The sequence below is a fragment of the Gopherus flavomarginatus genome, chromosome 8, assembly GCF_025201925.1.
Source record: "Gopherus flavomarginatus isolate rGopFla2 chromosome 8, rGopFla2.mat.asm, whole genome shotgun sequence".
Lineage (NCBI taxonomy): Eukaryota > Metazoa > Chordata > Testudines > Testudinidae > Gopherus > Gopherus flavomarginatus.
In genome coordinates, this window is record NC_066624.1 from 113,907,435 (window position 1) to 113,978,582 (window position 71,148).

Genomic DNA, 71,148 nt, shown 5'->3' on the forward strand with positions numbered 1-71,148 from the left:
GGTGTGGGAAATATGGTTCTGTATTGCAGTTTAAATGAATCTCCTGCTCTTTGCTTTCCCAGTAAACTGACAGAAGTTTCCAGAGACAAACTCTGCTGAACGTTACACTGGCCAAGCAGCAAGCAGGGAGTAGCTTTAATACAGATATACCATTCCTGCTGCCAGAACTAAATAGCAAAAAAATTCACGACAATTTTTTGAACATTAATTTATGTTCTGCCAGAATTTACCAGAACAGATAAAAAAGGGAGACAGATGAAAGTGTCTCAAATGTAACAAACTTTATCCAATAAGATTCAATTATTCAACTTCTTAGTCAGTTGTACAGGTTTTTGTTTAACCTTCCACAGCTATAAAATAGGTTTTGTTTGAAAGCTTGACATACTCCTAAAATGACTCAACCACTCTCGGCAAAGGACTGATTTTTCAGGAGCAATCAAAAGCCTAAACTGACCTGCTTCCAGGCAAGACCAATGGCAAGTTCTTTGCTGGTTAGCAGGGAGCTTTGTTTCTTACTGTGTGTGGCAGAGTCTGACCTCACACACCTGCCCCAAGCAGCCTGTAGCACAGTCAGATTTCCAAAGTGAAACACTGATGCTGGTTTATCCTTTCTGCTTCAGTGCGCGCATAAGATGTAGGACATATTGCGATCTCCGGCCTGGCAGCAAGTGCCTAGGGCGAATGCCACAGCTATGCATCTAGGTGCTTGGTGATTCTGCGAATCTTCTCCTTTTTGTTTTTGTTCCCATGTTTTTTCCAGGGCTTTCCTCTGACATTCTCAGAGCTGGATGCAGCCAAAGACACAGGCCCGCTGCCAGGTTTATATCCCATCACAGTCTTGACACCTTTCGTCAGAGCACGGACATTTTCCTAAAAACAATAAATATTTGCAAACTTGTAAGCATGGAGGCATTTAATTGTAGATTAAATTACAACACATTAATTTTAACATCAGGCATAAGCCAATTGAGATGCTAGGAGGCACATCCAGAGCTGCAGAGGTCTCTCTGGCAAAGGGGGAATGGTGTCATACGACACAGTCTGCCGGGAATTCCTGCCTAGCAGCGCGAGGGACAGAGCCCCAGAGGGCTATAGGTCAGACCGCTGCCTAGGGGCATACTGGGATTGCAGTGGTCTACTTCAGTCATTGGGCTGTAATGGCCTTTGTAGAGCAACACTCTGCTGGGATTCGTTCGTGCTCCAGCCCACCGTGCAATGCCCAGCACAGGGGTAGCTCTGTTTGGGCCTAGGAACTTCTCCTGTACTGTGTTGACAACAAGGGTTTTGGAGTAGGGTGAGAAAAAAGAAATTCCAGGCCTTTAGCGGGGACACAGTATTTTCTGTCCGCTCGCTTGCAGGTGGCTGCTATGGACACTGCGGTCTGCCAGATCACCTGGGCAGGGTCCAGCGAGGCCTTGTTGATCAGGAATGCTGTATTTGCCAATGTAGAGCTTGCAAGATGTCAAGCAACTTGTGCTGTTGCTCTCTGACTTCCTGCAGAGGGACCTGGAGAGAGTCCACAACCTGCGGAGCAGCTCCAGAACTGTCTAAAATCGTCTGCCCATGTTGGAGGTGGTGTCATGATAGCCTCATCATGGGGAAAGATGAGGAGAAGTGAGCTGGTGGTGTAACCTAATCCCCCCTGTTCCTCTAGTACTTCTTGTTCTGTCTCAGGCCGTCTGGAGACTGATGAAGACAGAGATCTCATTTGTGTCTGTCTCTGCTCTGCAGGTGGTTTGGGAAAATGCACCCTATATGCAGCCCCTGGATCCCAAAAAGGCTAATATGGGGAACTGTTATGGGATTGCATCCTTGGGGAGCCCATACCAGGGACCTGGTTCACTTCTGGTCTCTGAGTATTGTGGAAGTACAGAAAGAACTGACAGGGATTTGTAGGGGATCTTAATGCATGACAGTCTCTGTTAGCAAGAGTTAAGCTAGCTGTAACCCTAATAACGCCAGATTGTAGAAGCGAGGATTGTGTGAGGTGAGCAGAAAAGAACTGTTTGAGAAGTTGTTTTGACCTTGTGTAGATAATGTGTAGGTAGACTGGTGTCTCTCAGAAGTGAGAAAAACAAGATATCAGGATGACCTATGTATAAACAAAATGCAGCTGTTGCTTATTATTGTCTGTAACTAAACATGTATAAATGTAAACATGTATAAATGTTTGTTGTAATTGTTTACCTATTGAGAGACCTGTCTAGGAAGAGGAGACCCTTTGTCCTAGTGCACTCTCTCCCTGTTGTAGCTGCTAAACAGAATAAAGTATCTGACTCTGCTGCACCCAAACAAAAGCAAGAACTGAGTTTTTCTCCAACAGTATCACGGACAAGAAGATGACACTCTGTGTGGTTGGTCCTGATATGATGCAGGGCTGCGTGAAGTAATGGAATACTTCTCATCTTCCTCCTCCTCTTCCTCGCTAGAGAAGGGTGGTGAAGGAGAGTGGTACTGTGTCTCTGGGGAAGAGACATGAGGTGCAGACAGCTCTCTACAGAGAAGTGACAACTCAGGGATGTTAGAGACTAGGGGGGAAGCTGTTCTAGACTTGATTTTAACAAATAGGGAGGAACTTGTTGAGAATTTGAAAGTAGAAGGAAGCTTGGGTGAAAGTGATCATGAAATCATAGAATTTGCAATTCTAAGGAAGGGTAGAAGGGAGTACAGCAGAATAGAGACAATGGATTTCAGGAAGGCGGATTTTGGTAAGCTCAGAGAGCTGATAGACAAGGTCCCATGGGAATTAAGACTGAGGGGAAAAACAACTGAGGAAAGTTGGCAGTTTTTCAAAGGGACGCTATTAAGGGCCCAAAAGCAAGTTATTCCGATGGTTAGGAAAGATAGAAAATTCGGCAAAAGACCACCTTGGCTTACCCTTGAGATCTTGCGTGACCTACAAAATAAAAAGGCGTCATATAAAAAATGGAAACTAGGTCAGATCACGAAGGATGAATATAGGCAAATAACACAGGAATGCAGAGGCAAGATTAGAAAAGCAAAGGCACAAAATGAGCTCAAACTAGCTATGGGAATAAAGGGAAACAAGAAGACTTTTTATCAATACATTAGAAGCAAGAGGAAGACTAAGGACAGGGTAGGCCCACTGCTCAATGAGGAGGGGGAAACAGTAACGGGAGACTTGGAAATGGCAGAGATGCTTAATGACTTCTTTGTTTCGGTCTTCACTGAGAAGTCTGAAGGAATGTCTAGTATAGTGAATGCTTACGGGAAGAGGGTAGGTTTAGAAGAGAAAATAAGGAAAGAGCAAGTAAAATATCACTTAGAAAAGTTAGATGCCTGCAAGTCACCAGGGCCTGATGAAATGCATCCTAGAATACTCAAGGAGTTAATAGAAGAGGTATCTGAGCCTCTAGCTATTATCTTTGGGAAATCATGGGAGACGGGGGAGATTCCAGAAGGCTGGAAGGGGGCAAATATAGTGCCCATCTATAAAAAGGGAAATAAAAACAACCCAGGAAACTACAGACCAGTTAGTTTAACTTCTGTGCCAGGGAAGATAATGGAGCAGGTAATCAAAGAAATCATCTGCAAACACTTGGAAGGTGGTAAGGTGATAGGGAATAGCCAGCATGGATTTGTAAAGAACAAATCGTGTCAAACTAATCTGATAGCGTTCTTTGATAGGATAACGAGCCTTGTGGATAAGGGAGAAGCGGTGGATGTGATATACCTAGACTTTAGTAAGGCATTTGATACAGTCTCGCATGATATTCTTATAGATAAGCTAGGAAAGTACAATTTAGATGGGGCTACTATAAGGTGGGTGCATAACTGGCTGGATAACCGTACTCAGAGAGTAGTTGTTAATGGCTCCCAATCCTGCTGGAAAGGTATAACGAGTGGGGTTCCGCAGGGGTCTGCTTTGGGACCGGTTCTGTTCAATATCTTCATCAACGATTTAGATGTTGGCATAGAAAGTACGCTTATTAAGTTTGCGGACGATACCAAACTGGGAGGGATTGCAACTGCTTTGGAGGACAGGGTCAAAATTCAAAATGATCTGGACAAATTGGAGAAATGGTCTGAGGTAAACAGGATGAAGTTCAATAAAGATAAATGCAAAGTGCTCCACTTAGGAAGGAACAATCAGTTTCAAAACATACAGAATGGGAAGAGACTGTCTAGGAAGGAGTATGGCAGAAAGAGATCTAGGGGTCATAATGGACCACAAGCTTAATATGAGTCAACAGTGTGATACTGTTTCAAAAAAAGCAAACATGATTCTGGGATGCATTAACAGGTGTGTTGTAAACAAGACACGAGAAGTCATTCTTCTGCTTTACTCTGCGCTGGTTAGGCCTCAACTGGAGTATTGTGTCCAGTTTTGGGCACCGCATTTCAAGAAAGATGTGGAGAAACTGGAGAGGGTCCAGAGAAGAGCAACAAGAATGATTAAAGGTCTTGAGAACATGACCTATGAAGGAAGGCTGAAGGAATTGGGTTTGTTTAGTTTGGAAAAGAGAAGACTGAGAGGGGACAAGATAGCAGTTTTCAGGTATCTAAAAGGGTGTCATCAGGAGGAGGGAGAAACCTTGTTCACCTTAGCCTCCAATGATAGAACAAGAAGCAATGGGCTTAAACTGCAGCAAGGGAGATTTAGATTGGACATTAGGAAAAAGTTCCTAACTGTCAGGGTGGTTAAACACTGGAATAGATTGCCTAGGGAAGTTGTGGAATCTCCATCTCTGGAGATATTTAAGAGTAGGTTAGATAAATGTCTATTAGGGATGGTCTAGACAGTATTTGGTCCTGCCATGAGGGCAGGGGACTGGACTCGATGACCTCTCGAGGTCCCTTCCAGCCCTAGAGTCTATGAGTCTATGAGACTATTAGGTCCCTTGGCTATCTAACTCCTGTAGTACCAGCAGGAGCATCATTGGCACTGGTGTAGAGATTGGGGGCATTGCTGGTGCTGAGGATGGAGTGTATGCTCTTGAGCAGCCAGTAGATGGAGCCAAGGATCACCTCGCTGTTGAGGGCTTGCTCGGTGCGGAAGCATTCAAAGTTGTTTTAGTTGAGACAAGTGGTACCGATTTCAAAATTCTCGTAGAGTCCTTCTCGGTCTGAAAGACAGTGCTTCTCTCTGTGGTCCTGCCCGCTAAAGTTGTTTTAGTTGAGACAAGTGGTACCGATTTCAAAATTCTTGTAGAGTCCTTCTCGGTCTGAAAGACAGTGCTTCTCTCTGTGGTCCTGCCCGTTTAGGGTCCCTGGACCTCTCAATGCCAGTTCCGGAGATGCTCAGATGGTCGCCTGCTAAGTCTCATCCCTGAAGACACTGAGGCTACTGACCTCGCAGGGTATGCCTTTCTCTGAGGCGGCTCCTTAAAGGGTGAGCTAGTGGCCCACTTCTTTTCATCTGGGTAGGAGACAGTGGATTTTCTCTTGGTGGTGCATAGTGAATGAGGGTAGGCTGATGATCGTGCCGATGGTGACCGCTGCGTAGGAGAGGTTACGACCAGCCTCAGACCCTGGTCTCAATGAGAGCTCTCCATTAGTGAAAGAATTAGTCTCAGTCCTTTCATTTGAGGCAGTGAGTACACTTCTGAGAGACATGTCCCTCCGCAAGACAGCATATGTACTGGGAGTGAACCGTCACTGACAGGAACGGTCTCACGACAAGAGCAGCACCTCTTGAACCCAGGGGATGTGGGTGTAACCCTGAGAAGGGACAGCTTACAAAAGCATAGAAAAAGAAACCTACACTAAGCTAAAGAATAACGGGGAGGAAAGAGCAACAGATTTTTTTTAAATCGGGGGAAGAAAAAAAAGGAAACGGCTAAGATATAACACGTTATAATGGAAACACTTCTGTTACTAAGGCTACAGATGTCTGAAGGGCTCTGCTGTGGATTCCAAACCACAACCAACAGCAGCTGAGAAGGAACAGAGGGCAGTTGGACTACACAGCGCTATATAGACGCCACTCACGGCACGAGATGAGGAGGAGTGCATGTGCTACTGATCTGTGATCCCCGGCGCAGGTGCTACGGTATCTACAGTGGAGCACCCACAGGGAAACTACTTAAAGAAGAAATTCCAGAGTTCCAAGACATTAAATGTCAACATTAACAGGCCAAAGTGCTCCTTCACCAAGGCTTTTAAAATCTTGGATGCTAGTTATCCAAACCTGCCAATTTATAAATGTCTAACTGTTGTAGCTGCTGTTTAACATCCTCCATGGTTACTTTTTTTGGTTACACTCTAAAGATGCTGACAAATTGCTACTAGCAGAGGTCTCTAAGGCAACTACTCCAGAACTTACCTGGTGGAAAAATGTTTTGTCCACCACATTCTCAATTTGTTTTGCGTTCTGATTCCTTTGGGGCTTTTCTGCATTGCCCTGCATAGCTCTGTGCTCCGTGTATCTTTCGTGCTGGTGTTGGAAGTCGTTTGGGTCAATGCCAGGAGGAGGATGGCAATATAAGAGCTTACCCTGTAAAAATCAAAATCAATCAATCAATGGCTTTCATCCTCATGGCACGAATCTCACAGCCCGAGCCTGAGAGGGTACAATACAGACCTCCCAATGGTGCCATGAGCTCTAACAAGGCTCATCCAATGCAAGGGGCTACAGAAGTGCAAAGGATTATTATTGTCAAGGTTATGGGTACTGCAGTCATCATAAGGCCAGTCAGTGCGTGGCCTACTAACCACCACGAGTTTTCTTTCCAATTCAGTACTGTTTTATAGATACTCCTTCCTCTCCAGCTAGAACGAGCTGTCTAGTGTGTCTTGTTCTGCCATCACACACAAAGCCATCTTTCTAACTGTCAGCAGCAGGGAGCCCTTCTTTTCATAGTCTCTTTTTGAGCAAAAAGCCCAGATTATAGGTTTTTGGCTAAAGAAACACTTCAGTGTATCGTGCTCCTTCATCCCCCAAAGGCAGAGCTGCTTGAGCAGGATAGAGAACAGCGGCAGTGAGAACTTACACTGACGTAATCTTTCAACACATAACGAGCTGATCTTGGCTGGTCCGGCTGCCCATGTGCTGTCATAAATCCTCTCATATCTGGGAGAAAGGCAGCAGAAGGTTAAAATTCAGAGGGAGCTAAACACCTGTTGCATTTAGCTCACATTGATCCTGCTGACTGACTCGGGAGTGTTGGAATCAGGCACCTAACAGGAGGCGTGTCACAAACCAACTTCCATGTTCAAGGTCATTGCCAGGTACTACTCAGATATGCATGTTTTATGTAAATGCCTTCTGATTAGGGTTAGTTCATCCGCAGGAAGCAAATTTGCGAAGCATAACTCTATACTCCTGGGGGAATTCTGCACCAGTGCCCAAGGCAGAATTTCATTTTTCTCTATACAAATTGTGCTGCAGAATTGCCGGCTGCCTGTGGGGGCTGCTGGCCCAGCAGAGCTCAGCTCTCCAGCTCCAGCTGCCAAGGGAAAAGGGTGCTGGGAGGTTCCAGCAACTGCGGTGCTCAGTGCAGGAAATTCCACACAAGTCCAGGACCCAGCACCAGGCTGTTTCTCACTCTGGATCCCAATGATCTCGGGGAAAGGGAGTGTTTGGGCTGGAGGGGTGGGGTTATCCTGCAGCTGGGCTCTGGAGCGTAGGGGCTGCAGGTGTCTGAGACCAAAGAGGCAGAGTTTTTCCCCAAGACGTGCCCAACTGGCATGTGTGACACACCCAGACTGAGGCGCCCAACAAAAGCATAACAGAGAAACAGGAACTGTTTGGTCATAGGGGTTTCTTTAACTCTCTGCTCCTAGGGGATTTTTTTTGTTGTCTGTATTGTTACAGACATACTTACTGAGAGTTATTTTGAAAAAAAAAATTACCAAAATAATTGAAACTGGTGTGATTGTAATGTTACTTTGACAAATAAAATATGTACAATTTTGCAGAATTTTAAAATACTGTGCACATAATTTTTTGGCACAGAATTCCCCCCAGAGTAATTATAACACATACAGAGGATTAGCCACCTACACATGGTCTCCAGCAAAGGCCTCATAGTCCAAGGAGGGTTTTAGTACCTGAGACACCCAAGTGTGACACTGATTTTAACCCTATGTTTCAGCGGCTAAGTGAATTGCAGGGGGCGAGGGGGGGTTAGGGTATCATCACTCACAGCCATATGCTGTTAGCAGCTCTTCAGATGTTGGCTGGCGATCTGGTTCCTCATCTTCCCTGGGTCTTATGATATTTATTCCATAGGTTGCTTCTAAAACATGTCGTGGGATATGCTGGCAAATGTGAACTAGTGAAGGAAGCCACAGGTTGAGTTCTGTTCTGCATGCATGAGTTGCACAGGCGAAAGGTATTCTAGGTTACTCACTGAGACTACTCTGCTTCTAAGAGTAAATAATGACTTTCAGATTTGATTATATAGGTTGAAAAAGGAAAGACACATGAGCCTCCACAATGAGGATTATCTTAAAATAACACTACTCAAAAGAACAAAGGCAGAAGACTACAAACACAGGTCTATTTCGGCCCTCAGTCAACTCCACTGACTTCAATAAATATGGCCAGACAGCCTTAGTCCCTGCTAGCATACGTATATTTCACATTGAAGTGTTACCACATGCCAAACACACGTGCAAACATTTCCAAACTGCAAGCAAAGGATATTAGAGAGATAGGTGGAACATGGTCTCTCATCTGATCTATAGGCAAAATTCCACAGCAGATCATCTCTGCCTTTGTAGAGACGAAGGATGGCATCACCAGACCGGGACAATCACAGAGACATAGGCCAGGCTCCACATACAGAGTCTACAAGGAAAAGAAAAGCAGAGGTCACGGAGAGCATCCGATGTATGTTCCAAGCGAGGAAAGGGAACAAAGGGCAGAAAAATCACAGTAAAGTTGGGTGTGGGTAGGGTAAGAGAAAACAAAGTAAGTGCAGGGGAAGATTCATTGAGCAGAAGCTCCACAACACTACAGTGGTGGCATGGAGATGGCCAGCTGGAGCTTACACTTTGCTCAGCGTGAAGGTGACAGCTGAAAGAAGAACAGAAAGCCATGAGAACCCAGCTATGTACCAGTGACTCCCAGGGACAAAGAAGCGTGACAGCTCTGAAGGCTTTTCCTTGCAGTCTGAAAAGATTCGATCAAAGTGGGGGCAAAGCAGAACAGTCAAGGAAGATACTCTTCCTGCACTTTATGCTATGGAAGGTGCTTCTTGACCTTCAGACATCTAAAGTACCTATTTCTGACTGAGGACCCCTTCTTGCCACATGCTGATGGAGAGAGGAAGGCCAAGTACCACATTTACAATAGAATATGGAAAATATTTCCATCAGAACAGAAGCTTTCATGCGTTATTCTCTCTAAGCTGTAGCCAACTCTATGAAAACGCTTGAGAACCCCTGCCAGAGAGCATGATCAGACATTCCTAAACCACACTGGCACAGGTCAAAATAATACATGGCATTCAGATCAGAGACTTGAGAACTCCCAGTGTCTGTCACGGGGGCAAGCCCCTTGCAATCACGCTTTCTTCAGCTGGAGGTGAGTGAAACACCAGCACGTCAGTGATACCTGAAAGTGCTTTGTGTGACCTGGCGTGGCAGACACCGACACTTTCTTGTTTCCAAGGATTGTGTTGATTGTTGAGCTCTTACCAACATTAGGGTAACCCACCTGGAAGGCAGAAAGTGAATCGATAAGACAGTCATATCAGGCGAGGCATTATTAAGCTACTAATAGTGGTTTGGCAGAGGGGCTAGCCATCAATCTAAGCACCGTTTGAAAGCTGTACTGTAGAAAGCTGCAAGGCTGCAGTGCTTAAAATGAATCCACACTTTGACTCCTTTCTGATTTCACTTGCCAGGTTTTTGTCCTCATGGGAAACGGGCCTTCTGGATGAGCGTACATTTCACACTGCAAGGCTCTTGGACCACATTAGTCTATTTTGAGTACAAGCTCCAACTTACCAGCCCTACTGTGACCTCTCCCTCCTTCACCTTCTTCCCAGTATGTATCGTTTTGAATATCTCTAGCAGTTCGTTTTTCTGTACCAGGTGGCTGAAGTTACTGATGTGCCTGCTCTGCAGTGGCACTGGGCTCTGCACTAAAGCTCTGTCAGTCCTGCTTTCCATACAGCTTGGGTTACTGGCATTTATTTCTTCCTCATCATCATCTTCAGAACAGGTCTGCCAGGCATCCTCCTCCTCTTCACAGTCCTCATATTCATCACTATCGTCGTCATCACTACCCAGGACTCTGTTTTCAAGATGCAGAGTGTTACCCCTGACTGTGCTTTCTGTACCGCTCTGCAGGGGCCTGTGCTCCTCCTCACTGGACCTGCCATCTTCAGAGTCACTTGCCTCCTCGAGTTCTAGTCCCTGGGTAAAGAATGAGAGTTTCATGACTGGAACAGAGATAGGGCAGAACATAACCAGCAGCAGTGCTGTGGGGAAAAATGATTGTACTGTACAAAACTAGGCAGCCAGATTAATTCTCACCCCCCGTATCTATTTTACAGGATTACTGCAAACTGCCGATAACCCTGCAACAGTCCTGTGTCGGCAGCGGTCTGAGGGTGTGGAGCTCAATAGATGCCTTCCTCTAGTGGCTTCACATCTTTGCTCAGAACTTTATTGCATTCCCCCTTCCAGATCTACCAGCTGCCCGCATACCCTCACCCTTCTCATCACTGATACTTTGTGTGTTCCTAAAGCTACCTTTCTCGAGCCATCAGTCCATGTTTCACTGCCACGTACAGACATATGTGTAGTGCCACATACAACCAAAAACCCCTAAGTTCTGAGCTCAGTTAGACTGGAGAGCTGCTGGGCAACTGAACTTGTGCTGTATGGTGATGGGAGGTGAGGGCTCTGTACATCTGTGTTCTCATTGTACATCTTTAAGTAAATTAACTACCGTATTTTTATATAACAAATTTCCACAGAGTTTTAAAGCTTCATCTGAGTAGCCTACTATGAGAATGCAATAAATTAAGTAAATAAATAAATAAAAGCCACCATTACCCAATTTCTCCCACGTACCCCACGAGACGTCTCGTGTACTTCCAGAGGCACGTGTACCACAGCTTGGGAACCCCTGCTCTAGAGTGAGGCTCAGCAGTTACCCTTCCCTAAGGAAGACGGTATTTCCCCTCTTTTTCTGGAGTTCAGTTACACTATGGCAAGCATGACTGCAAGAAAAACATACGTCTCAGTCTTCCCGAATCACCAGACACACAACCACACGTGAACAAGTGACCTAAGCTACCTTAGGTTCAGCACTCAGCCGCATGCCTTCTGCCAAGGCTGACCAGAACACAACTTTAACACCTTCTCTCTCAAAGAACTGCGCCCAAGCCACGCGCTGCTCTCTGCTCAGCAAATCCGCCTTGTTTAGCAGAATGACGTTCTCTTTGTCGCTGCTCATTTCCTTCACATAACGTTCCTGGAGAACACAAAAGGACTAGACAGGATTCTGATTTGGAAACTGCTGCAGTCCAACATGAAGGAAAGTAAAATTAGGGCTGCTTCAACTTACCCTTCGTAGGCTCACCAACAATTCTACCATTAGGGGCTGATTTACAAAGGATTCCGCACACAGCTGCATGTGATTTGCAAATGCAGTTACTGGGACTGCTTGCATAAAGTGGGTATTTGCAATACAAAGGGCCAGACACAGCTGGCACTTACATACACAATATACCCTAGATACTCATCCAGGTGTGGCACAGGAAGGCTCCAGACCTTGGAGTACTGACTCTCAAAGCTGACTCTCTATTTATCAAGTCTGCAATTTTGTTGCTGCAGGACATTCTATTTCAGAGGCTTCTGTTAAATAGCTGCTGTTTCTGTGGGCTTGTCTACACTGGCAATTTACAGCGCTGCACCGGTCTCACTCAAGGTGTGAAAAAACACCCCCCGAGCGCAGCAAGTTTTAGCGCTGTAAAGTGCCATGTAGACAATGCAGCCGCGCTCCCTGCACTGGTAGCTACGCCCCTCATGGAAGTGGGTTTTTTAGAGCACCGCAACTACACAAGGCATGTTAAAGCATTGCCGCGGCAGCATTTTAGCATTGCCAGGGTAGACTAGCCCTTAAATTCCCAATATTTCTTTTAAATGTTTAGGATAACAGTAATGCACTGTTTTTTAATTCTACACTGCTTTTGAGAGGAGTATAAAATATACACATACCCCTTATATGCTGTATAATCCATATAATTATACTGTACATAAAATTATATACAGTCAAAGTTAGCACTGAGACGTCTAACGACAGTAGTTTAGAAAGACATTTGCTTCACTTAACTTACCAGATCTTGGCATCTAAACAGGAGTGGATTTCTGGCATCTACTATCTGAACCACAATGTCACTGCAAAATAAAAGGCCAATAAGCACCTTTTTCTGGCTGTTCTCTGTATAAGCTCAATATGAAATGAGCAGATCACTGTGACCTTGCTGCTGAAGTATTTTTCAATTTCAGAAAAATCAGTAGAGATACAATCTCAAAGTTAATTACTAATGAAATTAAATGCCTAAACGAGATTAAACTGGCAGGTGGCTTTGCTCTTCTGTTTCAGCTAAGCAGAGCAAACAGAAAGATTATTTCTGTGTATGCCAAGTTGTTAATGCCCCCAAAAATCTTCTTCTGAGTGGCAAGAGGCCCTAGACCAGGAGCCCACTCTCCACCTCACCTTGACTTTCAAGTGCTCCACTATTCCAGGACACATCATTTTCCTACTACCCTAGTCCGTGGAATGACTGTGTGTGTGGGGAGGTGGGGGTTAAAGCTGATAAAAGATTTTGAACGGACAGCCTAGAAGGCAGGTCCATCGGGGAAGCCACTGAAAGAGGGTTGCAGGTGTTGCTGATGTTAGTGGGCTGCTTGCGCGCACACGTCTGCAGCATCAGGCCCTAGAATTGTGGAGGTGGGGGGGGGGCGGTATTTAAATTGCTTTTAGTGGCATAGAATCTTTGTCACTTCAAAACAAACTGAATGCAGTTTTCACAATGGAAAGGTACTTAGTCCTTCAATATGTTCACAATCACTTTGTTAGTTTTTTTAAATACACACAGGTCAAAATATTAAAAAATAGGAATCTAAAGTTACATTATTAAGTCTATATTTAGGCGTTTAAGGGTGAGGTTTTCAAATGCAATTAAGTGACTTAGAAGTGCAAGTCACTGACTTCAGACTGCAAACTATGATTATTTCACTTTTCTTAACTTAGGCAAGTTCAATATATTGGAAGGTGGAGTTGGTTGCAAACACAGCACAGGCTATCTGCTTATCAATCATATGTTTCAGTTAGTGCTGTTCTCACAGTGAGGATGCTAATGAAGCCCTGGATATGTTTTCAGCAGAGATGAGCATTTTAGGTTTGAAGCTTCATAGTTACAAAATGTCCACATTATGAAGTGGGGAGTAAAGCACTAGCAACGTGTGAATAAAAAAATCTGATTTAAATTAAAAACAAAAAAAAAGGCAACAATCTCTCTCTCTAAGTCATGATTTTTATCGTCCATGACACAGAAACCGATAAATATTACCTTCTTTCGATGACTCTCCAGAGCTGGCGCCAAAAGTCTAAATTCCGTTCAAATGGGGTCAAAATCAATTTCTCTTCTTCCTCTAGCCTAGAGAGAAACAGAGAGGATACTCCACATGCAGATCATGTTAGACTGCAAACACAACACCAAGTCTGCTTGGAATTACACCACACTCGCCTTTCATTGAGCAATCTGCAAAAGGCAGGGACCCAAACATTAAGGTGCCCCTTCTGCAAGGTTTCTAAATAGATCTTAGCTCCTGAAGAAAACCCATCTTAGTGCCATTAGTACACAGATGATGTGATGGCAACTGGTCACAGCAAAGAAAAGCCAACTCCATCAGCAAACAAACTGGGAAAATTCAGAGCTGGGGTATCAGAACAGATCAAAGAAATTACCCTGTGTCACCCAGTATCTATACAGTTAGTTGGCGTGTGCAAAAAATGCACTTGGGGCCCATTCCTGGCAGCTTACTCTCTGGGCCAGGTCCACTCGGCTCCCACTGGGAGTGAGCACCTCACATTTCTCTTGAGCAGCACTCTCCTGTAGAAACCGGAAGTGGCACTGGCATTCTCTGGAGACACGTGCTTATCCCACCTCCTCTAAAGGGATGTGGGTATGACATTGTGCTTCGGCTCAGAGCGTGGAGTCTGAAGGGATTCTAAATTAACCTCCTTTTTTTTTTTTTTTTTTGAAAAAAAGGAGAAACCCGCAGTATGTAAACATGATATACAGGTTTACTTGCTCCTGCCTCAGCGAAGGGGGCTGGACTCAATGACTTTTCAAGGTTCCATCCAGCCCCACATCACTAGGATTTTATGACATATGGTCCAAACTCTTAACCTCATAATTACCAGCACATAACAGGTACTTTTTGGAAACTCGTCATAAGAACGGGCCAGGACCATAGTGGTGACAGACCATCAAGAGTTTTTCCCTGTATTTGCCAGGAGCAAAAGACATGCTCCCATGTCCCTAGGGCTCTAACAAAGATACAGAAAACCCACCCTCCTCTATTCTCATTGACTGATTGTGTTAAGCGTGAGTAGCTCACTCACCGAACAAGCTGTCGTCTCCACTCCAGAAAGCTCTCTCTCTCTGCTTGCTTTAACTTCTCAGCACTGGTTCTCCTATCCCAGTATGGTCTAGAAAGATCATATATTGAAAGAAACGTAACAGTGTTTCAGAATGTTTTCTCAGTTATATTTGTCCAATAAAAGGAAGGTCAGAAAGAACACTTGCTCTGGACAGTTCAGAGGCATTTTACGGTTGTTGTTCTTATGTACAGGTATGTATTTTTAGCAGCCTTGGAAGTATAACATTTCTTTGTTCTCTTTAAATATCATTTCAAAAAGCGATGGGCGCATTAAACAGAAAAACTCATTTCATGCTACAGATGCTCCCCGGGTTACACAAACCCGACTTACGAAAATCCACACTTACGGAAAAAGTTCCGTAAGTTCTGTAAGCTTTTTTTTTTTTTGGCGCATAATTGTCGGGTATATGTTCCCGACTTATGCAAAATTCGACTTACACAAGGCGTTCTGGAACGGAACACTTGCATAAGTCTGGGAGCGTCTGTACATTATAATCCTTCACTCAAAAGGCCAGTTTCCTCAACTGTATTGCATAGGATATTTAAGAATGTGGGATTCGTCTCTCCCTCTAGATCTTTTTAAGTTTAACAGTCTCTTCTATCTGGCTGATCCCAAATAGTGTGGCTGAGACTAACAGTCCTCTTTAAAGACGAACTGATTTTTAAAAATGCAGCACCTGCATCTTTCTCAGTGTTAAAACTCTTATATTCCATTCAATTATCTTAAATGTTAATTCCTATGATTCACAATTCTGCAACTGATTCAGATTCTGAAGGCAGTGAACTAACGCCACATGCAAGGAAGATTTACAATCTGAAGCTGTTGCACAGGGATCCTGTTCTTGGGAAGGTCTTGTACTGCAGCATTGTAGATGAGCTAAAGAGTTTTTAAACAAACAAGAGTATAAGAAACAAATCTATCCATATTGTAATAGCCCTATTTGTGTTTAAAAGTAAACTGTATTAATCATTTTTAAAGCTTTTTTTGTCTCCACACATACCCAATGCACTTTGTGACTACACACTTTGGCCTTAGACCTAAGCACTCAGGTGGAGGGCTATTACCTTTGAATTACAAAACCCAATTATTTTATCATGTGACTGTAATCAAAAGACTAAATTAACAGGTTAGTTAACAATTCAGTACATAGCATATATGTTTGAGCACCATGATGTGGCTCAAAAATAGAGTATTACGTTAAACCAAGAATTTATCTGACTGTTTTGCAAGTCAACCTGTTAGCTTAACGTTTGTTTTTTTTAATATTTGAAGTAGTATTATAGTAGTAATGAAATAACAGAACAGGACGTGTCCTACTGAAATCATATCAACAGAATATTATGTGAATGAAACCTAAATTATTCTTCCATAAATATAGTAGCTCTGAAGTCAACAGTTTTTGTAAAGAGGGAATAATTCTCTTTTACCCAGATTTACATGGTCATGAACAACAAAAATACAAAACACAAACAAAAATAGTTTGAAATTTTCTCACTTTCAAACAATACCACCAATCTCATCATCATCTAGCTCTTATATAGCCATTTTCACCAGTAGATCGCAAAGCACTTTACAAAGGAGGTCAGTATCAATATCCCCATTTTACAAATGGGGAAACTGAGGCACAGAGTGGTGAAGTGACTTGGCTGAGGTCACCCAGTAGGCCAGTGGCTGAGTTAGGAACAGAACCCAAGGCTCTTAAGTCCTAGTCCAGTGCTCTACCCACTAGGACACACTGCATACCCTAGTATGTGCAAAACATGCTGCCTGCCGGACAGCTACACCGGAGGTGTAATGTCCAGCTACACTGGAGGTGTAATGTCCACACTCTCTTTTTTTGAGCTAGCATGCTAAAACCAGCATCGTAGCCTGGCTGCACCATGGTGAGATGGCTAGCTGTCCCAAAACCAGAGCTAGGATTTCCAATGGGATTGTACCGAGGCAGCAAGGCCATCCCACCACCCGTGCAGCCACGGCTGTGAGTTTTAGCATGCTAGTTCAATCAAAGGCAGCACGGGTATGTCCACCTGAGCTGGAAGTTACACCTCCAGTGTAGCTGGACCCTGTGAAAACCTTCCAGCTCCAGGGTGGACACTCCCAAAGCGGTATATGGTATTCTGAGTTGCCTGGTGCCTCATCTTATTTTTAAAAAAGCACACTAACTGCTCTGTTGCTGTGCCTCTGTGTTCCAGCACTGACCCTGGTATGTTACACTGAAAGTGCACTGCCGCCCAGGGGACATCATGAGGTGCCTGGTACCCCTCACAGCACCAATGGCAGGTTTTCTGTGATGTAACTGGTACATTCAGATCAAAAATTCAAGCAACAGGACAACATTTCAGTGAAGTGCAAATGTTAGAATAAACGTGGCAAATAATAATGGCTGAACTGTAAATCCCCATAAAAGGAAACTTCCACTGGAAATGCCAATAGACTCAACAGAGAAGACACTGCAGTATTGCTCTGAGCTGGATCTTACCTTCTTGGTATACTCAAAAACTGTCTGTTTTCCTCATGGAGTTTCTTGATATTTTTGGTCTCTTCGGCTGTCAGCAGGCCAGTCCTCGCCTCAGCAGGAACAAACTTGATATTCAGTTTCTCTGTTTATAAAGGAAAAAACCCTGCCATTAACATTCACGCTCAGCAAGTGCAGATGTTAGGATCTGGGCTCCAATAAAAGAACCCCCATGTGAAGGTGGAGGGATTACATGCCAAGCTGGCAGGAAACCTTTCCAGTGAAAACCATTCAACTACATACCAGTCAATGGTTGCTGGGCTCACTTGAAACCAATAATTATATGCAAATTCTGACTGTGAATTTGTGCAAACACAGCATATGCTGCTTCAGTTTACAGATGCTACATCAGTTGTTGACCATTACGATAAACATAGTTTGAGTCCTTTGGGGAGATTTTAACACTATTTTCAAAGTGAATTGTTTTTAATGCTAATTCACTGTTTGGGAAAGGCATGAGATTCATAGTACCGGGAGACTGAAGTCCTCTAACAATAGCGCAGAAAGCAGATGGCAGCTATGTAAGCTTTCCACCCACTCCTCTGCTAGTACGTTTCAACCTTCACCTAGGACAAAGGATTAGTCCCCATTCAATCCTTGGCTTCTCTGCAGATAATGCAAAGTAACGTTCTGTGTGTGGCGTGTATTTGTGCGACGTGCTTCTGGTTCCATTAGGAGATGGACTGATACCATGAGACATTTCACATAAGGCCTGCTCTACACACAAGCTTGCACTGAAATAGCCAAGTTGGTTTTAAATGTACATTTTCCATTGTTTTGGTAGAAGTCAGTGGGTGGGCATGCTCAATATGGAATAACAGTACCCTATTTTAATTTAGCTCAATTCAAGCTTTTTCCAACTGATATTAAATCAAATAGGACACTTATTTCAAAATACGCATGCCCACCCCCAGACTTGCACCAAAAGTGTTGAACAGAACCAGGGATAATACTGCGCCCTGCAGAACTCGACTAGAAACACACCTCTTCAATGATGATTGTCCATAGTTAGCTACTTTTTGAGCATGGTCAGTAAGCTAGTTCTTAAGCAATTTAATATGTTCTCTATTAATTTTTATAGTGCTAATTTTTTAATCGTAATGTCATCATGTACCAAGTCAAATACCTTACAAAAATCTATTACATCTATTTAGCTACTTTTCTCAACTAACCTTGTTATCGTATTAAAAAAAAACAGGTTTGCTCAACAATACAGGTGAGTCCCACCTTACGCTGGGGTTACATTCCACTGTCAGAGCGTAAAGCGAAAATCGCGTATAGTCAAAATTACATTGAGCGTAATGGTGGGCAGAATTGTCCACATTACAGATACAGTATTTAAATTGTTATTTTTCTCTCTCTCTCTTTTTTTTTTTTTGGCCGACTGCACAAAGCTGAATTTGTGCATGTTAAATGCACGTAAGATGAGACTCGCCTGTATTGTTGAGCAAACCTGTTTTTTTTAAATACGATAACAAGGTTTGTTGAGAAAAGTGGTTGAGAAAAGTATCTTCCATAAAACCACAATTAGGAGTACAGAACAACTTCTGTATGAGGCGAGATTAATAAAATTGTGACTTTTCAGCTTGTAAAAGAGATGACTAAGGGGGGCATATGATAGAGGTCTATAAAATCATGCCTGGTGTGGAGAAAGTAAATCAGGAAGTGTTATTTACTCCTTCTCATAACACAAGAACTAGGGGTCACCAAATGAAATTAATGGGCAGCAGGTTTAAAATAAACGAAGGAAATATTTCTTCACACAATGCACAGTCGACCTGTGGAACTCTTTGCCAGAGGATGTTGTGAAGGTCAAGACTATAACAGGGTTCAAAAAAGAACTAGATAAGTTCCTGGAGGATAGGTCCATCAATGGCTATTAGCCAGGATAGACAGGAATGGTATCCCTAGCCTCTGTTTGCCAGAAGCTGGGAATGGGTGACAGGGGATGGATCACTTGATGATTACCTGTTCTGTTCACTCCCTCTGGGGCAGCTGGCATTGGCCACTGTCGGAAGACAGGATACAGGGCTAGATGGACCTTAGGTCTGACACAGTATGGCCGTTCTTATGTAATCCTACAGCAGCTTATGCGAAAACATAGGGAATGCCTCAGAAGCCGCATGCTCCAGCTTTTAACATACTAATGCCTATTAATACACAACATATTTTTACATTTCAAATCACCATATCATGATGGGTCTCTAGCATGGCCAAAAACTTACCAGCTGCAAATTCAGTTCCTGCAAGCTCTGCTGTAGCAAGGAATTCCTCAAGCGAGCTTTGTTCTGTCACTGACTGAAGGTTGAGGCGGCCCCAGTCATACCCATCATTTAACTCACTTGTATGTAACTGCAAAGAAAAGCAGATGTGTTGTCAGGCTGCCCTGTAACACCCATAAGCACCAAGTCAGAGCCCCCAGTGGCATGTTCACGCTGGGCCTAGAGGATTCAGGGCACTGGCCTGGCAGGTGGCAGTTCTTGCCAAGGACACAGACAGCACAACGGGACCCACGCTGCGATTCTCCCTGTGTTCAGCACACTGACCCGCGGGCTAGGAGAGACCCCACTGCACAGACCAACGCTCTGAGCGCTCAGCTAGTCTGGGCACACGGGGGGCAGGGGGGCTCCCCATGGGGGGGAGGGGGGGTGCTCCCCATGGGGGGACGGGCACACCGGGGGGGGACGGGCACAGCGGGGGGGGAAGGGGGCTCCCCGGGGGGGGACGGGCACACGTCGGGGGGGGTGCTCCCCATGGGGGAAGGGGGGATGCTCCCCATGGGGGGACGGGCACAGCGAGGCGGAAGGGGGCTCCCCATGGAGGGGAGGGGGGGTGCTCCCCATGGGGGGACGGGCACAGCGGGGCGGAAGGGGGCTCCCCATGGAGGGGAGGGGGGGTGCTCCCCATGGGGGGACGGGCACAGCGGGGCGGAAGGGGGCTCCCCGGGGGGGGACGGGCACACGTCGGGGGGGGGGTGCTCCCCATGGGGGGGGGATGGGCAGAACGGTGGCGATAGAGTCCGCGGAGCCTGGTCCGGGCCCTGGCCGGCGCCCTGCACTCCGCACGGGCACGTTACCCAGGAGCCCGGCTGCCTGCTGCCCCGCTTGGCCTGGCTCCTCTCCTTCATGAGGGCCCGGCCCAGTCCCGGGCTTCTCTTCTTCCCCATGCCGAGGTCTCCGCTGTCCCAAACGCTTTCTTCCTGGTCTGGTCTCCAACGGCACCCGTCCCTGCCCCGGAAGTGCTCGTTCCGTGAACCGGAAGTCGGATGATTGGGGAGACAGTGCACATTGGGGGAGGGGTGGCTCCCAGGGGACTCCTGTCCCCTTGGTGCGTCCCCCGGAGAGGAGACCGAGCCCCCCGGCGCCTCAGCATGGCCCGGCGCCGCTTGGCAACGGTACAGGCCGGTCGCGTCCTTGATTTACTGTGTCCGGTGGAAACTCGTCCCCAGAGCGAAGCGTTCCTGACCATGATGTCTGCTCGACTGAAAATCGCTGCCAAGACTCTGTCCCCGCAGGCCCCGTTCTCTGTCTGTCCCCACAGGCGCCGCCTCCTCCAGCCGCCCAGCCACCCAGCCCTCTGTGCAATCTCCATCCATCCATCCACCCCCCCATGCAACCTCCTCGTCCGTCCGTCCGTCCCCCTGTGCAACCTCCATCCATCCCCGCCCGTGCAACCTCCTCCTCCTCCTCCATCCATCCATCCCCCCATGCACCCTCCTCCTCCATGTCCGTCCGTCCCGCTGTGCAACCTCCTCCATCCCGGCCCGTGCAACCTCCTCCTCCTCCTCCATCCATCCATCCCCCATGCAACCTCCTCCTCCATCCATCCATCCACCCCCCCATGCAACCTCCTCCTCCTCCATCCGTCCGTCCCCCCCCATGCAACCTCCTCCTCCTCCTCCTCCTCCATCCATCCATCCCCTGTGCAACCTCCTCCTCCATCCATCCGTCCCCCCTCATGCAACCTCCTCCTCCATGTCCGTCCGTCCCCCTGTGCAACCTCCATCCATCCCCCCACCGTGCAACCTCCTCCATCCCCGCCCGTGCAACCTCCTCGTCCTCCATCCATCCATCCCCCATGCAACCTCCTCCTCCATCCATCCATCCACCCCCCCATGCAACCTCCTCCTCCTCCATCCGTCCGTCCCCCCCCATGCAACCTCCTCCTTCTCCTCCATCCATCCATCCGTCCCCCCCCATGCAACCTCCTCCTCCATGTCCGTCCGTCCCCCTGTGCAACCTCCATCCATCCCCCCACCGTGCAACCTCCTCCATCCCCGCCCGTGCAACCTCCTCGTCCTCCATCCCTCCATCCCCCATGCAACCTCCTCCTCCATCCATCCATCCACCCCCCCATGCAACCTCCTCCTCCTCCATCTGTCCGTCCCCCCCCATGCAACCTCCTCCTCCTCCTCCTCCTCCATCCATCCATCCATCCCCTGTGCAACCTCCTCCTCCATCCATCCGTCCCCCCCATGCAACCTCCTCCTCCATCCATCCATCCATCCACCCCCCCATGCAACCTCCTCCTCCTCCATCCATCCATCCATCCACCCCCCCATGCAACCTCCTCCTCCTCCATCCATCCATCCATCCCCTGTGCAACCTCCTCCTCCATCCATCCGTCCCCCCCATGCAACCTCCTCCTCCATCCATCCATCCACCCCCCCCATGCAACCTCCTCCTCCATCCATCCATCCACCCCCCCATGCAACCTCCTCCTCCGTCCGTCCGTCCCCCTGTGCAACCTCCTCCATCCATCCATCCATCCATCCTCTCACCCCCCCATGCAACCTCCTCCTCCTCCATGTCCCTCCCTTCCCCTTTGCAACCACCTCCATCCATCCATCCATCCATCCCCCATGCAACCTCCTCCATCCATCCATCCCCCATGCAACCTCCTCTTCCATCCATCCATCCACCCCCCCATGCAACCTCCTCCTCCTCCATCCGTCCGTCCCCCCCCATGCAACCTCCTCCTCCTCCATCCATCCATCCATCCATCCCCTGTGCAACCTCCTCCATCCATCCATCCACCCACCCACCCCCCCATGCAACCTCCTCCTCCATGTCCGTCCATCCCCTGTGCAACCTCCATCCATCCCCCCACCGTGCAACCTCCTCCTCCTCCATGTCCGTCCGTCCGTCCCCCTGTGCAACCTCCATCCATCCACCCACCCATCCCTCCATGCAACCTCCTCCTCCGTCTGTCCGTCCCCCTGTGCAACCTCCTCCATCCATCCATCCATCCATCCCCTCACCCCCCCATGCAACCTCCTCCTCCTCCTCCATGTCCCTCCCTTCCCCTTTGCAACCACCTCCATCCATCCATCCCCCCACCCCCGCATGCAACCTCCTTCATCCATCCATCCCCCCCATGCAACCTCCTCCTCCATGTCCATCCATCCCCTGTGCAACCTCCATCCATCCCCCCACCGTGCAACCTCCTCCTCCTCCATGTCCGTCCGTCCGTCCCCCTGTGCAACCTCCATCCATCCACCCACCCATCCCTCCATGCAACCTCCTCCTCCTCCTCCATGTCCATCCGTCCCCCTGTGCAACCTCCTCTATCCATCCATCCATCCCCCCACGCAACCTCCTCCTCCATCCATCCATCTATCCCACTGTGCAACCACTTCCTTCATCCATCCCCATGCAACCTCCATCCATCCATCTTCAGGTGCCCCCTGGTCCATCCAGCCATTCCCATATGCACTCCTCCTCCATCCATCCATCCATCCCGCTGTGCAACCTCCTCCTTCATCCATCCCCATGCAATCTCCATCCATCCATCCCCAGGTGCCTCCTTGTCTATCCATCCATCTATTCCATGTGCACCGCTCCTCTATTCATCCCCAGGTGCCCCCTCCTCTATCCATCTCTCTACCACCAGGTGCCCTCCTTCTCTGTCCAGCTGTCTATCCCCATGTACATCCTTCCTGTATCCAGCTACCTGTCCATCCCCAGGGGCACTCCTCATCTATCTATCCCTCCATCTATCCCCACACGCACCCCTCTATCTATTCCCATGTGAACCCCCCTCCAGTATCTGAGCTGTTCTGGCAAGAAGTAAGCACTAATCCATCTCATTCCCAGCCCTGCTGGCAGGAAGAAGCTTGAACTCATTGTGGGATGTTCTCATGTATATACATCCATGGAAGAGGGTGCTGGTGTGAGTGGAGGTTATTGCAAAGCTGAGTTGAACAGATCATAGAATACCAGGGTTGGAAGGGAGCTCAGGAAGTCATCTAGTCCAACCCCTTGCTCAAAGCAGGACCTATCCACAGACAGATTTTTGCCCCAGATCCCTAAATGGCCCTCTCAAGGATTGAACTCACAACCCTGGGTTTAGCAGGCCAATGCTCAAACCACTGAACTATCCCTCTTAGCTCTGAAGCAGTTATGTTGATGCTCACTTTATATTATCTGTCAGGGATTTCCATAGTCTTGGTCCAGCCAATACCATGCACAGCTTTGTAAATCGGTGCACTGGACTCTGGTCAGTGGGGAGCCAGTGTAGGGAATAGTGAATCAGTGTGAAGTGTTCTAGTGAGTGGATGATCTGCTGCATTCTGGCCACGATGTAGCTCCCTCAGAGCATTTGGCTTCATCCTCAGGGTATTCAGACACTCCATGTGTGTGCAGGATGGTTTACAGCCCTTTTGCAGACTTGCAGACTCCATCTATTTAAAAAAATAAATTCAACATATAAGAGGAGCCCATTAATTTTAACATATATTTTGTTTACATTAAATGTATTCCCTGGATGGGAAGTTCCATCAATTTATATAGCTGTCACCGGGTGCTCTCTCGTTGTGGCTTGGCTGCTCCTTCTTTGTGGCCAAGTCACTGTGTTTTCCCCCTTCCGGGATTATCAAAGACTCTCCATACAAATGGTCTCCAGCAGTCTTCCCATGCACTGCCCAGACTGTGCCACTTCCCCAGTGCCTGGCAGGGGACCCCACACATGCCCTGAACTCCGAGTTCCAGCTTAGGGACCCTCTAATCAGCAGCCAAGGTCTGCACCAGCTTAGACCTTGCTGCCATTTCCCTGAGCCGTTTTCTACACCTTGGGCTCTTGGGTGGTTGGTTTGTTCCTTGCTCACCTCCCTAACATCCAGAGAGTGGCCACAGCCTCCGTCACTGCAGCCCCTTTCTGCTGCCAGCATCCTGGCTTCATACTAGCCTCACCTGTTCCTTCTCAGCTGGGCTCTATCATTACTCAGAGGTTACTTAGGCTGCCTCATTCCCCTCTGGCATGGCCAATCTGATTAACTGGCCCCTTCTCAGCCTCATTCACCCCTTCTCAGTGGTGCTGGAACAATTTGTGCAGTGGGGGTGCTGAGAGCCATGGAACCAAACTGTAAACCCTGGGTATAATGGAAACCACCTCCAGCTAGGGGGAGCAGCAGCACCCCAGCACCCCTCGTTCTACACTTTTGCCCTTTCTAGGCTAGTGTGGGTGAACCACACACAAGAGATGGTGGACATTGATCCCAGACAGGGAGGATTCCTATTCTCCCCTGCTACATCCAGTCACTCTTTAAAGCTGATGTTTTACCTTCTCCACTTATCTGCAATCAGAACCAGCTAATGGGGCTGCCAGCTCTCCCTTGGCATGGACCATCCCAACCATAGACATCACTACATAGTGTCATTCTTAGTTACTTTGGAGCATAGCCAGAAAGTCTTAACATGATGTCTGCTCGACTTAAAATCGCTGCCAAGAGATCTGGCAAAATCTCTGTTACTTTGAGACACTTCCAGCTAGACTGGAGAAAGCCCTAGTGGACAGGACATATCTTGCACAGCCAAAAGGAGGTGAGGGTTGTCATAAACAGATAGCTAAGGGTTAATGTCTCTTTCACCTGAAGCACCTGACCAGAGGACCAATCAGGAAACCGGATTTTTTCAACTTTGGGTGGAGGGAATTGAGTGTCTGAGTCTTTTGTCTGCCTGCCTGCTTTCTCTGAGCTTTGGAGAAGTAGTTTCTACTTTCTAGTCTTCTGTTTCTAAGTGTAAGGACAAAGAGATCAGCTAGTAAGTTATATGGTTTCTTTTCTTTGATATTTGCATGAATATAAGTGCTGGAGTGCTTTAATTTGTATTCTTTTTGAATAAGGCTGTTTATTCAATATTCTTTTAAGCAATTGACCCTGTATTGTATCATCTTAATACAGAGAGCCCATTTGTATGTATTTTTCTTTCTTTTTATATAAAGCTTTCTTTTAAGACCGGTTGGAGTTTTTCTTTACTTCAGGGAAATTGAGTCTGTACTCACCAGGGAATTGGTGGGAGGAAGAAATCAGGGGAGATCTGTGTGTTGGATTGCTAGCCTGATTTTGCATTCCCTCTGGGGGAATAGGAAAGTACTTTTTGTTTCCAGGACTGGGAACAGAGAGGGGGGAAGGGAAAAAGGATTATTTCCCTTTGTTGTGAGACTCAAGGGATTTGGGTCTTGGGGTCCCCAGGGAAGGTTTTTCAGGGGGACCAGAGTGCCCCAAAACACTCTAATTTTTTGGGTGGTGGCAGCAGGTACCAGGTCCAAGCTAGTAACTAAGCTTGGAGGTTTTCATGCTAACCCCCATATTTTGGACGCTAAGGTCCAAATCTGGGACTAAGGTTATGATATGGTGTAGCAGCGGGTGGGAACTAGACAGAATCCAGAAGCCAGTAGGAATATTATATTTTTCTTTTCTCTGCTAAGGGCTTTTTAGCAGAGAGAAACAGTTTGGTTTTAAAAGGGAACTAGAGAGAATTTTTTTTTTCTGCTCTCTCTGGCAGTTTGTGGCTTGCATGTTAAGCGAGAAGCCATTAAGAGACTGTTGAGGGTCTTTTGTCACACAATAGCACTCCCATTGAGAGTCATTACCAGCACTATATGAATGCAAATAAAGTGGTTTTTCAGGTTTACTTAACATTGAAAATTAGCTAAAGGCACTGTTGCTAGGCAGACTTCAGGAGGCAACAGAGAACCTGCAGTTCAGAAGATAAACACCGGAGGGCACCCCAACCCAAGAAAACAGGAACCATGACTTCTAAGGCAAAAATTGAGGCCGAAGAACAAATCAAAGAAGCTGAACACAGGCGACAGATGGAGATGAAAGAAAAGGAAGAAAGCATCAAACTGGCAGCCTTCCAAAGAGAACAGGCAGCCCAAGAGGCAGCACACAAAAGAAAACTAGAAGAAGAAGAGGTGGCCTACCGAAGGAAACAAGCAGAAGAAGAGGCGGCCCACCGCCGAGACATGGAAAAACACCAAAAAGAAATGGAAAAACAACAAAAAGAAATGGAAAAACAACAAAAAGAGAATGAAGAGAAGGAAAAACAGAGAAAACATGAACTGGAGTTGGCAAAAGCTGGGCTGCATGTGCCAGCCAACCCTAACAACCCGGCGCCAATTATTGCTCCACAGCACAGGAAATTTCCCACCTACAAGGCAGGTGATGACACCGAGGCCTTCTTGGAAAATTTTGAAAGAGCCTGTCTTGGGTACAGCATTCCCGAAGACCAGTACATGGTAGAATTGAGGTCACAGCTCAGTGGACCTTTAGCAGAGGTGGCAGCTGAAATGCCTAAGCACCAAATGAATGACTATAAACTTTTTCAAACCAAGGCCAGATACAGGATGGGGATAACCCCAGATCATGCCCGTCGGCGCTTCAGAACCCAAAAGTGGAAACCAGAGGTGTCATTTCCCAAACACGCCTACTACATTGCAAAAAACTATGAGGCCTGGATAACAGGAAACAACATTCAAACCTTGGAAGAACTGCACCGCCTCATACAAATGGAGCAGTTCTTGGATGGTGTTCCTGAAGACATCACACGGTACATACAAGATGGAAAACCCAAAGATATCGCTGAGGGGGGAGATTGGAGCCAAATGGATGGAACTGGCAGAAAGCAAGAAAGCTACTGTCAAGGGGAACGATTACCCCAGGGGGCACACAGACCATAAACCCTACAACCGAGGACAGCCAAAGACCCCACATACCACCCAAGTAAAGCCACAGATACCCTACCCTTCAACCTCACCAGTCTCCAGTAACTCACTTCGGCCCAGTGACCCATCAGATGGAAGATGCTTTAAGTGTAATGAACTGGGACATATCAAGGCCAACTGTCCAAAGAACACCATGCGAGTGCAATTCATTACACCACCATCACACCAAAGATCCCCAGGCCCGGATGCCTCTCAAATACCCTTGGAGCGAAGGGAAAATTTGAGAGTGGGCGGAAAGAAGGTTACTGCGTGGAGAGACACGGGGGCACAAGTGTCAGCTATCCACCAATCCTTCGTTGACCCCAAATTCATCAACCCAAAGGCCAAAGTTACAATTTACCCCTTCATGTCACAAGCTGTAGACTTGCCTACAGCTCAACTGCCTGTCCAGTACAAAGGCTGGTCAGGAATGTGGACTTTTGCAGTCTATGACAATTATCCTATCCCCATGCTACTGGGGGAAGACTTGGCCAACCAGGTGAAGCAGGCCAAGAGAGTGGGAATGGTTACACGTAGCCAAACCAGGCAAGCTTCCAGACCCATTCCTGTTCCTGAGCCGTCCACAGAGGCCCCGTCTGTGTTACCAGAGACCCAGACAGAGGTAGTGGACCCGGATTCCATGCCTACCACTGAAACAGCCACAGCATCTCCAGTCCCAGGCCCGGAACTGGAACAGCAACCAGCACCAGCAAGTGCAACCACATCTTCAAACTCAACGCCAGAGGGCGCCAGCGAGCCAGAACTGGCAGAAGCAACAGACAGCCATACCCAAAAGGCTCAGCCAGAGCCTGAAATACCCTCAGGTGCACCAGCGGAGAGCGGTTCACCAGCAACGGAAACAACCCCATCACCTACATCGCTTCCAGAGAGACCAAGCCCAAGTCCACAGTCTGAGGAAGAACTGGTGACCCCAGCCTCAAGGGAACAGTTCCAGACTGAGCAGGAAGCAGATGACAGCCTTCAGAAAGCTTGGGCTGCGGCACGGAGCATCCCACCGCCTCTCAGCTCTTCTAATCGATCCCGGTTTGTTATAGACCAAGGACTTTTATACAAGGAAATTCTTTCTGGTGGACACCGGGAAGAATGGCAGCCGCAAAAACAGTTGGTGGTTCCAACTAAGTACCGGGGGAAGCTCTTAAGCTTAGCCCATGATCATCCCAGTGGCCATGCTGGGGTGAACAGAACCAAGGACCGGTTGGGGAAGTCCTTCCACTGGGAGGGGATGGGCAAGGACGTTGCCAAGTATGTCCGGTCTTGTGAGGTATGCCAAAGAGTGGGAAAGCCTCAAGACCAGGTCAAGGCCCCTCTCCAGCCACTCCCCATAATTGAGGTCCCATTTCAGCGAGTAGCTGTGGATATTCTGGGCCCTTTCCCAAAAAAGACGCCCAGAGGAAAGCAGTACGTACTGACTTTAGTGGACTTTGCTACCCGATGGCCGGAAGCAGTAGCTCTAGGCAACACCAGGGCTAACACTGTGTGCCTGGCCCTAACAGACATTTTTGCCAGGGTAGCTTGGCCCTCCGACATCCTTACAGATTCAGGGTCTAATTTCCTGGCAGGGACCATGGAAAAACTGTGGGAAACTCATGGGGTGAATCACTTGGTTGCCACCCCATACCACCATCAAACCAATGGCCTGGTGGAAAGTTTCAATGGAACTTTGGGGGCCATGATACGAAAATTCATCAACGAATTCTCCAATAATTGGGACCTAGTGTTGCAGCAGTTGCTGTTTGCCTACAGGGCTGTACCACATCCCAGTTTAGGGTTTTCACCATTTGAACTTGTGTATGGTCACGAGGTTAAGGGGCCATTACAGTTGGTGAAGCAGCAATGGGAGGGATTTACGCCTTCTCCAGGAACTAACATTCTGGACTTTGTAAGCAACCTACAAAGCACCCTCCAACACTCTTTAGCCCTTGCTAGAGAGAACCTAAAGGATGCTCAGGAAGAGCAAAAGGCCTGGTATGACAGACATGCCAGAGAACGTTCCTTCAAGGTAGGAGACCAGGTTATGGTCTTGAAGGCACAACAGGCCCATAAGATGGAAGCATCATGGGAAGGGCCATTCACGGTCCAAGAGCACCTGGGAGCTGTAAACTACCTCATAGCATTTCCCAATTCCTCACTAAAGCCTAAAGTGTACCATGTTAATTCTCTCAAGCCTTTCTATTCCAGAGACTTACAGGTTTGTCAGTTTACAGTCCAGGGAGATGATGCTGAGTGGCCTGACGGTGTCTACTACGACGGGAAAAAAGACGGTGGCGTGGAAGAGGTGAACCTCTCAACCACCCTGGAACGTCTGCAGCGGCAACAAATCAAGGAGCTGTGCACTAGCTTCACCCCATTGTTCTCAGCCACCCCAGGACGGACTGAACGGGCATACCACTCCATTGATACAGGTAATGCTCACCCAATCAGAACCCCACCCTACCGAGTGTCTCCTCATGCCCAAGCTGCTATAGAACAGGAGATCCAAAACATGCTACAGATGGGTATAATCCGCTCATCTACCAGTGCATGGGCATCTCCAGTGGTTCTGGTACCCAAACCAGATGGGGAAATACGCTTTTGCATGGACTACCGTAAGCTAAATGCTGTAACTCGTCCGGACAACTATCCAATGCCACGTACCGATGAGCTATTGGAGAAGTTGGGACGTGCCCAGTTCATCTCTACAATAGACTTAACCAAGGGGTACTGGCAAGTACCGCTAGATGAACCTGCCAAGGAGAGGTCAGCATTCGTCACCCATGCAGGGGTGTATGAATTCAATGTCCTTCCTTTCGGCCTTCGAAATGCACCCGCCACCTTCCAGAGGCTGGTAGATGGTCTACTAGCTGGACTGGGAGAATTTGCAGTTGCCTACCTCGATGATGTGGCCATTTTTTCAGACTCCTGGCCCGAACACCTACTACACCTGGAAAAGGTCTTTGAGCGCATCAGGCAGGCCGGACTAACTGTTAAGGCCAAAAAGTGTCAAATAGGCCAAAACAGAGTGACTTACCTGGGGCACCAGGTGGGTCGAGGAACCATAAACCCCCTACAGGCCAAGGTGGATGCTATCCAAAAGTGGCCTGTCCCACGGTCAAAGAAGCAGGTCCAATCCTTCTTAGGCTTGGCCGGATACTACAGGCGATTTGTACCACACTACAGCCAAATCGCTGCCTCACTGACCAACCTGACCAAAAAGACCCAGCCAAATGCAGTTAAGTGGACTGATGAGTGTCAAAAGGCCTTTACCCAACTTAAGGCAACGCTCATGTCTGACCCTGTGCTCAGGGCCCCGGATTTTGACAAGCCATTCCTAGTAACCACAGATGCATCTGAGCGTGGTATAGGAGCGGTGCTCATGCAGGAAGCAACAGATCACAACTTCCATCCTGTCATGTTTCTCAGCAAGAAACTGTCTGAGAGGGAAAGTCACTGGTCAGTCAGTGAAAAGGAATGCTATGCCATTGTGTACGCCCTGGAAAAGCTACGCCCATATGTTTGGGGACGGCGGTTCCAACTACAAACTGACCATGCTGCACTAAAGTGGCTTCATACTGCCAAGGGGAACAACAAGAAACTTCTTCGTTGGAGTTTAGCTCTCCAAGATTTTGATTTTGAAATTCAACACATCACAGGAGCTTCTAACAAAGTAGCTGATGCACTCTCCCGTGAGAGTTTCCCAGAATTCAGTAGTTAAAAAGTGTTCTTAAAATGTCGAAGTCTGTTAGTTATATACTTAGGAGTATATGTAAAGGTGTATGTGTTGTATTAATCTGTTTATTTTCAAGTTCTAGAAGGAAATCGCCGCCAGTGAGCTTCCCCACTGTCTGCAATTTGGGGGGCGTGTCATAAACAGATAGCTAAGGGTTAATGTCTCTTTCACCTGAAGCACCTGACCAGAGGACCAATCAGGAAACCGGATTTTTTCAACTTTGGGTGGAGGGAATTGAGTGTCTGAGTCTTTTGTCTGCCTGCCTGCTTTCTCTGAGCTTTGGAGAAGTAGTTTCTACTTTCTAGTCTTCTGTTTCTAAGTGTAAGGACAAAGAGATCAGCTAGTAAGTTATATGGTTTCTTTTCTTTGATATTTGCATGAATATAAGTGCTGGAGTGCTTTAATTTGTATTCTTTTTGAATAAGGCTGTTTATTCAATATTCTTTTAAGCAATTGACCCTGTATTGTATCATCTTAATACAGAGAGCCCATTTGTATGTATTTTTCTTTCTTTTTATATAAAGCTTTCTTTTAAGACCGGTTGGAGTTTTTCTTTACTTCAGGGAAATTGAGTCTGTACTCACCAGGGAATTGGTGGGAGGAAGAAATCAGGGGAGATCTGTGTGTTGGATTGCTAGCCTGATTTTGCATTCCCTCTGGGGGAATAGGAAAGTACTTTTTGTTTCCAGGACTGGGAACAGAGAGGGGGGAAGGGAAAAAGGATTATTTCCCTTTGTTGTGAGACTCAAGGGATTTGGGTCTTGGGGTCCCCAGGGAAGGTTTTTCAGGGGGACCAGAGTGCCCCAAAACACTCTAATTTTTTGGGTGGTGGCAGCAGGTACCAGGTCCAAGCTAGTAACTAAGCTTGGAGGTTTTCATGCTAACCCCCATATTTTGGACGCTAAGGTCCAAATCTGGGACTAAGGTTATGTTGGCAAAATCTCTGTTACTTTGAGACACTTCCAGCTAGACTGGAGAAAGCCCTAGTGGACAGGACATATCTTGCACAGCCAAAAGGAGGTGAGGGTGAACTAGATCTTTCACTTACCTGTTCACTTTGACCAAGTCATATTTTTGATGAGCCAGTAAAATATAATCATATAAATGCTAAGTATAGCAATCATTCCTCATTGGCTTTGTATCCTTAGCAGGATAGGGGCTAATAGAGTTGGTGTCTGGCAGAGTAAATGTTCGTGATGTAGATTGCAAGGCTCTCGGGGCAGGGATTGTCTTTTTATCACATATATGCACAGCAGCTAGCACAGTGGGGCCTTGATCCCCGACAGGGCCTCTAATATAGGTAATAACGATGAGGAACAATGGTGATGGTTTTGTGAGAATGAAGTAGGCAACTGAGTACTTAGATTTTTCCTCTCATCTCCACTACACAAAATCAAACTAAGAAAGACGCTAAGTAGAGATTCGGGCCCTGCTTATCCCATTTAGAAACAGAAAACTAACCTTACTGGCTCTGAAATAGTGACTCTAGCAAACAGGGAGGGATTCTGGGATGTGCAGATGAGGTAGCTGCCAACATCTGATGAAAGTGAAAGCCCTGGGCACAGGTTGGGACTGGGACAGGCAGCTGGCCCAGCCAAAAAGGATTATTCAAATGGACTTTAATAGCAGCCGTTGCAACAGATCCAGATCAGGATGAGAGTAAAGGGTAAGTTACTAAACAATTTGACCTGTTCTTTTGCAATGAATTGATTAAGGAGCCATTTCTCTTTGTATGTCTCCTGGACTGAATCCAACCATTACTTACTGCACCAGAGTCATGTGTGTCAGGTTTAAATAGAGATCATGCCAGGTTAACCCTTGAATGCACAGTCATTGGGCATGGCAGAGGCCAAGCTGTTTCTTACTATTGAATGTTGATCTCGAAAGGCACATCGGGATATGTATCCATCAGGTCAGAGTGCTCCCAGCACTAAACATACCTGGCATGGCCATGTTATAAAGCATGTCAGGATATGTATCCATCTGGTCAAAGTGCTCCCAGCACTCGATGTACCTGGTTTGCCTGTGTTATAAATCTATATTTCTTCTTTTGTTTTTTGTGTCAAAAGTGGGCAGGCGTAATACAGATTTCCCAGAGCACAGCTGTGACTTGCAGGAACCTCTGCTGTCGCTGTTTGGTGTCAGGTTCCTCTACCACACAAACATCTTTCTTCCATCTCTCCTGCTCCCTGGAAAAAGCAAAGGCTGCTTCTTCCTGGCAGAGAAGGAAGAAAAAAGAGATCACTGTTGTCATTTTACTTAGGGAAGGTGCTCAGACATTATGGTGATGGTCCGTAGGTAGCTTTGTATGTAAGGCTTAATTTATTCATCTTTGGAATAAGCGGTCTAAGGTCCTCATGCACCAATGAAGGGTGCTGTATTAGGCCAAAATATTCATTTTGATATTTCTTTAATACTTTGGTTAAAAAAAATACACTCCCCCCACTTCTTATTCAGCAGCCAGAATACGACACATCCCCCAGTGATTACTTCACTGGTTGCATCTGGCAACTCTTGTAACTCAAACATCAAAGGCACATGCAATCCAGGAAGCAGAAGAGAACGATCTTCTGCCTTCCTGAAGGCCAGCTCTGAGGTTGTGCAGGGAGAGGTGCAACTCTTTACCTCTTGCCATGGAAGAATGGCAATGCATCCTCCACATCTCAGGTTGTTCCTTTAACAATATAGGACAGAACATAGAAGATCCAGGCCACCTAGGACTTCTTGGTTGCTATTATGCTGAACACCATGGCCACTCCAGGATAGAACTCAGCTCCTCCTGCCCCAAAAGCACAAGTCCCTCCCACATCAACTAAAGGAGAATCTCTATCAGCTGTTAGAAGCACAGGGACCATGGTACTAGTTGAGCAAATCAGATTCCATCCAGTAGAAGGCAGTGGTTCTCCCTTTCTCTCCCACAGTCTCTCGCACACCAATTCTTTTCCAGTTTATCATATATATTGCAATGGAATGGAATGGAATATAAATGGAATGGAATGCATGAATTACAAATCTGTACCTGCAACTGTTGAGAGGAGGATTTAGCTTCATTTAACTTTGCGGTAGCTTCCAGAGCCCCACCAGGCAAGGGCTCTGTTGGGCTGAGTCTGTGAAAACAGATGGTAAAATACATTCCCTGCCCCAAGCCCTTTCTAGTCGAAGCATACACCAGCATGTTGATCTTCAGGGATAATTCCCAGCTTGAGGAGACATACCCACAATAGCTCCGATCGAGAAAGCGTTCTCAAAACAGCAGAAGAGTGGCTAGCTGCCCTGAACACGTACCCATCTGAGCCCCTAGGTATGTACTTGGGTGGCTAGCCCATTCCATCGCTCGCGTTGCTGCGGTTACACTCCTATTTTTAGGATTAGCTCAATCAGAGCTAACGGGTAGGTCTCTGCTGGCTGTAAGTTACACTACAGCTTCCAGCGTACGTTTAGCCTAAAAGACAAGATGATAGTGGATGAAACAAGCAGACCACAATGGAGTTGGGAGAAACCAGGTTAAAAAAATAATAGGATGTGCACAGGGCTTAGCTATTGTGGAGTAGTGATCACAGCTGACCACCGGTCTAGCCATTCTCCGGTTGCAGGATTCTGTGCACACCACAGAATAGGAGAGTTTGAGGAGTTATCTGAAGGGGGATGAGGTTAGGGCTTTGTGGATTTTGACTGGGAGCTTTCTCAGGCATCATCAATTTGGGAGAATGAAGTGTTTCCGGAGACCTGCGCATTGCCAACAGTTATTGCATAGTGTATTACGGATGCTGGAGAATTGCCTGAAATTCTCCCAGTTTTTGAGGCAGAAACTGTCCTGGCGGCCCCATAAATAATAAGAAAAGATTTGCATCTGTGAATGTCAGCAGCAAAATGTACCAGTGTGCGCTGTGCTGGGCAGAACCACGCCAGCGTAGATGCTGGTGGGTGACCCGTCCAATAGAGACACTGGAGTCTTCTGAAGATTCTTAAGGGCATTGTCTGTTTTTCAATGAAGCATTTCTAATCTCAAGCTGATTTAGTTGTTTACAGACCCCACCTGACCAAAATGTGGTTCTTTTAGCATCACCAGAAAGCAGCAATCCCCTCGTGTAACGCCAGCCACGTGTGAATTCCTGTGTGTGAACTCAGCGTCTGTGCGAGGTGCTGATTGGCAAAGAACAGACGTCATCTTGAGAGTGGAATACAAAACAGCGGCTGTAAATATGAGCGTGCGGGGATAGCTAGGGCAGCTAAAGAGCATCAGCTACTGACAGGATGTGTCGTTCTGTCCGTATGTGGTAGATTCAATAAAGTTGTTACATTGAAATGGCTTCCAGGCTGAACAGCCATTAACATGGCGCTAGAAGTGACCTGAACTGAATGCTGGACCCTCATTTTTACAACTCATCGAACAGACGGCTTCTCCAGCAGCTCGGCCCCCTTTAAGGGCTCGTCTACGCTACCTGCCGGATTGTCGGGCAGCGATCAATCCAGTGGGGGTCAATTTATTGCATGTACATCGACCGCTGAGCGCTCTACCAGAACCGACGGGAGGGCGTCAGCAGTCAACCTACTGCAGTGAAGACACTGTGGTGAGTAGATCTAAGTACGCTATTCATGCAACTTCAGCTACATGATCTGAGATCGACCCCACACGGTAGTATAGACAAGCCCTAACACTGGGCTTGGGTTTGGTTCGATGCTGACCCCAAGAAAAAGCGCCCCCTACTGAATCACAGCCCCACTTCCCACAGCACCTTTTCCTACCTGTATATTTCTATGGACTCCTTGCTCTAATTCAGTAGCTATCCCTGTCAGTTTGCAGAAGGCAACCATAGCAAATGGCATTTGCACTTACAAGCTATGCTGAGCGGTAGACAAAGAATAAGTCTGCATCTCTCGTACTGCAGTGTGGGATCATCTATCCTCTCTGCATGTGTCCAAATGACTGGGTCACTTGCCAACTTATTTTGCCTTGGAGCAAAACCACTATTACAGATTTTATGCAAATCCTGATAATTATTTAGTAGCAGCAGCTCATTTTCAAAAGCCAAGGACACCAGGGCATTTTGCCAACAGAAAACATTGTTCTTTGCAGCAGATTTTTCTTCCATTCTCCTCCGGACAGCACTGGGAGATCTCAGTACTGTGCTTCTAAAATATGCATGCAACGACTGCTATTTAATCATGCAGTTTCACAGTGCCCGAGTCAGTGGTATTACCAAGCCTGTTAGTTCCAAACTGGTATAGTAAGAATCCTCGCATCACCTCCCCACAACCAGATAATCAAAGATAATTTAGCTCTATGCAAAATTGCAACTGTTTTAATTCAAGCCAGCACAGCAACTTTTCGGGGATAATCAGAGGGGGGCTCTACCAAAGGCTATTTTTACATTTTATTACATGCATCATGGCAGGAAACTGATCCCCAAAGCATGGGGCTAACTGAGATCAGATTTTGGCTCAAAGAGTTTATCAGAAACAAGAATGTGCTTTGATGATAAGTATGGGCACCAGTTGTTCCTCCCAAGTACCTAGCTGCACTCTCACACACCCTGAGCGGCCAGTGTGGTGGAACATTGTTGCTCGGAAGGGGATTGTTCGTACGGCTCCGTAGAAGAGGAATAATAAAAAATCCCACAAGTGACACCGAACTGCATTGGCCAATGGGAGCTGCAGGGTTGGGCCCTGCAGATGGGGCAGTGTGCAGAGCCACCTGGCCACACCTCTGCATAGGAGCCAGAGGAGGACATGCCACTGCTTCCCGGAGCTGCTTAAGGTAGGCACCTCCCGGAGTCTGCACTCCTGACCCCCTCCTGTGCCCCAACCCCCTGTCCCAGTCCTGATCCCCCTCCCACCCTCCAAACCCCTCAGCCCCACCCTCCTGCCCCCCAGAGCCTATACCCTCAACCAGAGCCTTCATCCCCTCTCGCACCCCAACCCCCAATTTCATGAGCATTCATGGCCCACCATACAATTTCCACACCAGTTTGCCCACCCCTGGCTTAGAGTGTCTCCTCCCATGCTCCTCTGCAGTCCTTGTGGTTTGGCACAGAGGAAGTGCAGTTATGCAGAGATGTGGGGCATCCTTCAGACACCATCCCCCTCTGCCTAGCCCCACTGGCTTTCTGGGGGTGGGACGGGATGTGTGTTCCCTTATTGCAAAGCAGGAGCAAAGGGGCCCGTGTTAGCCTGTCACAGGGCGGCTCCTGCCTGGAGTGCCCTCCTGGGGTAGGCTGCAGCATGACAGGCATGCTTGTCTCCATTGCCCGTTGTGGAGTCCCCAGCAACCCCGGGCAAGCTCTTATGCCACAAGATCACCTCCCTGGCTCTGGGTTATTGTCAAACATTGTGCAAATGTCCAACACATAATCCCCAAACACATATAGTTCATTTCTCACCCAGTGCAAACAGTTACCATCAGCTGATGTTTCAGCCCACAATGCCCCAAATGTCACACACTGGCATCTTCAGCCACATCCTGGCTCTCTAGCAGTCCTCCCTGGTCCTTGTACCAGGGCAGCCATGGTAGCCCTTCCAGCTCTACCAAGCAGGAACCCCACAGCCTCTCTGCTGGGAGCATCTGTCACTTCCCAAGCCCCCTCATGGCTCTTCTGCGTCCGTCTCTCTGACCCTGGGGATGTCTGGGGGTCAGCTCCTCTGCTGCTCCCCTGCCTTCAGTCCTCGCCAGCCCCCCGGCCCTGGCTCTCTGGCTTGGGGACGCCAACCAGCAAACCCCTCTTCCTGTTCTCCTGCCTTCAGCTTTCTCCCAGGTCGCAAGTGCACATTCTGGCAGCTGTCACCTGCCCTGCCATCCCACTCAGGCAGCTGTGATTCACTGGGTCTCCCCCTGGTTCTTTATCGCCTCCAAGTGCTGTCTGTGACCTGGTGCCTGGGAAGCACCACAGTGAGAATGCCACACTCAGGGCAGACAATCCTCAAAGCTTGTGGTTTACTCTATAATTAGAGTCATCCAGCCAGTAACAAAAGAAGTTCTGCAGTGCCACACTGGTTCATTAGAAGCCACACACAGCCCCGTTTGGGCAGTCCAGCTGTTGGCTCCCAGCCAGCCAAACAGGTCTAATGCAGTGAGAGGTTACTGAAAACCCAATTCACCATATGTGAGTTCTTATTGATCCTAAAGGATCAGCCACTTACCCCAGGTCAATATGAATGTCAGATCTTACCCACAACCGACCCTGTCAGCCAGTCCTTAGTAAACTAACTGAAGATTCATTAGTAAAAGAAAAGGAGTTATCAATGGTTAATAGATCATATACATACAAATGATTGCAAAGTCCTTATATCAGGTTTGTAGCAGTGATGGAATAGGCTGCTGGCTTGTAAAGTTTCTCCGGTAATGTCCAAAAGATTGGAGGGTCCTCAGTCCATAGTTCAAGATGCTCCTTTTAGTTGTAAATCCACAGTCCAGAGGCAAAATGGAGGTGTCTCAGGGGTCTTTTCTATCCTTGGCCATATGCATGGAAGTTTACTGTCCCAACCAAGGCCCACAGCCCAGGTGCATGGAAAGTTACTGGCCCAAGATGGAGTCCAGGGTCACATGTCCTTATCACATGCCCTTACATGCTTTCCTGACTCACAGGGGCAGCCATAGCCCATATTCTTTCTCAGGCATCCACATGAGAGGTTTACTGGGCGGGATGAGTTTCTTCAATGGCCCGTTATGGGCTGAGTGTCCTTAATGGGTCATCAACACATAGTTGTCTGGCCCTGATGTAAATCTATCTGGAGAGTGTCACCCAGGAACAAAATACATATTTACGATTCAGGTACACAGCCAATATTCATAACTTCAGACACAAAGAGGCTACATGCATATAAACAGGACAATCATACTTAACAATGCATAACTTTTCTATTGGTATCTTACATGATATACTTTGTACCAGATTTATGGAAATTGTGTCACCTTTCTTATACACGGCATCACACTGCCCCACCCTCTTAACTGGCCAGATGGAAGCACCTGTCCAGGCACAGGGATGTTGGACTGGCTTCATGCCCAAAGCCCAGCCACCCTGTGGCATATCCCTGCAGCATGGAGCTGTTTCCTCAATAAGGAGGTGGGTTGTGCTCGCAGACTAGCAGGGGCTGCAGTTTACTGTTGGGGAACTTTATCTATGTAACCCTTCTGCCCCTCTGAGTTGGCAGCAACAAGGGCTGGGTTCAGTATCCAGGGGTTCCGTTTCAGTAACACAATGCAAAACCGGCTCGAGCCCCCACCCAGTGACCTGGGACACTTACATATCACACCCCCCCGGACGCCTCTAGGAGGCAATACTTCCCCTCTCGCAAGCACAGAGTCTGAGTGTAGCAAAATCTTTTTAATAAAGGAAGGAATCAATGCGGCATCCCATTGGAGAAACACCACAAACAGGGTTATAATACAAACCATAAACAAAAACCCACCTACAAGTACGTTTGGCACTGTCCTTTTTCCCCTTAGGGTTTTAAGTCCAATCACCCCAAAGTCCAACAACCAAAAAAGTCTCTGGTCAATGCCACCCCAGAGTTCGAGAGTTTATCTGTAGAGGTCCCTCCCCCCAGCCTGGGTAGAAAGGGGCACCTTACGCGGTCCAGGGCCAACTGCCCTGCCTCTCCGTGGGTTCTGCTTCCGCCTTCTCCACGAACTGCTCCGCTCTACCAGCCGCTCCACTCTGCTCCTCCAGCCGTCCTCACAAACTGCTCCGCTCCACCACCTGCTCTGCTCCATGAGCTGCTCCAGTTCTCCCTGCAAACTGCTCGGCTCCACTCACTCTGTGGGCCGCTCCACCCGTCCCACAGCTACTCCGCTCTGCCAGCCGCTCTGCTGCCACCAGCTGTCCCGTGATCCACTCCAGCCGTCCCCACAACTGCTCCACTCCGCTAGCTGCTCTGTTCCACAGTATAGCTTCAGGCTCCCCCACTAGTTAGCACAGTACTCAGTGCTCTCAGTTCAGTCATTTCAGCTCTTTAGTGATTTCAACTCTTAGTGATCTCAGCTCTTAGTAGGGGAGCCCCAGTGCTAGTGCACCATTAGCCCAAAGTGAGTTCAGCTCAGTAACCTGTATCTAGATTCTTGAGGGAATAAAAAAATCAACTCTGACATTCCACAGTGGAGAGAGGAGGGGGTGGAACTGGTGCTTTGGGCTCCACAAGGCAACTGCACCACCAGACACAGATACCTGTCCCCAGCCTCCCTCCATTCACTGGGTTTTGGAACCCATGTCCCTTGTCTAGCAAGTACCACCCAACTGAGGTTGAGTCAATTCTGTCACCAAGCAGTCCCACAGCTCGGCAGTCTGGGATAGGGTAGGCGTGCCTATGCAAATACACTCTCTGAAATCTTTCCACCAGATGTCAGAGTAGAGCTTATCCTGACTCAGCTTACATCTATAATGGGTGTGGGAAGATGATGTCTCAAGCTGGTGAGGGCCCAGGAGATATTATTTATTATTTGTATTATTGCAGTGCCGAGGAGCCCCAGGCATGGACCAAGGCCCTGCTGTGCTCGGTGCTGCACAGGCACAGACAAGGGGCAAAGACGGTTCCTAGGACAGTAGATGCGATGAAAAGATGCTGTAGCCCAGGTCTCTTTGGGCAGTTTTTATCCACTGGTGTAAAGATGATGTAGCATCTGCCTGAGAAATGGTAAGTGTAGGTATGAATCCCTGCCAGTGGGGAGGTGTACAGGAGGGTCATGTGATTTATGTAGCAGCTCCCACGAGCTAGAGAGGCAGCAAGGCCGAGGAGCACGCACATGGCTCTGCCACTGACTCAATGAGAGCTCTCAGGCAAGTTACTTAAACTCCCTGTTTGCCTCTAAGCAACATGGAGGGGATGATGCTTTCCTGGCTGGCTGGGCGGTGTGAAGGCTGACTAGAGATGTTTGTACAGCGCTTTGAAGGAGCAAAGTGCCAAGGAGCAAATTAACTAAGTTTTTCTCTACCCGCCAGACCTGCCATCTCTGCCTGGGCCCAGAGAGCCAAGTTGTGTCGCTTCACTCCACTTCCCCCATTGTTACCAGGAAGGCAGGGGCTGCACTGGACTCTAGCAGGCGATTTGCTGCTGATGCCAGACTAGAATCCAGCTCCCTGTCCTGAGCAGCGTAACCTCTGTGGGGCTCACAGGAGTGTGGGTGAGTGTTTGTCAGAGCAGTGAGCGAGTGTGACTCAGCAACACAGGGAGGATGTGTTAGGTAGCAAGGTGCCATTTTCCCCAAATGTAAATACACAGGGCCAGATTCACTTCCCCCCCCCACAGCCCCACACCTTATTGTCTCAATGACAATCTGACCCGAGGAGGGGGGGGTCTCGAATGCGACTCTCACTCATGCTGACTCCGCAGGTAGTTGCGCTGAAATGGAAGAGGCTACTCATGGAGTAAGGTGCAAGTCAGCGTGAGTAAAGGCAGCAGGATTTTGAATGTTGTCTAGCGCCAGTTCTAATTATAGCTGTCGGTACAGGAAACGCTGCTTGGACGACTGAAGAGAATCCATCCCGCACAGGAAGCAGAGTGTGCCTGCACTTGGCATAAAAAAACAAACCTGGGTGGATGCAAGCAGCAAACCTCATGGACTGTATCTGATCTTACAAAACAGCACAGTCATGTGCCCCAGAGATTGTATATACCACAACCACACCCCAGTGTCTGCCACAAGCTGTGTGCACCACAACCGCACCCCTGTGTCTTCCATAGGCTGCATGCCACAACAGCACCCCTGGGTGTGTCACTGAGACTGTTCATATGATAACAGCACCCCTGTGTGTGCCCCAGAGACTGTATGTACCACAGCAGCACCCCTGTGTGTGCTAGAGACTGTACATACCAAAACAGCACCCTTGTGTGTGCCCCAGAGACTGTATATATCAAAACAGCACCCCGGTGTGTGCCAGAGACTGTACATACCACAGCAGCACCCCTGGGTGTGCCCCAGAGACTGTATATACCAGGGCCGCCCAGAGGATTCAGGGGGCCCGGGGCAAAGCAATTTCAGGGGCCCCTTCCATTAAAAAAAAGTTGCAATACTATAGAAGACTATATTCTCATGGGGGCCCCTGTGGGGCCCGGGCCTGGGGCAAATTACCCCACTTGCCCCCCTGCTCAGGACAGCCCTGGTATATACCACAGCAGCACCCCTGGGTGTGCCCAGAGACTGTATGTATCACAGCAGCACCCCTGGGTGTGCCACAGGCTGTATTAGCACAGCAGCACCCTTGTGTGTGCCTAGAGACTGTATGTACCACAGCAGCAGGACGTGGCCTAGGCCACACAGCCCCTGGAGCACAGCTGGTCACAAGTCAGAATTTCCATTCTGAGAAACTTCCTTTCATCGCAAATCAGGACAAAGACTCTCAGTTTCTGAACCGAAGCCAGTGGAGGAGCTGGGAGTGGAAGCCAAGGTGTCTGGCCCTCAGCCCACAGAGCTGTCTTTGGCTTGAGCAGTAGTTTCACAATACAGTGACAGTAACTCCTCCGTCCTTTTCGCTGGGTGTGATTTTAGACAGCCCTGAGACCCATCCACTTCCAAGAGATGCAGTCATTGCACAGAGTGGCCTGCTCCAGTGAACGCCCTAATACAGCGGTTCTCAAACTGGGGCAGCCGCTTGTTCAAGGAAAGCCCCAGGCGGGCCAGGCTGGTTTGTTTACCTGCTGCGTCGGCAGGTTCGGCCAATCGCGGCTCCCACTGGCTGCGGTTCGCCGCTCCAGGCCAATGGGGGCTGCAGGAAGGGTGGCCAGCACGTCCCTTGGCCCACGCCGCTGCCAGCAGCCCCCATTGGCCTGGGATAGCAAACTGCGGCCAGTGGGAGCCACGATCGGCCGAACCTGTGGACGCAGCAGGTAAACAAACCAGCCCAACCTGCCAGGGGCTTTCCCTGAACAAGCAGCAGCCTGACTTTGAGAAGAACTGCCCTAGTACACACCCACCACCCTCGTCTAGTCAGCGCTCCTGTCTGCAGACACCAGGCCTCATCTGGAGAGCATTAAGCAGCTCTGGCTCCGTGTCAGTCCCCAGGAGCTGCAGGACGGCAGCACCTTGCAGGCCTGGAGTCTCCATCTTGTGCTGTACTCGGTGTTTAATCAAATCTGTTCCCACAGGAGGGTTAAATCCAGCACTAATAAATCCCAGTACACAAGGACACTCTTTCCCCTAGAGTATTAAATGGTTTCATTTTACCCAGCTGACTCATTTCATGTGAGGTACTGATCAGCTGCCAGCTGGAAACACCTGTTAGTCACTACAGACTGGGCTGCAGTGGGACCAGTAGCCTGGAGGTAAGAGGGACCTGAGGCCATTCCTGACCTGATAGCTGGTAGCAGCTCAGAATTCCCATTTGGTGGGAAATTTCCCTTCATCCTGAATTGGGACAAAGAGTCGAAATGTCTAACCTGACCCCAAACCTCCAGAACATTTTCATTTTTGAAATATCAAAACTACTCTACCAAGGTGCTTTGCTTCAGCGTTAGCATTTTGAGGAGGATATGAAATGCTGAAATTATAAAACTGGAACTTACTGAAATATGCAGGAGTTTTTTGTTAAACACTGGGATGAAGTCGATATGTTCCCATAGACATTTCACTTTAGTCAAATCAGCGTTTTCCACAGAAAACTGTTCAGCTGGAAGAACTCTTCTGACCAGCTATCCCCAGAGCGAGGCAAGCCCCTGAGTAGCTTCATTTGCAAGTGGTGGTCGTGAAAATACCACCTGAGAAATGCAGCCTCTCTCCATCTCAGTTTTGCCCTTTTCCCCTGAGCAGATGTTGATGTTTTCTGTGTTCCTGCAGACCAGAAGCCGGCCTGGTTACCTGCTATTCACTGCTTTATCTGGGCTAGCGCCGCACCATGCAATAACCAGATGGCCCCACGACTAGTGCGTGTGGGTTAGTCGTTGCTTCAGCCCAGCTGCAGCAGCTGCACCAGCCCTGGCCTTATCTGATTCTTATTTTCACTGTCTCATTTCATGAACGCAGCAGTTCCTTCAGTCCCACCCATCTCCCACTGAAGTCACTGAGAGCGTTTCCACTGGCTTTCCTGCAGGCCTAGCAGAGTTTCTACTGTGGGAAGGCAGAAATCAGCCAGAAGGGAGCAGAGGCAGTGGGAAGGAGGGTGGAGCAGAGTAGTACCAGGGGGCTGTGACGCTGAGCTGTGGCTGCCTGCAGAGTGAGCGGGTTGGAATGTTAGGGACACATGGTCCCACGGCTCACGAAAGCTCTGAGGCTGCCTGTGCAGAGACAGGTGATTTTCAGTAAATGGGGGTTTATTCCATGATTGGAGAACAGGCTGGGTCACGTCTCAAGGGCTATTAGGGTCTCGTTAATCAGCAGGCTCTTCCTCCAGAACGCTGTCCTTCGAGGCAGAACAACCTGGGACTCCAGCACCCTGCTACGGCCTCGCTTGTGACTCTGGGCAAGCCAGTGCCCTCACGGTGCCTCAGCTCCCCCTCTGTAGATGAAATACCACCACCCACGGCAGAGGGGATCCTGGTGCGTAAACTAGTAACATCTGCAGAATGCTTTGATTATCATCAAGCAGCACCTGGAGATCTGGGCCCTGTTATGCCGGGCGCTGCCCAGACCCTGACTGAGATCAGGGCCCCGTCGCGCCAGGCGCTGCCCAGACCCTGATCGAGATCAGAGCCCCGTCGTGCTGGGTGCTACCCAGACCCGACAGAGATCTGGGCCCCATTGTGCCAGGAACCACCCAGACTCTGACGGAGAGCAGGACTTTAGGAAAGGCAGGGAACACCCCTCTGTTCAAGTGGCACCCCAGAGCTGTGACAGGGGAGTCAGTCATGTGGCTGGCAGGGAGGATGAGCTGCTCAGAGTTGCTAATCCAGTTTTGTGGGTGCAAGCGACTGAATCGAGTACCACAGTGCTGGGTGCTTCAGAAATGTGTGACCTGGGGTCAGAGGCCTGGCCACTTCGTGGCAGGGCTGGAGGAGGTGAACTTGTGCAGTTCTGGAGCGACACCCGTCCCAATGCGCGGCAGCATCTGAGTGTGGTGGAGCTGTGCCCTGCTGGGTCCCTGTCGTAGCAATTCAGCACTGCGAAGAAGAGGAGGAGGTTAATTGTATGTTGCACCAGTACCTTGTCCGTACATCTTCACTAAGTGGGATAGCAAAGCTCTGGGTCCCGGAGGGCTCTGGAGACGGCTGCCTGTTAGCCAGCAGTAGCAGTGACTCTTCCCTCCACCGGGCCTTGCTCTCCCTGGGGTGTGACCCAGGGATCACAGCCATGCCAAGGGCTCAGGACCCGGGGGAGAAGCAGGACCGCGTCCATTTGGTGTTAGGAAGAGATTTAAACACACGGATCTGAACGTGACGTCCTGCACAGGCATCACCTGAACGCACGGGAGCCAGAAACCTTCATCCACAGCAAGGGTGTGGCAAAGGCAACAGCACTGCATGCTCCCGCCCCAGGCTACTGGTGCTGGGGAGGGCCCTCTGCTGCACACCTCCACTCACACCTGGCCCTTTCTGCCCTGCTGCCAAGAATCTCCACCATGGCAGCAATTCTGTGCTGTGGATGCAGGTCAGATTTTTGCCATTCACCTTCAGCCAGGGCTGTTTCCCAGCGAAGAAATGGCAGTTATCTGTGCCAGACCAAGGACCCCACAGGTGTGATCTCATGGTGGGTGGAGAAGGAGAACTCCTGTTGGCTGGGGGAGCCAATCTGATGCCAGGGTGGAGCCTGATTTTCACAGCAGGTGGCTCAGCAGCAAGTTTGACCAGGGCTGGGAAGGCAGCAGCCCTGGTGGATGCCCCTGTCTAGCAAGGCAAAAGGTGAGGTCAGACCATGAGCAAAGGCTGCTGCCAGGGCTGTCGGGTGCCATCAGAATGCCTGGCTGGATTTTAGTGCCAGCTGTTCCCCGCTGGACTGTGCAGGAGTGTGATTCTGTTCACTTCAGGGGCAAATCCCATTGGCATGAATGGACACAGTGGGCTGCAGCTGGAAACCAATCTCTTTATTATCTGCCAGTCCCAGCCATGTTGATTGGATTTGTACTAAACGAGCTGCCAGTGTCCCTGTGTGACAATGCTCTTGGGCTGGTGGGCTGCAGCGTGGCACAAGCACCTCTTATTGGCCAATACACGGGCAGAGAGAGGCATTTCAGTGACAAGCGGTGGGCAGTGGGAACCCACAAGGGAGCTCAAGAAACACCCTGATCCGGCCTCCATTGGGTCAGGCAGGAGCACAGAGAGACAAATACCTACCTACCCAGCCAGAGGGAATACTACCACTCAGAGAGTGGGAGGATGGGCTGGGTGGGGATGGGGTGGGAGTCAGGACACCAGGGTTCCCTACCCTGCTCTGTCACTGACCATGGTGTGACCCCGAGCACTTATTTAGGACTCAGTTCTGCACAGTGCTGAGCACTCTGACCCAAAACCACACGAAGAACCCCACTGACTTAAATGGAGCTACGCACAGGCTTAGGGGCAGCGCTGGGTCGGCCCAGCGTGCACAGTACCGCGTACAAGCAGGCCTTGAACTGCCGTGTTTCAGCTTCCCTACCTGGAAAACAGGGAGAAATAATACTAAGCCCCTGGGGATCCTGCAAAACTGGATTAATGCTTTTAAGGTGCTATGGGATCCTGACCGGTGAGTGGGGCTATGTACAGACAGTGCAATGTACTACCATTACTAGCCCCCAAACGACTGCCCCATACACTGTGCCCAGGTTATAACACCACGCTGTAGGCAAGAAGTGTCCAGGAGCCAGAACACTTTAATTTTTTTTTAATATAGACATGTATTGAAAGTATGCTTCAGTTTGGGGGTGGGCAAACTTTTTGGCCTGAGGGCCACATCTGGGTATGGAAATTGTATGGCAGACTATGAATGCTCATAAAACTGGGGGTTGGGGTGCGGAAGGGGGTGAGGGCTCCAGCTGGGGGTGTGGGGTCTGGGGTGGGGCCAGAAATGAAAAGTTCAGGGTGCAGGAGGAGGCTCCGGGCTGGGGGTTGGGTGGGGTGAGGGCTCCAGCTGGGGGTGCAGGCTCACGGTGGGGCTGGGGATGAGGGATTTGGGGTGCAGAAGGGTGCTCCAGGCTGGGACCAAGGGGTTCAGAGGACAGGAAGGGGATCAGGGCTGGAGCAAGGGGATGGGTCGTGGAAGGACATCAGGGGTGCAAGCTCTGGGCGGCACTAATTTCAAGCAGTTCCTGGAAGCAGCAGCATGTCCCCACTTGGTGACAGGAGCTGCAGAGCCGGCACTTGGGGTGGGGGCAGCGTGCAGAGCCGCCTGGCTGCCCCTATGCATAGGAGCTGCAGTGGGGACATGCCGCTGCTTCTGGGAGCCACAGCATGTGCAGAGCAGGGAAGGCCCCAGACCCCACTCCACAGCAGGAGCTCGAGGGCTGGATTAAAAGGTCTGATGGGCCAGATGCGGCCCCCGGGCCATAGTTTGCCCACCTCTGCTTTAGTTTAATACTTTTCACATCAGTAAGGGGGTACCTGCAGTTCCAATAGAAGCGGGTAGATGGCGCAGTGTCACAAAAGAGAGGCCGGCTTTAGATTTGTTTTAACAAGTAAACTAAACTCCATCCATCGTTTGACAAATGATCTAAACATACGCACGTGTTTTCTGTTTGATGAGTTAACATTGCTCCCCTTTCTGTGGTGCATTTATCTAAACAATGGTGAGTTGCTATTTTCTGCCAAAGGCAGTTTTTCTATCTGGGGATTTGATGCATGACATCAAAAACGGTATCTACTCTATGATACATACAGAGATGAACCAAACATCTGAAACTGTCTCTCTCTGTATATATGTGTGTGCAACCCAAGCAAAAAGTTAGAATACAGCTTGTAATCATGCTGCTGCATAGAAATAAGAAACAGAGCATTACTCATACATAATCGCATTTTCCCTTGCTGCAGGACTTCTGATCTGAGTGGTGCACTGGCCAATCTATTCAAACAACATTAGAGGACTGATATGTTAAACCACAGTAACAAGAGAATCCACTGTGAAGTGCCATCTTTAACTCACTGGGTTTGCCCTCCCGTGCGGGGCCTGGGGACATATGGAAAAACTGCAGGAGTGTGCAGCGACCCACAGAGCCAGACTCCACATTGGATGGCCTCCCCTGAGGATGGGTCCCTGGAGCTGCCTTAGAAGTTTCGTATTAATTCGAAAAATGTCTATTGAGGGAATCTAAGTTACCGGCCACATCCCCACACTATGAGGCCGCTGCACCTCAATGTGCTCCTCCCCTTGGGGCGGAGCGTTAATGAGCTGATGCCTGTATAGCACTCAGAGAGCCTTGGATGCAGGTAAGCGCTAATGATGATTATTATTACTACTTGGGCAGATGTAATGACTGTTCTGCCAACCCAGTGCAGGCCCAGATCTCACAGCGACTGAATCACTGGGAGTTGCTCACGTGCAGCACAACTGGGCACACACTGAGTCAGTTCAAGTCCAATTCAGCCCTCACTGAAGTTTACAGAAACACCCCAGCTGACTTCAATAGAAACTGAAGGCGGCAAACGAAAGCCAATCGGTTCCAACACACTCGACTAAACACTTCCAAACCACACAGAAAATATTCCTGGGACACCTGGGCCGGCTGCAAACTCCCTTAGGTAAATAGTTTGGCCTGTCTCCTTTGAGCATCTTCTCTCCAGCAGTCTGTGACCACTAACCTTACAAGTAGGGCCGTCAACTAATTGCAGTTAACTCATATTAACTCCGAACATTAATCACAAGTAATTGCAGTTTTAATTGCACTATTAAACAATAGAATACCAATTGACATTTATTACATATTTTGGATGTTTTTCTACATTTTCAAATATATTGATTTCAATTACAATACAGAATACCAAGTGTACCATGCTCCCTTTATATTATTCTTAGTACAAATATTTGCACTGTAAAACATTATAAACAAAAGAAATAGTATTTTTCAATTCATCTCATACAAGTACCATAATGCAGTCTCTTTATTGCGAAAGTGCAACTTACAAATGTAGTTTTTTTGTTACATAACTGCTTCAAAAACAAAACAATGTAAAACTTTAGAGCCTTCAATTCCAGACAGCCCTACTTCCTGTGCAGCCAATCGCTAAGACAGACAAGTTTCTTTACATTTGCAGGAGATAATACTGCCCTCTTCTTATTTACAGTGTCACCTGAAAGTGAGAACAGGCATTCACATGGCATTGCAAGGTATTTACGTACTGGATATGCTAAACATTCATATGCCTCTTCATGCTTTGGCCATCATTCCAGAGGACATGATTCCATGCTGATGACACTTTTAAAAAAACAATGTGTTAATTAAATTTGTGACTGAACTCCTTGGGGGAGAATATTATGTCTCCTGCTCTGTTTTACCCGCATTTTACCATATATTTCCTGACTCAGCATGTTGTTCGTTTTGAGAACACATTCACTGCGGATTTGACAAAACGCAAAGAGGGTACCAATGTGAGATTTCTAAAGATAGCTACAGCACTCGACCCGAAGTTTAAGAATCTGAAGTGCCGTCCAAAATCTGAGAGGGACGAGGTGTGGAGAATGCTTTCAGAAGTCTTAAAAGAGCAACACTTTGATGTGGAAACTACAGAAACCGAACCACCAAAAAAGAAAATCAACCTTCTGCTGGTGGCATCTGACTCAAATAAGAAAAATGAACATGCGTCGGGCTGCACTGCTTTGGATCATTATCGAGCGGAACCTGTCATCAGCATGGTGGTTGAAGCATGAAGTGATATATGAATCTTTAGTGCATCTGGCATCTAAATATCTTGCAATGCCAGTTAACCATGTGAACACCTGGTCTCACTTTAAGGTGACATTGTAAACAAGAAGCAGGCAGCATTATCTCCTGCAAATGTAAACAAACTTGTCTGTCTGAGCGATTGGCTGTTTTGGGCCCCATACGACAAGAAGGATGTGGAAAAATTGGAGAGAGTCCAGCGGAGGCAATGAAAATGATCAGGGGGCTGGAGCAGATGACTTATGAGGAGAGGCTGAGGGAACTCGGATTGTTTAGTTTGCAGAAGAGAAGAGTGACAAGGGATTTGATAGCAGCCTTCAACTACCTGAAGGGGGGTTCCAAAGAGGATGGAGCTCAGCTGTTCTCAGTGGTACCTGATGACAGAACAAGGAGTATTGGTCTCAGTTGCAGTGGGGGAGGTTTAGGTTGGATATTAGGAAAAACTAGGAGCGTGGTGAAGCACTGGAATGGGTTCCCTAGGTAGGTGGTGGAATCTCCTTCCTTAGAGGTTTTTAAGGTCAGGCCTGACTAAGCCCTGGCTGGGATAATTTAGTTGGGAATTGATCCTGCTTTGAGCAGGGGGTTGGACTAGATGACCTTACTGTTTCTTTTTCACAATGCAAGTATACGTAATAAAATATAACGTGAGCATTGTACACTCTGTATTCTGTGCTGTAATTGAAATCAATATATTTGAAAATGTGGAAAACATCCAAAATATTAATGTTAATAGTATTCTATTATTTTTTTAACAGTGCAATTAATCATGATTAATTTTTTTAATTGCTTGACAGCCCTAGTTACAAGTGACGCCTGTTTGTCTGTGGCCTGGTAGCTTCCCTTCCATGGACTCTGAAACGCAGTCCCAGCTGCATTGCTGTTTGCCTGTGGTCAGAAGGTAGTTAGTGACTCAGTGCTCAGGTCGCCTGCTCTCTCAAACAGATCTTTCCATTCCTGTGGGCAGAGCCAGCTGCTGGGGGAAGGTGGCAAGAAGGAGAAGGAAGAGTGAGGAAGTCCTTTTCATCAGTCGGTTTCAGCAGTGCATGGCATCCTTCCTGCTGCAGAGTGCAGACATCCTGCGGAGCAGCCAGCAGCACAGGTGCATCCCTGTGCCCACATCCAGCCCTGAATTCCCAGCCTGGCGCTGGGAGCTGCTCAGTTCTGTAGCCGTTTTTATGACCCATTTAAGGGCCATTCCTGCCACCCAGCATGTGAACTGAGCAGACTGCAAGGGGGGAAACCTGGGGTATAAGACTCGGAGGGCAGCACCTTCTTCCAGGAAAACGTTTTGAACTGGAGTTCCTTGGGGGCAGGCATAAAGTTAACACTCACTCTTCCAAAGCAGCCACAGTAGGTGGGGAGAAACCCCCTCCCTCTGGGAGTATCCAAAGAAGGGCCTGATCTCTCTCAGTGCGGGAACATTCTCCATCCACCCCTTAGTTATTACTAGCATTGCTGCGGTGAGCACTGGGAGGGGGTAGCCAATGGTTTTGCTCAGTTTGCTATCACATCACCTTCTTTTCCAACATCTATGAACTGAGCTTGGGAAGCTGTGGAGTAAATACAGCCTGTCCTGCTGAGCTCCATTCCAATGAACGGGGCTGCGCCTCCAGGCAGCCGTTCTCTTCTACAGCCGGGCAGATCTCCTTCCCACACAGGGCGCATCAGCCGGACGTCCTGAACATGCTCAGAGGAGTTCTTCTGACCCCACAGATCAATACTCCTGAGGGGGCAGGCTCACACTGCTATCAGCTGGTGGCTCCCCCATGGAGCCGTGCGCACAGGCATGTACTCAGCGCAGCTCACCTCCCTCCCCATTCGTCGTGTGAGGGAGACCCTGGCACACATCTACCTCGAGTGCGCCGGGTTGCAGCCCCTTTTCTGTTCCTCCAGCACCTCGTCCGTAGGTTCTGGCTGTGCTTTCCCCACACTCCTGATCCACGCACACCCCATCCGTGGCCCCACAACGTCATGAGACCTCCTCATCAGCCCCCTCCTGGCATTGCCCAAAGTGGCCATCTACAAAACCAGGAGGAGGAAGCTGGAGGGGGAGGTGTTCTGAGACTGTGGGGCCTATTTCTGATCCTCCCTTGGTTCACTTATCCGGGCAGAGTTCCTCTGGGCTGCGTCCGCTGGCTCCTTAGACACCTTCGAGGAGCAGTGGGCGCTGTCCAGTGTTCTCTGCTCCGTGTCCCCCGCTGGTTCCCTACTTATCCCCCTATGACCTCAGCCCTGTCCCTGTTTTCTTATTAGTCGTCCCCACAAATCATTTGGGCCCAGAGTTGTTCCACCCCTTAGCCTGGGCAGGGAGAGGCCTTGCCCACCTCCCCGAACTCAGTAGCTAGATAGCTGACTGCACAGCTGCATGGCACGTGCTTGAAGCAGGCTGCTGGCTTAGCACTTGTGGCCCCAGCTGGGGGGCAGGAGCACCCTTCCCACAGGGCTGCAGGCAAGGGCTGTGGAATGGGATTAGTGTTGAATCAAGCAGCGAATGAGAGATCCTCTGTCAGAACTGGGTCTGGCACAAGCAGCCCACTGGAAAAAAGACCTTGGTACATATACCAAGGAGGTCTCGCCCCAAACTGGCCGGACATCACGTGTCAATCACATTCCCACACCCCCTTGGTGCCCCCAGCATTGCCAGCGCTCAGCCAAAGGCGAATGTCACCTGTAACTCAGCGGGTCTCTTGGCCCTGGCACAGCGCAGCAGGTAACACCGCCCAGGCCACGTCGGAGCGCTAAGCACCCGCCGGCCGGGCCGGCTCCCCGGGGATGCGAAGGGATCGGGGCTCCCCCCGCGCGGACACAGCCCAGCGGCGCGGCTCGGTTAACCGGGACGTGGCTCCGGCAGACCCGCCCGCAGGAGTCCCCGCCCCGGGGAGCGCCGCTCAGCCAGGCCTGCCCCTGCCGCTGGCCGGGCCCGGAGCCCCGGGGAGGGCAGGCGGGCGGGCGGCTGCAGACGCGGCGCCGCTCTCCTCCCCCTGCTCCTCTCCGCCCCTCTCCAGCACCGCCCCTGCCTGGCGCCAGCCTATATCTGCGGCGCAGCGGCCCGGCCCGCCCGGCCAGGATGCCAGGCTGGAGGCAGGGGCGCGGAGCGGCGGCGCCTTTCCCGGGGGATGCGCGCCCGGCCGGCCGGTGACTGAGCGCGGCTCTGCCCCGCGGAGCGCCCTGGCCGCCGGCCCCTGCGCGCCGGGCCCGGGCCGTGCGCTGCGCCGGGCCCGCGGGCGGGCTGGCGGGGAGATGCTGCCGTGGCGGCGGACCAAGTTCGAGCTGCGGGCGGAGGAGCCGCGGCAGCCCAGCAAGCCCAAGGGCTATGCGGTGAGGCTGCAGTGCTCCGCGCTCGGCTCGCTCGCCCGCGCCTGCCCCGAGGGCGCGCTGCACCGCGTGGGCAGCATGTTCCGCTCCAAGCGGCGCAAGTTCCGCGTCACCAGCGAGGACCCCACGTACACGGTGCTGTACCTGGGCAACGCGGCCACGCTGCAGGCCAAGGGCGAGGGCTGCACCGACCTGGCCGTGGGCAAGATCTGGGCCAAGAGCGAGGCGGGCCGGCAGGGCGCCAAGATGAAGCTGACCATCGGCGCGCAGGGCATCCGCATGGCGCACGCCGAGGAGCGGGCCCCGCGCCGGCCGGGCCACCTCTACCTGCTGCACCGCGTCACCTACTGCGTGGCCGACCCGCGCCTGCCCCGCGTCTTCGCCTGGATCTACCGGCACGAGCTGAAGCACAAGGCGGTGATGCTGCGCTGCCACGCCGTGCTGGTCTCCCGGCCCGAGAAGGCGCGGGCCATGGCGCTGCTGCTCTACCAGACCTCGGCCGCGGCGCTGGCCGAGTTCCGCCGCCTGAAGAAGCGCGACGACGCGCGGCACCAGCAGCAGCAGCTGGTCGGGGAGCAGAGCATCCCGCTGGTGCCGCTGCGCAAGCTGCTGCACGGGCAGAGCTGCTACAAGCCGCCGGTGGAGCGCAGCCGCAGCGCGCCCAAGCTGGGCCCCATCACCGAGGACCTGCTGGGCGAGGCTCAGGAGGAGCGCGCCCGGCACTTCGAGTGCGAGGACATCCTGGAGGCGCCCGGCGGCGCCCAGCTGCTGCTGCGGGCGGGCCCCGGCCGCCTGGACGGGCCGGAGCTGACCCAGCTCATCAGCGACCTGGGCGAGCTCAGCATCGGCAACGACCTGCAGGCGCTGCGGGCCGACCTGCGCGTCACCCGGCTGCTGTCCGGGGAGAGCACCGGCAGCGAGTCCTCCATCGACAGCAGCAGCCAGGAGGGGGGCGCCGCGCCCTGCAACGGCCAGGAGGACGGGGGCGGCCAGGAGCCTGAGACCGGCTGAGCCCGCGGCCGGAGGAGGCCGCCTGCGCTGCGCCCCTCGGCGCGGGGCGCTCAGCAGTGCCCGGCGGGGCTCCGGCTGAGCCTTGTGCTCTCCGAGAAGCCGCCAGCTCCCCGCCCTTCCCCGTGCCCCGGTACTGCCTGCCTGGGGGGCTGGGGGAGCCGGGGGGGGCTGCACGGAACCTGCGGGGGCCTCTGGGCGGCCGGGTCCGCAGCCCCGGGGAGGCAGGAAACCAGACGCAAAGGACAGCCTTTGCACAGGACGGAAAGTCAAGGGAGATACGTGCAATGCTTTACACAATCCTGTGTGCTCACAAGCTGAGATTCCCTGGGTCTGTCACTGGGCAGGTGCCAGCTCGCGGGGCCCCCTGTTCCAGTTCCCCAGGGGTCATGTCTCAATTTCATTGGCAATTTCCACCTCTTGTTAAAAAATGTTGGTTCGTTTTCAAGTAGGACAGGAACAGTTTGGCTGGCTTGGTGCATGAGCTTTGGGTTGTTGACCAGAGAAACCCCTGAAGATCTGCCAAATTCTCCAAACAGCTGTCTTGAGGGAGAGATGTTGCATTTTGTTTACAATGAAAAATTTAATATCTGAGAGGGAGTTTTCTTCCTTTTTCTATATTTGAAAACAAATTGTTCCATTCCATGCTGTCGTGTAAGATATTTTTGCACTGTTGTGAAATTTTTTTAGCCTTTTTTTTTGTACCTGAACCTGTGTTCTCCTATGTCAATGTTCTATATCTTTTGCTATGCAAAAGAAAAATGTAAGTGTGGATGTTCACTTGTACATATGGAAAAATGTATATCAAATACATTTTGCTGTTTTTAAGGACACCACCGTTTCCGTTTGCACACAAGTGGAGGTAATAAAGATGACAATAATTTAAGAGAACTGGACGGAGGATGGCAATTTAGCATCTTTTGTGTCTTTTCTTGTGAAGAGCAGGGGGAATAATAAACTCCAAAACGCTGTCAGTTTCAGTATAGCGTTAGTACACTGGAGTGTGGAAAGGCACTTAGCCGGTGCCAGCTAAGGCAATGCCCCTTTGTCGCTAGGTGAGAGCTGCACTCTCATGGAGTGCGCTCTGATGTGCATTTTAGCTGCCCACACCCAGTGTTTTATAACACACTACTAGTGGGAGTGTGTGTAAGGTCTGGTATCTGCAGAGATGGCTTCTCCTGATAGCTTTAATGCAGAAGGTTTAAGAGATGTTTTGACTTGGTTGAAGACTGGTCACTCTGATTGGCATCAGTCTGTTGTATGTGGGAGGCACTTTATCCGTGTTTGCTCTGTGTCCCTCCTAAACTCACCAGGATGGGGATGGGAGGGACAGATTAGCAGGATGCTCCAACCCACAGGGGTCTAACAGATCAGAGGAACTAAAGTGGAGCTCTAACTGGTCAGCAGTGCTAACTTGGACAAATGTCCAGGTGGCCTGGGTAAAGGCCCCTGAGCTTGCAGAATGTCTTTTTTGTTTGTTGCGAATTCCACACAGCTGTCCCTTGTTTAGGCTCCAGTTGCAAACTGTGGTGACTACTGCCAAAGCAGCAGGCTGCTGCAATCCCTCCCCTGATCCCTCAAACCCTTGCAGATTTCATAACCTACCAGGGGATAAGCAGCGAAGTCAATTAGCCAGATCCCTCCAGGACTGCTGGGTTATTTTTAGCTATAAATCTGTTTGTAAGCAGCGGCTCCCAAGGTAGGAAAGATCTTCCTGGTGTCATTTGTCCCAGAGTGAAGGTATTAATTAAAAAGTTAATTAGTAAGACATTTCCCATGTATAAATATTTTCCACAGTGACTGTGCCTTAACTGAGACAAATGCAGAAAAGCCAGTGATTAATGGAGCAGGCTGACAGTGTCTGTGCCCATAAACTGCTGGGTGCAGTCTGAAATCCATGTGTCAGGAGCCAGACTATGAGACTATTCATACCTGGTTAAAACACAGTGCAAAATCCTTAGCCAGACTAGTAAGAGGGTTTTAAAAGAGCCTTGAAATGAGCCAGTCCTATGGAGGAGATCTGGTGAGCCTTGTTTGTGCAGGAAGAGATGATTTTTAATGATGGCGAGAGGGAGCGTGGCCCTAGATGTGATGGTTGATCGAGTTTCAGTCACTAAGGAATGGTGTGTTCTGATTGACTTAAGGTGACCAGATGTCCTGATTTCATAGGGACAGTCCCAATATTCAGGGCGTTGTCTTATATAGGTGCTTATTTCCCCCCACCCTCTGTCCTGATTGTTCACATTTGCTGTCTGGTCACCCTAGATGGATTGTCCAATATGCAACTAATTTAAATGATTTTTAAAGGTATTTGAACGTAATTGGATAAGATTATTTGGAGCTACATATCCCTTAAGGCCCAATCCTGCAGCCCTTAGTCAGGCTAAACTCCTGCATTTAATTTCCTCTGAGTGCTGCCTGAGTGAGGACTGCAGGGCTTGGACCATACTTCCAGAGAGAGAAATCTGGGGTGAAACTGTTTAAAAACTAGGGAATCCGGGGAGGGGTTTGTGGGCCCTTTACTCCTGACGGCTGCTTTCGGGAAGGGACGAAGGGGGGACTTTGAATTACAAGGGCATCCGAATATTTTCGAGAATGCCTCTTTGAAATCTGACATGGGAGGCTCCACTTCAAATCTCTCCCAGGGAGAACACCATTGCAGGAAGAGATTCATGGGGCGTAAGTGAAAAATCAGGGAGAATAATTTTGTATTGAGTCATTCCAAATTTCTTAAACATAATCCTAGACACTCATCCTCTGCTGGGGGCACCTGTCCTGTCAATGACAAATCACAAAATAAACAAAGGATTCCCCATTAATATATCCATCTCCCCACCCCCCTGACCCCTTCTCAGTAGTCTGAGAGAGGAGAGAAAAAAGATGGGCTTTGCCCTGTTAAAGCAGTAAGGAGGATCTGTTTCTTATTAGGTCTGTACTAAGGAATGCTCGTTGAAGAGAGCTCATTAATAGCCTGATTTACCCGCCATCCAAACACCAACTGCAGGGAATGATAAAGTCATGTTTACTTTTACATAATCTGTGTTTGCTTCAGTGCGTTTCAGGCCACCAGCTCCATCAGTGCCTCTCCCCTCTGAAGAACAGCTTGTGCATCTGCGGCAATAGGGAAACCTTTTAATCACCTCCTGGGCAATGCTGCTGCTGCTGTGGAAGCAAATCCACTCTGCAAGGCTAGCAGCACCAGAGGCACGACCCAGTTCACGTTGATCTGGATGGAAGGGCTTCCACTGATCTGGTTTCACTGGGAGCAGGAGCAGGCCCTGTGTGTGGACAGGAATCATTTGCACTAGACGGAAGGCCCCAGTTTGTTATTTTGCCTGTGCTAAAATAAGCTCATTAAAGCATTTTAACCAGATTTATTAAAACCTCACTGGTGACTGGTGCAAAGAAGCGAAGTGTGTGTGTAGATTTGCTGTACTCCCCCTCTGGTCTGAGGCATCCTGAGCGGAAGTGAGTTGGAATGAAGGCACGGTGAGGAAGTGGGCACGTTTCCCACACAGCAGGTTTGAAGGAGCAGCCCTGGAAGAAGGGCGGGGGAGGAAAGGAAGAGCTGGCCCCTTTCTCTAGACCTGGTTCGCATAACAGCCTGAGCTGCTCGTTATTTTGCTGTGCATGTACAGCCCTGGGAGTGTTGGAGTTCACTGAGCATGTGCTAATTTGCAAGTATCTCTAAGCAGATCAAAAGAATGTACCTAGCCCCTGGGGTGACACTTGTAAGGCCTGGGGCGAGCAGGTGGCTCCAAGTACTGAGATAGTCACAGGGCTAGGAGGCTATTCCTGCCTCAGACAGGAGTCTGCACGTGCTGCCAGGGGTCTGATCCGTGCACAGCCTGCCCTCTGGTTTTTGACCCTCAGGCCCTGGTGCTTCAGTAGCACTCTGGCAGTGACAAGTTCTGGATACGCCTCCCCCCCTACTCCCCCCCAGCCCCCTTCAGAGTCCTGAGAGACAAACTAACAACTCAGGCTACGTCCAGACTGCCCGCCGTATCGCGGGTTAAAATCGATTGCTCGGGGATCGATATATCGCGTCTCATCTAGACGCGATGTATCGATCCCCGAGCGCGCTTATATCGATTCCGGAACTCCCACCAACCCCAACGGAGTTGCGGAATCGACATGGGGAGCCGCGGACATCGATCCCGCGCGGTGTGGACGGATGAGTAATCCGATCTTAGATACTTCGACTTCAGCTACGTTATTCACGTAGCTGAAGTTGCGTATCTAAGATCGATTTCCCCCCGTAGTGTGGACCAGCCCTCAGGAGCAGCACAAGAAAATAAAGAAACGAGAAAGATGCAAGCAGATAGCTCCATCCAGGATGCTGGATTCTCTTCCCTCAGCGGGGCCCTGGGTGGGTCCTCCTTCAACTAAGTCTGCTGGCTGTCCAGCACAAGTATAGGATACAGCCCTCCATGGCCTCAGGGGAGATGGAATTTTATTTAGACCAGGGCACAGGCTTTGCTCACTCCCAGGTCTCCTCCTGGGAGCTGGGACACCCGGTACTGCTCCCCTCCCAGAGTTTCTGCCTTTTAAATTGCTCCCTCCCTGGCATGACTTGCAGAGGCAGCAGAGTGTGGGTGGGGTACTCCAGCCCAGAGCAGCTCCTTAGCCCCTTCCAGGCTGCTGCAGGGTTTATACAGCCCAGCTCTGTGACCAAACACTGGTGGCCTCTGGGCAGTTTTGATGGGACAGGTGACCCCGGCCACACACAGCACCATCTCATTTGCATGCTTGTTCTCAGCCTCAGCAAGAAGCCAAGGACTGAAAGGAGCACGGAGGCTGAACTCTGCTGGTCCCTACAGGTCTGAGGTGAGGCATTTGGACAGGCAGGTGGGGGCGCATAAGCAGCCTCTGCTTGTGCTGTAGCAGGTCTGTCAGAAACCAGAGCCCGGCTTTTCATGGCTTGAGTACCATTTCCTGCACTTGCAAACACCTCTGCAATCCCAGCTGGCGACTCAGGCTCTGATGCTGCTTATGTGTGGACTGCAAAGGGAGCCCACCATTCCCTTAGATTCCCCTTGGAGATACAGTGAGCATCCTGGGCGTGGCTTCCCAGGGGCCACTCTGCAAAGGGAAAGTGAAGCCAGGATGGCTGGGTCACTGGTCCTCCAGATGTTTGTGAATTTGCCAGTCAAGAATCCTTGTTAACCACTGGCATAAACAGCTTCCCTGGCTATAAACCTCGGCCTGGACAGATAGGGTCAATGACAGGTTTGGTCTGACTGGCTTCCCAACTGCCCTTGGTACCTGCAGCCATTTTCGACAGTGAGTCTGGGGTGGACAAGAAAACTGACTTCTATCTATCCCTAACTGAGCTTGGCTATAGCAGCCACCACATAACTGACTGGCCAGGAAACAGCCCTCTCAAAGGATAGCAATCCTGTCCAGTGGCATGATGTGGTTTATAGGGTTTCATCTATTGGCTAGAGCATGTGACTAAGAACCGGCATGCCTGGGGTCTGTTTCTGTTTCTGCCACTCATTCCACGTGCAGCCTTTGGCAAGTCAACTTCCAAATTACACATCTGTCTCAATTATTTTACCCATATAATTTTCCAAATGCTGCCTACGATGCCTGTAATTGAAAGGGAGTAGACAAAAATAAATACTTGTTTCTATTTCTTCCCCTGTTTGCTGACTGGGCATTGCCAGCCTCTGTTTCCCCTATCAAATAAGTTAGGGCTTGACTGCACACACTTAATATGTCTGAGTAAAGTTACTCAGCATGCAGAAATGTTGGCAGGATTCAGCCATAGTTGGTCAGTTTTCCCTGTCCTTTGTATGGGTCCTTCACACGGCAACAGGGGAGAACAAAACATGAGGTAAACCCATAAAAAGCGGCAGGGGAGAAGTGGCAGGTGTGGGGCCTTGCAACGATTTTGAACATTTTGTGAAATTGGCTTCAAGATTTAGATTTCAGAATGACCATTTCAAGTTGACAGAGCCCTCTGAAAAATGGTGCAATGATATTTACCTGTCTGCGAGGGACGTTGTAAAAACTGTTTAAATTAAAAGGTGCTTTAAGATCTTCAGATGCAAGGTTCTGTTTTAGTGCTTGGTGTTATTACACGGTCAGTCACAGAGAACACCAGGTAGGGGAGAGGATCTGTTCGGCTAGAATGAGTACAAGCTGTTAAGAAATGAATTGAAAAGTGGCTAAAGTATTTTGTGACAGCCCCACCCCTGAATGGAACTGATGAATACGTTGTATTCTGTACTACATACACTGGGAGGCCACAACCTCCCAAGCGGAAGGCAGCAACGCAAATGCCACGGTTCTTTAAATATATGTCAAGATGAGTCAAACTCCCTATCTGGCTGTCTAATTCTCTTCCATTAGCTTGTGCTGGAAAACAGACGGTCTCCTGGCTGCCCTTTCCCTGTTGTTGGTCTCCAATATGTAATACAATGTAATCATCCCATTTTCCAGCCCTTGGGCATCAGCCAAAACCAGCATTATTAAAAAAACAACCCCCCAAACAGTCTTAGTGGAGGCAACCCTCATCTAGGGGAGGAGGCCGGATGGCTATGCAGGGAGAAGAGATTAGCTTTACATGCTACAAAATATTTCACAGCAAACCCCTTAGCAAACCGTTTGGGGGGGGTGGGGCTTTGGTGCAGAGAGATTGTGCTAGTTGTGCAGAAGAATCCGCTCATTGGAATGTGCCACCCCACTGCTCTCCCCCAGCTGTGATAGCAAACCCTGTGGGTATCCGGCCAGGGGAGACAGAGCGTACGTGACAGTGGGGTGTGGTGAACAGTTTTGATTGGCACTCACTTGAGGTGACCTGCATAACACAGTCATGGCTCTGCCACTCTTCCCAAACAACACCAGGGCCAAAGAAAACACTCTACCCAGGGCCACACTGCACTGCACTGTGGCAGGGTTTGCTAAGGCCCCAGATTGCAACACAGAAACAAGTGCAGAACGGGCTTTGAGAGTTTTCAAAATGTGATTGGCCCCTGTTCCTGAGCCCATCCTGCCAGGGGCCCCGGCATTCTCAGGCACCCAACTGCAGAAGTGAGAAACCAGGCCAAACACAAGCCGAAACCAGATTTTCTGCAAAGCCTGAGGCTGGAAAGCCGTTGCCCTGCAGTGCACTGAGCCAGTGCCCTTCTTAGCTTCTGACCCAGCCCGTGATCCTTCCTGGCTCCCCAGCAGGGCACACTGCCAGCAATCCGGAGGAGACCGCAACCCGCTCCTGGCAATGTAAAAAACAGCACAATCTCCCCTGCACGGCATTTTTTCCTCTAAGAAAAAGCCGGGCAGCCCTTCTTTCTACATCCCGGAGAAGCTAAGCGGGCATGAGCCCAGTTCCTTCTCCCTGTGCAGCTCACCTTTCAGCACAGCAATACGCCCTCCCAGGCAGGAGGAACTCGGCGGGTGGATGTTATTGCACACTGGCAGCGGGGTGGATGAGCTGGCTGCACAGGAATGCTATGAGGAGCCCAGGAGGCGTTCAATGACTAGGCAGCATGAGGTTGCAAGGGCAGAAGAAGGTCAGTTTATTCACTGGATGGCAGTTCATTTAGCATCCTCTGCCATCCTCTGCTGTAAAAGGCAAAACCTGAGACCCTGCGGACTGACAGTGTTTAGTTGTTAGTGACTGAAATGGGGCTGCTGACGTGAGTAACATCGTCAGGATTGGCCCCAGTCTGTGACGTGTCTGGGATCTTTCAGGATGAAAGGCCCAGGAACATAAAGAAAATCAACTCCCTGCATTAAAAACCAAATGTGGATGTGCCCTCAGCAAAGAACAAGGCAGTTAGGATGCCTGGGTCTCGTGTCAACAGGCAGACAGGGACAGGGTGACTGGAGTCATGGGATAGCAGTCACCAGCGGTCACATGGAGAGCAGGGAGTTGGCTGCAAATTGTAAATCCTTTTCTTGCATTAGGCTATTGCTAGTGTCGTCTGATAACACAAAAAACAGCAGTTCCCAGTCCTTGGTGACGTGTGGGCTGATGTGTCTGGGAGGCCAGAGCAAACTGGGCCATGTCCCTCCCTGGACTCAGCCCTCCCCAGCCTTGCAAGGCACTGAGGCCTGACGCATGGCGGGCGCTTGGCTCAGAGAGCGGGCGGGAGAAGGGCTGTGGGGCTGGTTCTGGAAGGCTGGGTCCTGCTCCTGCTGAACTGTGGCAGAATTCTGAGTGATGTCAGTGCCTGTGGGGGCCTGACCATTTTCCCTGGCCGCTGGTTGGGGATAGATAATGACTGAATCTTTGAAAACCCTGCTTGTCAAACAAACTGCAGGCTGCACTGGCCACAGCCCAATCCTGCCTCCAGCCAGCCAGCATGACCCCACAAGGTGCTGAACACACGCAAGTCCCACTGAGGTCAATGGGGGGCTGAAGGGCCTCGGTATGACAGATGGTGATTTCCTGCAGCACCCCGGGAAACCTTCACTGAATTAAATGTGACTGTCTCTGGGGTCCATCGTACTGAGTGGGAATGTGCTGTATTGTGGTGGGGCTGGAAGATCTTCAGAGAACTTCCCTGAACCGTGTGGCAGACCCCAACAGGCTTTGGGGATTTAGTACATGGAGTGGGTTCCCCCTGGGAACTCTCTAAGGGGAGGTGAATGGGAAAACCCACCCGCCCCTCCTGGTATGCAAAACCCCAGCCTTTTCCAGCTATGCCCTGAGGAGGGGACCAGCACCTGCTGATTATGTGTGACAGGTATCTGAAGAGAAGAGCCCACACTGCAGAGAGGAGAGGATAACCTACTCATGGGGTGCTTCTTCTGATCGGAGGCTGTTATGAACTTACACCCACAGACAGAGCCCTGTGGCGTTTGAAGGACTGACTCCTGCAAGTTGCTGGAGCTGGGCTGATGGCTGGTAACTTATTAGCAGCTGGGTAGATTCTTTTCTGGTTTTTAATGTTTTCTCTGTAATGTTTTCACCTTATGAATAAATGTGCTGGCGTAGCAGACCCACCTCCTAGGGGACAAACCAATCGCCCTGTTCATCTGCTCCGCTCTGCCTTCTACACAGGCTCGTTTATTCTCCTGCCACACTAGGGCAAGAAATACGGAGAAGTGAAAGTGACGGTCCTGCCCTGGATGGACCCCCTCAGCCCTCCCTTTGCCTTAAGGGCATGGGCACGGCAGGGTCTGCCTGCCACTCAGGGGTGTGTCTGTCTCTCCTGACCCCCCTCTGACCCAGCTGGCTCCTCACTAGAGCTTCCAGCTGGGAATCATTGAGGGGAGCCAGTCAGCTGCTGCTGCTGCTGAGCTGGATCAGCTGATTCCCACCTGCCTGCTGGCCAGGGCTTGCTGCTTCCTGCTGCGCAGCCGGCCAGGGGAGAGGCTACTGCTGCAGCTTGCTTAGGAAGGCTGGTGGGGAAGCTCTGGCCTACGCTGGCCTCTGTCTTGCTGAGAAGATCACACGGCAGGCGGGGAACCATGCAGCCTGGAAAAGCCCTGACAGCAGGAGGGCGATGCGGGTCTCTGCCAAAGAAAGGTGACATCTGAGGCGCCGTGGCAGCACCATGGAGGGGAATACAGGTGCAGTTGCCCTGAGTGGTGACTCAGCGCTGTGCAGAATCAGGCCCTGGGGTAGCAGGCTCCCAGGCACTCGGGCTCCTGGTGTTTCTCAGGAGAGAGTTGGGAGGAGGGTGACTGCAGGGCAGGGGAAGGGAAGAGGGGGAGACGGAGGTTGGAATGCCGCTGTGTCCCATTTCCTTCTCTCCAGATGTCCTGGGGGGCTTGGTGCTGCCATCTCCCCAGTCTGCAGCCAGAAAGCAAAGGCCCTCTGGCCTCCAGCACACTGCCTGTGCTCCCCGCCCGCTTCCGGGAGGAGATGTGCTGTGTGCACCTGGCGGGGCCTGGCCCTCAGGGAAGAGCTGAGCAGTGTATCACTGTTGCTGAGGGAAACACCCCAGGCCTGAGAAACAATGGGCTGGTGCTGTTCGGTTTGAGTTAATTACAGAGTCGCTGCTGGAAGCGAGATGAGCCTCTCCGGCGCGAGGAGGTAATTATGGCGTGTGGCAGAATGAGCCCAGACTAAAATAGCCTGGCCCGGAAAGCACAGCGTCACCGCCTGTCTCCAGGAATTCATTTTCCAAAATGGTGCCTCACTTAGTGATGGGCCAAACCTCAGCCCTTGGCTCCGGCCGACCCCGACCCTGAAGGAGGGGGCAGGATTCCTCATCTGGATGGGAATTTCCTGGCCAAATGCGTCGCTATCGTGCAGCCGTTCAAAGAGTGTGGAGGTTGTGGGATCAGAACGGAGCTAATGGCGCCTCTCTCCTTTCCCTGCAAAACGAGCCAGGAAGTAGATCTTAGCAGCACTGGTGTATAGGGGCTGCTGCGCATGCCCCTCACAGCAGGCGCCCCAGGGGGGTCGGGGGGAGGGGCGGAGAATCGGGTTTGGGAGAATGGCGCAAAGGCAGTGGCTCATGTCAGGGTGGGCAGGAGGGAGCAGGACGGGACCAATGTTCATGACCCAGGTAGGCCTGGGTTTAATTCCGCAAGCCAGGAGGTGCCTGGCATGGCCCCTTTGATCACAGGTGGGCCAGGCTGCCCTGAGCATTGAATATGTTGTCCCTTAACTGTAACCAGCAGGTCCTTCCCTGGCACTGTACCGATGAGTTCAGCATTGGAGACTGCTACTGGCTTCTGCCCCACACCTGAGACCAGATCCCTCCAAAAGCCCAGTAAATTGGATGTGTGTGTGTGGGGAGTGGATTATAACAGATCATGCAGCTGTTCCTTTGAGGTAGGAGATGTATTTCAATGATACAGAATGTCCAGGTCTGGGGAGACATTGGGTACGGCTGTGCGTTGCTCTGCCAGCAAAGCCTGCTGCCCCTGCACCAGGGCTAGCTAATAAATGCTCTCCAGGTGATGGGGAAACCAGGTATGTACATGGCCATTACTTTAGGAAGGATGTTTGAAGGGTCTCTCCTTTTTTAAATTTGATGCTCAAACATCAATCAGAATCCTCTCCGGTAGCGTTGTTTCTATGTGACTTTAGCTTAGTGGCTTGTTGTGAGTATTTTTATTGAGGCGCAAAATGCAAGAAAACAAACCCTATCTCCACCAAAATAGTCTGAGGCCAAGATGTGAGGGTCATTCCAGGCACAGAGGGGTATTACGAAGAATTAGCATCCATTGGCAAATGGGTCCTTTCTAAGAACTCTTATCTTCTTATCAGACAACTAGATTAGTCAAGATCTGGAGTGCCCTGGTCGGTTTGTATAACAGTCATTAATTTCTGCTCAGCTTTACAGGCTATTGGAACTGTAGGTATTATTTACTTCTTGTGTGTTCCTCGCCCTGTCTTGTAGAACACATCCCCAGAGGACTGTTCAGTGGAGATTTATGCCTGTGGTTCCTTGTAGGATCTTTGCAAGTAATGCAGTAGAGAGAGAGCTATTTTGGCACCCAACATGACACTCTCAAATGTCAGGTCTAATTAGTTATTTCTTACAAGAAAAAAACGCATCTCACTAAAACCTGCTCTGGCAGAACAATGCCATTAAGCAGCGCTTGCTGCTCATCTTGGCTTCATGAGAAAACTCTGAGAGCTAAATACGGCCCTAGAAAGATGCAAAGAGGCTACAGCTACAACCTGCTGCAGACGATTGTTCTCCAAGGGAGAGCCTCTTAAGGAGGTTTGCTCTTGCAGGTGGGGTCACTTTTGTTTTGTAATCCGACCTTCTCTTCATCTGCATCTAAATATACTGTGGGCCAGAGCCTCACCCAGCAGCACTTCAGAGGAGTCACACCAGGGAAGAATTTGGCCTTGTGTTTGTAGGAACAATTTATCACCTTCACTCCTGAACATTCATCCTGATCTGCACGACAGCAGCTTATTGGCTAATGGGCAGGGAGGAGGCAGGCTGGGATATCTGTTAGCTTCATTCTCTGTTTAAAATGCCAGCTAAACTGTCCTTATGTGGCTGCGTTCTTTATCAATCCGATGTTGCTTGCATGGAGTGACTGGAACTGGCCATGTCCCCCAGTGCACCCTGGTCAATGAGTTCTCGGCTCCAGTGGGGTTTCCAGGATACACATGCTGGAAAAAACAAATTAGTCAAAACAGTGAGAAACAGAACATATTGGGCATGTAACATTTTCTTTGTCCCCTCCTCCCCTCTGCCCCCGGAATGAGCATTCTCTAAATATACATTGAGTCAAAGACGTAACAAACTCTGATGCCTCAAAATAGTCCAAGGGAAACAAATAAAGGAAGCTAGGAAGCGTACGTCCGAAGCTGTGGTTTAACATTTGGAGTTAACTGTCAGCTCTGCATCTAACCAAATGCTTAGATCTGAACAATGGAGCTTTGCCGAGTTCTGGATCTAAATCTGGGGTTTCGAGGGTTCATTTGTGTTTGTTTCTGCTTTCCACAGGCCTTCCAGTGTTTCATGGAGCCACCTATTAAGCTGAAATAAGGCCAGATTCAGGGTTTCATGGTGCTGCTGGAATCTCCTCCCAGTATTTCCATAAATAGCATTAAAAAAGCCTGTGGCAACCTACACACCAATATAGATATCGAGATATTTAGGTTCCTGTGGATCCTGAATGCACAGCCTCAGTCTGAATCAAGAGCTAGTGTTGCAACCTTTCTTGTGCGAGTAGTCCTCACTGTCATAACATTTTTTCCAGATCTGGACCTTAGCGTTCAAAATATGGGTGTTAGCATGAAAACCTCCAAGCTTAGTTACCAGCTTGGACCTGGTAAAGCTGCCACCAGCCAGGAATCTATACAGTGCCTGGCGCACTTTGGTCTCCCCAAAACCTTCCCTGGGGGACCCCCAGACTCAGATTCCTTGAGTCTCACAACAAAGGGGAATAAACCATTTCCCTTCCCCCCTCCGGGTGTTCCCTCCCTGGGTTCCTGGAGAGATATACAGAAGCAAGCTCTGTGAATCTAAACAGAGGGACTCCACCCTCCCTGTTTCCAGTCCTGGAAAACACAAGTACTTCCCCCCTCACCCAGAGGGTATGCAAAGTCAGGTTAGTACATCTAACACAAAGAGATTTTCCCCCCTGACTTCTTCCTCCCACCAATTCCCTGGTGAGCTGCAGACTCAATTCCCTGGAGTCCCCACTAAAGAAAAACTCCAACAAGTCTTAAAAAGAAGGCTTTATATAAAAAAGAAAGAAAAGGACATAAAAATGGTCTCTCTGTATTAAGGTGACAAATACAGGATCAATTGCTTAAAAGAAAAATGAATAAACAGCCTTATTTAAAAAGAATACAATTCAAAACATTTCAGCAACTACACACATGTAAATACAAAAGAAAACAATATAAAACCTTATTGTCTTACTATTTTTGTACTTACAACTTGGAAACAGAAGATTAGAAAGCCAGGAGACAGAAAGGTCACTCTCAGAGCCAAGAGGGCCAGACACAAGACAAAGGACAAAGAACTCACACCCAAAACTTCCCTCCACCTAGATTTGAAAAAGTCTTGTTTTCTGATTGGTCTTCTGGTCAGGTGTATTATTGGAGTGTTCGTTGATGAATTTACGTATCATGGCCCCCAAAGTTCCATTAAACCTTTCCACCAGGCCATTGGTTTGATGGTGGTACGGGGTGGCAACCAAGTGGTTCACCCCATGAGTTTCCCACAGTTCTTTCATGGTTCCTGCCAGGAAATTAGATCCTGAATCTGTAAGGATGTCGGAGGGCCAACCTACCCTGGCAAAAATGTCTGTTAGGGCCAGGCACACAGTGTTAGCCCTGGTGTTGCCTAGAGCTACTGCTTCCGGCCATCGGGTAGCAAAGTCCACTAAAGTCAGTACGTACTGCTTTCCTCTGGGCGTCTTTTTTGGGAAAGGACACAGAATATCCACAGCTACTCGCTGAAATGGGACCTCAATTATGGGGAGTGGCTGGAGAGGGGCCTTGATCTGGTCTTGGGGTTTTCCCACTCTTTGGCAGACCTCACAAGACCGGACATACTTGGCAACATTCTTGCCCATCCCCTCCCAGTGGAAGGACTTCCTCAACCGGTCCTTGGTTCTGTTCACCCCAGCATGGCCACTGGGATGATCATGGGCTAAGCTTAAGAGCTTCCCCCGGTACTTAGTTGGAACCACCAACTGTTTTTGTGGCTGCCATTCTTCCCGGTGTCCACCAGAAAGAATCTCCTTGTATAAAAGTCCTTGGTCTATAACAAACCGGGATCGATTAGAAGAGCTGAGAGGCGGTGGAGTGCTCCGTGCCGCCGCCCAAGCTTCCTGAAGGCTGTCATCTGCTTCCTGCTCAGTCTGGAACTGTTCCCTTGAGGCTGGGGTCACCAGTTCTTCCTCAGACTGCGGACTTGGGCTTGGTCCTTCTGGAAGCGATGTAGGTGATGGGGTTGTTTCCGTCACTGGTGAACCGCTCTCCGCTGGTGCACCTGAGGGTATTTCAGGCTCTGGCTGAGCCTTTTGGGTATGGCTGTCTGTTGCTTCTGCCAGTTCTGGCTCGCTGGCGCCCTCTGGCGTTGAGTTTGAAGATGTGGTTGCACTTGCTGGTGCTGGTTGCTGTTCCAGTTCCGGGCCTGGGACTGGAGGTGCTGTGGCTGTTTCAGTGGTTGGCATGGAATCCGGGTCCACTACCTCTGTCTGGGTCTCTGGTAACACAGACAGGGCCTCTGTGGACGGCTCAGGAACAGGAATGGGTCTGGAAACTTGCCTGGTTTGGCTGCGTGTAACCATTCCCACTCTCTTGGCCCGCTTCACCTGGTTGGCCAAGTCTTCCCCCAGTAGCATGGGGATGGAATAATTGTCATAGACTGCAAAATTCCACATTCCTGACCAGCCTTTGTACTGGACAGGCAGTTCAGCTGTAGGCAAGTCTACAGCTTGACACATGAAGGGGTAAATTGTCACTTGGGCCTTTGGGTTGATGAATTTGGGGTCTACGAAGGATTGGTGGATAGCTGACACTTGTGCCCCCGTGTCTCTTCATGCAGTAACCTTCTTTCCGTGCACTCTCAAATTTTCCCTTCGCTCCAAGGGTATTTGAGAGGCATCTGGGCCTGGGGATCTTTAGTGTGATGGTGGTGTAATGACTTGCACCCGGTTGGGGTTCTTTGGGCAGTTGGCCTTTATATGTCCCAGTTCATTACACTTAAAGCATCTTCCAGCTGACTGGTCACTGGGTCGAGGTGAGTTACTGGAGACTGGAGAGGTGGAAGAATAGGGTGTCTGTGGCTTTCCTTGGGTTGTAGGTGGGGTCTTTGGCTGCCCTCGGTTGTAAGGTCTATTGTCGGTGTGCCCTCTGGGGTATTCGCTCCCCTTGACAGTAGCTTTCTTGCTTTCTGCCACTTCCATCCATCTGGCTCCAATCTCCCCCGCCTCGGTGAGATTTTTGGGTTTTCCATCTTGTATGTACCGTGTTATGTCCTCAGGAACACCATCCAAGAACTGCTCCATTTGTATGAGGAGGTGCAGTTCTTCCAAGGATTTAACATTGTGTCCTGATATCCAGGCCTCATAATTTTTCCCAACGTAGTAGGCGTGTTTGGGAAATGACACATCTGGTTTCCACTTTTGGGTTCTGAAACGCCGACGGGGCATGATCCGGGGTTATCCCCATTCTGTATCTGGCCTTGGTTTGAAAAAGTTTATAGTCGTTCATTTTCTCCTTAGGCATTTCAGCTGCCACCTCTGCTAAAGGTCCACTGAGCTGTGTCCTCAATTCTACCATGTACTGGTCTTCAGGGATGCTGCACCCAAGACAGGCTCTTCCAAAATTTTCCAAGAAGGCCTCAGTGTCATCACCTGCCTTGTAGGTGGGAAATTTCCTGGGATGTGGAACCATAATTGGTGAAGTGTTGTTAGGATTGGCTGGCGCATGTTGCTTAGCCTTTTCTAATTCCAGGGTCTGGCGGTGGGCCTCCCTCTGGAGTTCTATCTGTCTTCTGTGGGCTGCATCATCTTCTTCTTGTTGTTTTCTTTTGTGGGCTGCCTCTTCCTTGGCTAGTTCTGCATTAATTAGTTCTATCCGTCTCTTATGTTCATGTTCTTTGTCTATGGCTTGTTGCAGTGCTCGCTCCTGCCTTAGGCTTTCCTTAGAACTCATGTTTTCTGCTTTCTTGTGCTGAGGCGCCCTCTGGTGTTTATTGTCTGAACTGCAGCTTCTCTGTTGCCTCCTGGGGTCTGCCTAGCAACAGTGCCTTTTTCCCTTTCTTCCTCTAGCTAATCTTTTCAATGTAAAGTAAACCAGAAAAACCACTTTATTTGCATGTGTATTGTGCTGGTACTTGACTCACAATCGGAGTGCTATTGTCTCACAAAAGACCTTTAATAGTTCCTTAATGGTTCCTTGCTCAATATGCAAGCCAAAAACTGCAAGAGAGAGCAGAAAAAAAATTTTCTCTGGTTCCTTTTAAAACCAAACCCTCTCTGCTTAAAAGCCCTAGCAGAGAAAAGAAAAATATATTTCTACTGGCTTCTGGATTCTTCTATCTATCCACACTGCTGTGCCACCATGTCATAACATTTTTTCCAGATCTGGACCTTAGCGTTCAAAATATGGGTGTTAGCATGAAAACCTCCAAGCTTAGTTACCAGCTTGGACCTGGTAAAGCTGCCACCAGCCAGGAATCTATACAGTGCCTGGCGCACTTTGGTCTCCCCAAAACCTTCCCTGGGGGACCCCCAGACTCAGATTCCTTGAGTCTCACAACAAAGGGGAATAAACCATTTCCCTTCCCCCCTCTGGGTGTTCCCTCCCTGGGTTCCTGGAGAGATATACAGAAGCAAGCTCCGTGAATCTAAACAGAGGGACTCCACTCTCCCTGTTTCCTGTCCTGGAAACACAAGTACTTCCCCCCTCATCCAGAGGGTATGCAAAGTCAGGTTTGTAAATCTAACACAAAGAGATTTTCCCCCTGACTCCTTCCTCCCACCAATTCCCTGGTGAGCTGCAGACTCAATTCCCTGGAGTCCCCACTAAAGAAAAACTCCAACAGGTCTTAAAAAGAAAGCTTTATATAAAAAGAAAGAAAAAGGACATTAAAAATAGGCTCTGTATCAAGTTGACAATATACAGGGTCAATTGCTTAAAAGAAAAATGAATAAACAGCCTTATCCAAAAAGAATACAATTTAAAACATTCCAGCAACTACACACATGTAAATACAAAAAAACAATATAAACCTATTGTCTTACTATCCTTGTACTTACAACTTGGAAACAGCAGATTAGAAAGCCTGGAGATAGAAAAATCACTCTCATAGCCGAGAGGGCACAGACACAAGACAAAGAACAAAGAACTCACACCCAAAACTTCCCTCCACCCAGATTTAAAAAGTCTTGTTTCCTG

General features: G+C 49.4%; 2 protein-coding genes across 2 annotated transcripts; one reads left to right on the forward strand and one right to left on the reverse strand.

Annotated features, from left to right (window-relative positions):
* Positions 1-266: 266 nt before the first annotated feature.
* On the reverse strand, positions 267-20,449 carry LSG1 (large 60S subunit nuclear export GTPase 1). The gene is made up of 14 exons (XM_050963914.1): positions 20,188-20,449; positions 19,337-19,463; positions 17,076-17,196; positions 14,558-14,644; positions 13,500-13,586; positions 12,261-12,321; positions 11,219-11,395; positions 9,919-10,329; positions 9,524-9,625; positions 8,610-8,755; positions 8,109-8,230; positions 6,954-7,033; positions 6,287-6,457; positions 267-870 (listed from the first exon to the last, which is right to left on the reverse strand). The coding sequence occupies exons 1-14, from the start codon at positions 20,275-20,277 to the stop codon at positions 691-693; spliced, it is 1,962 nt and encodes a 653-aa protein (XP_050819871.1). The 5' UTR covers positions 20,278-20,449; the 3' UTR covers positions 267-690.
* A 32,310-nt stretch (positions 20,450-52,759) lies between these two features.
* FAM43A (family with sequence similarity 43 member A) lies at positions 52,760-54,764 on the forward strand. The gene has a single exon (XM_050963933.1). The coding sequence runs from the start codon at positions 52,773-52,775 to the stop codon at positions 53,856-53,858; it is 1,086 nt and encodes a 361-aa protein (XP_050819890.1). The 5' UTR covers positions 52,760-52,772; the 3' UTR covers positions 53,859-54,764.
* The last annotated feature ends 16,384 nt before the right edge of the window (positions 54,765-71,148 follow it).

Bases quoted from the DNA above. Each gene is read 5' to 3' on its own strand.
- FAM43A (XM_050963933.1), top strand. From the start codon at position 52,773: ATGCTGCCGTGGCGGCGGACCAAGTTCGAGCTGCGGGCGGAGGAGCCG.
- LSG1 (XM_050963914.1), bottom strand. From the start codon at position 20,277: ATGGGGAAGAAGAGAAGCCCGGGACTGGGCCGGGCCCTCATGAAGGAG. The intron at 12,322-13,499 runs GTAATATTTATC...TTTATTTTGCAG, and splicing joins TGGAGAGTCATCGAAAGAAG to TGACATTGTGGTTCAGATAG. The intron at 6,458-6,953 runs GTAAGTTCTCAC...TGATTTTTACAG, and splicing joins TGTTGAAAGATTACGTCAGT to GGTAAGCTCTTATATTGCCA.